Source organism: Malus domestica, chromosome 15, assembly GCF_042453785.1.
Source record: "Malus domestica chromosome 15, GDT2T_hap1".
NCBI lineage: Eukaryota > Viridiplantae > Streptophyta > Magnoliopsida > Rosales > Rosaceae > Malus > Malus domestica.
The window spans coordinates 18,620,572-18,692,223 of NC_091675.1; the positions used below are offsets into that span (position 1 = coordinate 18,620,572).

Genomic DNA, 71,652 nt, shown 5'->3' on the forward strand with positions numbered 1-71,652 from the left:
CAAGCCATTTTCAAAGAGAAGGTAATCACCCAATGTGTGTGGGATAGAGAGGGGGAAGCTAGCCAAATGTGGGATTCCATGGCTAGTTGTATCCGAAAAGTAGCAAAAGAGGTATTAGGAGAGTCCAAGGGCTTTGCCCCACACCAAAAGGAATCTTGGTGGTGGAATGAGGAGGTACAAACAAAGGTGAAGGCTAAGAAGGAATGTTGTAAAGCCTTATACAAGGAGAGGACCGATGAAAATGGTGAAAGGTATAGAAAAGCGAAGCAAGAGGCGAAGAAAGCTGTCAGAGAAGCTAAGTTAGCGGCTTACGACGATATGTATAAACGACTAGATACCAAAGAAGGAGAGTTGGATATCTATAAACTATCTAGAGCAAGGGAAAAGAAGACAAGGGACCTAAACCAAGTGAGGTGCATCAAGGATGAGGATGGAAAGGTTCTTGCTACAGAGAACGCGGTTAAAGACAGATGGAGAGGTTATTTTCATAATCTTTTCAATGAAGGACATGAAATAAGTGCTTCTTTAGGGGAGTTGAGTAACTCAGAAGAGTGTAGAAACTACTCTTTTTATCGTCGAATCCGGAAGGAAGAAGTGGTTGTAGCTTTGAAGAAGATGAAGCATAAAAAAGCAATAGGTCCAGACGATATACCAATCGAAGTGTGGAAACTTTTGGGAGAGACAGGTATAACATGGCTCACTAACCTTTTCAATAGGATTTTGAAAACGAAGAAGATGCCAAATGAGTGGCGAACGAGCACTTTGGTGCCTATCTACAAGAATAAGGGCGACGTACAAAATTGCATGAACTATAGGGGTATTAAGCTAATGAGTCATACAATGAAGCTCTGGGAGAGAGTCATTGAGCATAGATTGAGGCAAGAGACACGGGTTTCGGACAACCAATTCGGGTTCATGCCAGGGCGCTCAACCATGGAGGCAATCTATCTCTTACGAAGATTGATGGAAAGATATAGAGATGGGAAAAAGGATTTACACATGGTCTTTATAGATTTGGAAAAAGCGTATGATAGGGTCCCAAGAGACATTCTTTGGAGGATTTTAGAGAAGAAAGGAGTACGAGTAGCATATATCCAAGCTATAAAGGATATGTATGAAGGAGCAAAGACTGCCGTAAGAACTCATGAAGGACAAACCGAAAGCTTTCCCATAACTGTAGGATTACATCAAGGCTCATCCTTAAGTCCTTACCTTTTTGCGTTGGTAATGGATGAGTTAACAGGACATATTCAAAATGATATTCCTTGGTGTATGCTTTTCGCAGACGATATAGTGTTGATAGATGAAACTCAGGAAGGAGTAAATGCAAAGCTTAACCTTTGGAGAGAAATGTTGGAATCTAAAGGTCTTCGCCTAAGCCGATCAAAGACAGAATATATGGAGTGCAAGTTCAGTGCAAATGGAGGCCAAAACGAGTTAGGGGTGAGGATCGGAGATCAAGAAATACCAAAGAGCGACCGTTTTCGTTACCTAGGATCTATCTTGCAAAAGAACGGAGAATTAGATGGAGATCTCAACCATAGAATACAAGCTGGATGGATGAAGTGGAAGAGTGCATCCGGCGTGTTGTGTGACCGCCGTATGCCACTGAAGCTCAAGGGAAAATTTTATAGGACGGCAATAAGGCCGGCGATGCTGTATGGCACAGAATGTTGGGCGGTGAAACATCAACACGTACACAAAATGGGTGTAGCGGAGATGAGGATGCTTCGTTGGATGTGTGGGCACACGAGAAAGGATAAGATTAGGAATGAGGATATCCGGGGTAAAGTAGGAGTAGCCGAAATTGAAGGAAAGATGAGAGAAAATCGGTTACGGTGGTTTGGACATGTGCAAAGAAGGCCTACTGACGCTCCGATTAGAAGATGCGACTATGGGACAGAGGTTCAGGGCCGAAGGGGCAGAGGAAGACCTAGGAAAACTTTGGAAGAGACTCTAAGAAAAGACTTAGAGTACTTGGATCTAATGAAGGACATGACACAGGATCGAGCACAATGGCGTTCTAAGATTCATATAGCCGATCCCACTCAGTGACTTGGATTTTCCAAGTCTCCAACCGAGAAGTTTTCCTCACTCGGGAAATTAAGGGAACACTACCCCAACCTACATGCTCCACTCAGAAAGCTTCAACTTACAAGCTTCAACAAAAGAAAATTCAAAGAACTTAGCGAAGAAGGCTTTGGTGTATTTAACACAATACGTTGAAATGAAGGAAAGCTTATTTATTGATATCCCCGATAAGCTACAAATATGTACATATACATGAGTCAAAATAAACACACAAGAGGGAGCCTTCACAAAGGTTGCTTAGGAGAAGTCTCAGCAGTCGGTAGAGCCCCAGAAAGAGAAGGCACCGGAGGGGGATCATTTGGAGCCTCAGTACTGGACAGAACCCTAGAAGGAGGAGGCATCAGAGGTTGATCATTTGGAGCTTCATTACGCGGTACAGCCCCAGAAGACGAAGGCAATAAATGCCTTTGGAACAAACCCACAAATCTCTGATGATCAAGTAAAACCTGACCATCAGTTTCCTTCATCTGGTCAAGCTTCCTCTTCATGTTTGTAGCATAGTCATGTGCGAGCCGGTGCAACTGTTTATTCTCATGCTTGAGCCCCCTAATCTCCTGTTTGAGACTCATCACTTCAGCCGCCAATGATTCAACTTGGCGGGTTCGAGCAAATAGGCGTTGGGCCATATTAGACACAGAACCTACACACTGAACACTGAGAGCCAACGAATCCTTAACAGCTAACTCATCAGACCGTTTGGAAAGTAGTCTGTTATCTTTGGGAGTGAGAAGGTTCCTGGCCACCACCGCAGCGGTCATATCATTCTTCATCACGGAATCCCCAACGGTAAGAGGACCAGTAGGGGAGACGAAGGATGGGCGCCATATGTTGTCTGGAGAAGGCGGGACTGCCTCTTCAACAAGGTTCAAGTCAAAACGACGGTCGGAGGGGCCAGACATTTTCAAAGGTGTTGAAGAGAGAAGAGGTCGGACAAATCAAGATCTTAGAAGTGCAAGAATGAAGCTTCTACTGGTGGAGATTCAAGTGTGCTTTGGAACTTAATGCCAGCCCCTATAAAAATCTACACTCGACGGAGCTTCAGAAATCGAAGAGGCGTTTGCTTTCTCAAAAGCTGGGCTGCTTAGAGATCACGAGGGTTGATCTCAGAAATCGAAGAGGCGTTTGCTTTCTCAAAAGTTGGGCTGCTCAAAGACCACGAAGGCCGATATCAGAAATCGAAGAGGCGCTCGCTTTCTCAAAAGCTGGGCTACCCAGAGACCACGAGGGCCGATCTCAGAAATCGAAGAGGCACCTACTTTTTCAGCCTTGTCAGCACCTGTCACACGCACACTCAGCTTTGCGGAAATTATAGGCATTCTGTCAAAGACTTCTGGGGAAGTAGAAAACACATGAATCTTACTGTTCAATCACCCACTTCCCACACGCAACAATAGCTCATGGGTACCACAGATAACTTTGCCAAAGTTCTCTGCCAAAGTTGAGCACGTGAAGCTTGCAGCTCCCACTACATCGCTCTGACCAAGAAGGGTAAAAGAATAGCAATTTTAACACTCCCAACAAGATTGCTTGCTCCAAAATCGAAGAGGCACCGCCCTCCGAATCTCGAGAGCCAGACTCCCAACATGATTACTTTCTCAAAAATCGAAGAGACACTGCTCCTCGAATCTCGAGAGCCAGACCCCCAGCATGATTACTTTCTCAAAAATCGATGAGGCATCATTCTCCGAATCAATCGAAGAGGCGCTCGCTTTCTCAAAAGCTGGGCTGCTCAGAGACCACGAGGGCCGATCTCAGAAATCGAAGAGGCACCTACTTTTCTAGCCTTGTCAGCACCTGTCACACGCACACTCAGCTTTGCAGAAATTATGGGCATTCTGTCGAAGACTTCTGGTGAAGTAGAAAGCACATGAATATTACTGTTCAATCACCCACTTCCCACACGCAACAATAGCTCATGGGTACCACAGATAACTTTGCCAAAGTTCTCTGCCAAAGTTGAGCACGTGAAGCTTGCAGCTCCCACTACATTGCTCTGACCAAGAAAGGTAAAAGAATAGCAAAGAAACAGCACTAACAAAGTTTAGACACATAAATTTTGAAGGTCTAGCTACCATATTATTACCCACAAGGGTAAAGGAACAGTACCACTGCTGGATAATTGAAAAGTCCCTGTGTGTCAACCTCTGTGCTTCGTGGCAAGGTAGACTAGCAAACATGCCCAACCTTTACTCACATTCGAGAAAACACTCCCAACAAGATTGCTTGCTCCAAAATTGAAGAGGCACCGTCCTCCGAATCTCGAGAGCCAGACTCCCAACATGACTACTTTCTCAAAATCGAAGAAAGGGTAAAGGAACAGTACCATTGCTGGATAATTGGAAAGTCCCTGTGTGTCAACCTTTGTGCTTCGTGGCAAGGTAGACTAGCAAACATGCCCAACCTTTACTCACATTCGAGACAACACTCCCAACAAGATTGCTTGCTCCAAAATCGAAGAGGCACCGCCCTCCGAATCTCGAGAGCCAGACTCCCAACATGATTACTTCCTAAAAAATCGAAGAGACACTGCTCTCCGAATCTCGAGAGTCAGACCCCCAGCATGATTGCTTTCTCAAAAATCGAAGAGGCATCGTTCTCCGAATCTCGAGAGCCAGATACCACAGACCACTTTTTCAAAGTGCTCTGACAGAGTTAAAACATGTGAAACTGGCAGCTCCCACTACCGTGCTATGACCAAGCAGGGTAAAGGAATAGCATTACTACTTGTTGTTAGGGAGACTCCTATATATGTCGACCTCCATCCCCAACGGACAGGCAGACCTGCAAAAATGCTCAACCCTTCATCATATCTGAGAGGGCACTCCCAACGAAGCCTTTCGAAATATTCAGCTTTCTTTCCCCCCGATAATACCTCTGCAAACAAGCTATACTAGAGCAAGAATATCTCATATCATCAGGGTTAAAAGCAAGAGTATCCCATATCATGCTTTTTCCCTGTCTTTTCTTTTGGCCTTGTTTTTACCTGCAAGACAAGGAGAAAGAGAGCAATCAGTCAGCACTTGGAATCAAGCTTCCAGCCAGGAACTGACTGCCTGGAACCCCTTACCTGATTACTTACCTGGCATTGCTCTCGAGTACTCATCTTCAACATCTTATGTTTCCAGGGAAGATTCCGCATCTGCTTGAGGAACAGATAGGGCAAGTGCGAAGGATACAAGGAAGCATGTGGAGACAAGCGTAACAGCACACGTGCCGATACATCCATTACTCTGTCAAAAGCAAAAGTATCCCATATCAGCAGGGTGGAACGTACTCTAGATTTGATGGACTTGTTTTGACCCTCAAATTCTTCAGTCGGCCTTATACTCTGGAGGAAACCAGAAAACCCTCCAGCTCAGTTCAAGAATAAGCCTGTGGAAAGTTACTTCTTCAAAAGCAAAAGTATCTCATATCATCTCTTCTCATTTTTCTTCTTTTTATCCTTCATGCTGCTGCAAGATGGGGAGAAGGTGAACAATCAGTCGGAGCTCTGATTGCTTACCTTGTCTGTCACCTCTTTCAGGAGACCCCCTAGCTCGGCGACTTGGGGGACTCCTACTACATGGTTTGTATCGCGCTTGACCAAGCCTGAAACTACAAGTAAGCTTCAAGTGAAATTGATACATTACCTTGTGCATCTCCACCAGTTAAAGATACCACCCCTGGATGGAGGAAGAGTACTTCCAGAGAAGATGCCACATCTACCTATGAGACGGATAAGGCAAGTCAAGACGACACCACACTCCGATACTTAGAAGTTTCGTGATTACGAGATCATTCTCCCACAATATTTCCTAATGTCATTTGTACTAAATCATTCACTTGTACTCATTAAAGGAGAGCTTGAACCTATGTACTTGTGTAAACCCTTCACAATTAATGAGAACTCTTCTATTCCGTGGACGTAGCCAATCTGGGTGAACCACGTACATCTTGTGTTTGCTTTCCTATCTCTATCCATTTATATACTTATCCACACTAATGATCGGAGCAATCTAGCGAAGATCACAAAAAGCGACCGTTTTCGCTACCTAGGATCTATCTTGCAAGAGAACGGAGAATTAGATGGAGATCTCAACCATAGAATACGAGCTGGATGGAAAGAGTGCATCCGGCGTGTTGTGTGACCGTCGTAGGCCACTGAAGCTCAAGGGAAAATTTTATAGGACGGCAATAAGGCCAGCGATGTTGTATGGCACAGAATGTTGGGTGGTGAAGCATCAACACGTACACAAAATGGGTGTAGCGGAGATGAGGATGCTTCGTGGGATGTGTGGGCACACGAGAAAGGATAAGATTGGGAATGAGGATATCCGAGGTCAAGTAGGAGTAGCCGAAATTGTAGGAAAGATGAGAGAAAATCGGCTCCGGTGATTTGGACATGTGCAAAGAAGGCCGACTGACGCTCCGGTTCGAAGATGTGACTACGGGACAGAGGTTCAGGGCCGAAGGGGTAGAGGAAGACCTAGGAAAACTTTGGAAGAGACTCTAAGAAAAGACTTAGAGTACTTGGATCTAATGGAGGACATGACACAAAACCGAGCGCAATGGCGTTCTAGGATTCATATAGCCGACCCCACTTAGTGGGAAAAGGCTTTGTTGTTGTTGTACTAATTAGCCTCATGGGTTTTATGAAATACATGTCGTCTTTCCTCAAAAAAAAAAAAAAATGCAAGTACTGGATGTACGTGTATAAATAATACACGTACATAGGACTTGCCTGTCGCTTGATTTGGCCTCTTTTAACTTGTTAAATTGATAAAGATATATCGTTGATTAAACGGTTTAAAAGTGATCATATATATAGAGAATGGTGATTTTGGATGCAGTCCTTATTTATCAAAGTTCTTTGACTGAAACCTTGTTGGTTTTCAGTTTTTGATTGAAGTCCCTAAAATTAATGCAATAATGCATTTCTGTGTAGGTTATTATAATTTTAAATTAAAATTTGATTTATATAAGTAACTACAAATATCAAAATTTAAAATCATAATAACCTACACAGAAAAGCATTATTGCATTAATTTCAGGGACTTCAATAAAAAACTGAAAACCAACAAGGTTTTAGTTAAAGAACGTTGATAAATAGGGACCACATCCAAAGTCAAATTAGGTTTTCATCACTCATTTTTCATTCTCATTAATTGAAACCTTATTTTCTTTTCATTTTTGGTCAAGGTCCCTTGACTAATTTCCATGTCATTATTTGAATATTAAAATTATTTACAAGTCATCATTTGTCAATTTTAAAAATGAAAACCTTATTAATCATTTCCAAATATATCTTTTTGTATTTTTTTTCATATGTCTCTATTTCTAATTTGTACCAATATTCTTTTTAGTTTTAGTTTGTACCCATAATTTTGAATTTTAATATGTACCCAAATTGCTTATTTAATTTGTACCCAAACTTTTTTTGTGAATGTACCCATGCTGATTATATGTATATATTTTATGTTTTAAATATATTAATAGTTATTTCTTAAAATATATCTATAGTTACATGGGTACTTTATTTTTTTTGCTAGAAATATGTGAAGCATAATATTACTCTATTATTGATTTTTAAGTAATTGTTATATTGTAAAAATATTATTTAAATTTGTTTAAATATATAATTTGTGGGATATTGAATGTATAAATGTAGGAGTTAAATCTATTAAGTAATGTCAGGGACCTTGATCAAATTATTTGAACAAATAAGATTTAATTCTAATAATTAAGTTGACTAGGAACCGTAAACAAAATGACCATATATATATATATATATATATATATATATATATATCCTATTTAGTAGAGGCAATGCTCAGTTCTTAGGGTTATGTTGCCATACAAGTGTTTATGTTACCAGCTAGAGTCTAGTAAATTTAAATCATGCAAACTTCACTTCTCTATGTATGCATCTTTCGGCTGACATCAAAGTTGGTTGGGTTGGGAACTTGGACCAGACTGTTAGGTCGCTCGTCTAACCCTCCATGAAGTTTTACCCATTGATTCCATCCCTAATCTAGACCGCTCATTTGTACAAAATCAAATTCTTTTTCCAAAATGCAAAAATCAATTTAGCTAATTAATGCTAGAAAGTGACAATTTGACGTAGACATCTCTTAACCCCATAAGTTAATAATCTTTGTCCACCGAATTAAGTTGGATTTTAATTTTTGTACAAGCTAGGTATTGTATGTGATCTAATATTTTAGTGAATAGGATGTTGAATTTTTATTCATATAACATCTCTACTTACTTGAGGCTATTGTCTTCGTCAATTAAACTAAATTCACCACCATAATTTACCAAAGCTTGATTTAAATAGCGTTTTGATTTCTTTTTGCGGTTGTGGACACAAATTAAGGCCATTGATGGGAATCAAAGTGCCCCGTGTATAAATAGTAAACACAAAGCTAGCACAAATTATTAACTTGTACGTACACTATCAATTTTGTAGAGATTTATACTCCAAACTTAGAAGGCAAGGCATGAGAGTGTGATGGGTCGTGGCTTCTTGCCTCAGCTTCCCACTACTCTCTCCCTTCCAATTTTTCTCAGCCATGTTTGCTTTTGCGACTGGTTCTTCCCAACTCTGTTAGCCAAAACTGAATTCCAGGTTCATCTCTCTCTTTCTTTTTTCTCTTCCATTTTCTGCCTAATTTGTTTTAATATTTTGTTAATCTTGTTTTTATTGTAAAACTTTCTTAATTTTATGGGTTATTGATGAGTCCTTGATCTTCTGGTTCTTGAGTTGGTTCTCGTTACTTTTCTTACGTTCATGTCTTTGGGGGAATGATGGGTGTCTCTATATCAACTACTGGGTTAAAGTTATTTTCAGTTCAGCGGTTATCTCTTGTTAGCCAAGGAAAAGAGATTGTTCTTTAATTTTAGCGCAGTAAAAATTTATGATTGGCTCCTTACATAAAAGAACTAAATTGTACATAAACGAATGCGCTCAAACAACTCATTAGAGTTTTGAAAAGAATTTTTTTTTGCATACGGGCTCTCATCCCCCTCCTCTAATGTTGAAAAGTGTTTCACAAATTGATGAGAACGATGACACAATCAAAGAATTCCAGTGCCAAATATATCCATCCCTCTCCGACTTCCCCGGTGGCTCTGAGACCTTCGAGATTCTGCTACGACATCATGATTGACATCAGAAGGCATAACTGGCGTGTAGAATGAGGAGGCTAAGTGGTGGTGGATGGGTGGAGAAGAGGAAAAATTGTTGAACCAAAACAGTAAGAAAAATATAGCTCATTAAAACCATCAAATTTCTTTAATAAGGTCTAAATTAGAAAAAGGAAAAAAAAGAGGGAAAGAATTCAAATTCGAGAATGTTAACGCCCCCAAAAAGCTGAATATTTTATTAGCATTTTTTGACTTTTTGAGGTTGAATCAATATACATAGTTTCAATGTGAACGTCACACGAGGTGATACACTACGTTCACCTGTTTTTATATAAATAGTGGGTTATGTGTGTTAAAAGATTAATAACTTAAAAATTAAAATTTTCCATCATTTGCATAAAAATACGTGATGTACCATCTGGGTTCCCATCATAATTAAAAATTTCTCCATAGTTTAGTAGGTGAAAGAGGCCACGCCAATGGCCACTTATCTCTCAACTACAAAATTAAGCAATGTTTGTAATGTTTTTTAATTTTTCCAAAACATCAACATCTCCCGTCTATACTTCATATCCGTTTTTGGAATATCTTTGCGTTTTAAACACGAAAAACTTTTAAATGTAATGATAGCTCGTTTTAAGTATGAGAAACTTTTAAATGTGACGATCTTATTTAGTCGTTTATTTCAACAAACATTTTCTCTTTTTTTTCTTTCTTTTCTTTTGTGGGACCAAACATTATTTATGGCGATAATTATGGTGAACCGCATGGTCTTTGTGGGATCCAACATGTAATGATTTTTGTTCCCCCTCAAAAGAAAAAGGTTAAAGAAATGTTAAGGAAACTTTTTTAACAATGATATTATTTTCTATCAGTTTACAATTAATATTAATTTTCGTATTATTATTATAAAATATTATATAAAAAATATAAAGTGACAAAAAAACTTATAAAAATGACTTTGAAAGCATGTCTTTAACACTTCTCTACATTGACCATGTTTCAAATTTGTAGCATCCATGACTGACTAATCATTGCTTTTGTCGAGGCTTGGGAAATGTTGGTGGTGATAATGTTTACACGCACATGAATTGACATTCTTATGCCGATTTTATCATCATCTATTTGCCTATACGTTTTATGCTTAATCAGACCCAGCTCACACACACCACACGTAAAACAAAAAATTATTCCTTAATTTATGAGGTTTTGCAAATCAGAATGGGCTGATTTACATTTATTATTAAGGAAAATTAATAATGAAAAGAGTTTGAAAATTTTGAGTTTTAACTATAATGATAAAATAAAAGGTAAAGTGAATAGTATCATAATTAATTTTTTAGTGTAAAAATATAATTTTTCGTTAAAATAAACAGTAAGTTTTTCGTTAAAGTTCTCTTATTATTAAACTGTAAATTTCATTGGTAAATTTTTCTGGCTACTGTGCATGAATATCATCCTGCGTAGCACAATTAAGTCACCAACTATTTGAGCCATCTAAAGAGTAAAGAGGAGTAGGAAAAAAAGAAGAAGACATAAATGAAAGACGAGGCCCTCTGCTTTATATAAAGAGTAATCAAAACGAGCATTCTAGGGTTTAGTCGCACATGAGCATCGATTGTCAATTATTGATGTATTTGAACAACTCAAGCTCTTCTGCCGTTTAGAAAGCTTGGAATCCACATATATCAATAGTATTTCAGATGCTCTAAACCCGCCTACATCAATAGCAAAATCAGTCACTCCACAATGCCTCGGGAATTCTAATAGCTAGCCATCGTACTTAAGACTCTTAACAATATTAAACCCTACCTTTTTTTTTCTTATTAACCACTGTCGTTTTATCTTGTGTTGCCATTTGCGTCACTGGCCTCTCGTGGTCCTTTTACGTCTATTTTCTTTATACATGGTAAAACAAATTATGATTGAATTTGGACTCTATGCACATGTTTAGGTTTCACTTAGGTCTGGCAAACGGGTCTTGTCATTCGTATTCGTGTCATTTTCGTGTAACACCTGTTATCTTAACAGGTCGTGTCGCGTCACACCTGTTATCTTAACAGGTCGGGTCACTTTACCGTTGGGTAAATTGACCCGACCCATTATGACCTGTTATGACCCGTTAAGATAAAAAATAAATTTGCACATACCACACTTTGCCACATAAATATTACTTCAAAACATTAAAACACATAATTTAATATATATAATTATATATATAATTATTATAGTTTTTAGGGGTATAAAATTGTTAAATTAATATATATATAATTTTTATAGTTTATTCTTACTTTCATTAAGTATAACATAAAATTTTGTCGTATCCACTAGTGTAAATCATGGTCTTTATAGATTTGGAAAAAGCGTATGATAGGGTCCCAAGAGACATTCTTTGGAGGATTTTAGAGAAGAAAGGAGTACGAGTAGCATATATCCAAGCTATACAGGATATGTATGAAGGAGCAAAGACTGCCGTAAGAACTCATGAAGGACAAACCGAAAGCTTTCCCATAACTGTAGGATTACATCAAGGCTCATCCTTAAGTCCTTACCTTTTTGCGTTGGTAATGGATGAGTTAACAGGACATATTCAAGGTGATATTCCTTGGTGTATGCTTTTCGCAGACGATATAGTGTTGATAGATGAAACTCAGGAAGGGGTAAATGCAAAGCTTAACCTTTGGAGAGAAGTGTTGGAATCTAAAGGTCTTCGCCTAAGCCGATCAAAGACAGAATATATGGAGTGCAAGTTCAGTGCAAATGGAGGCCAAAACGAGTTAAGGGTGAGGATCGGAGATCAAGAAATACCAAAGAACGACCGTTTTCGTTACCTAGGATCTATCTTGCAAAAGAACGGAGAATTAGATGGAGATCTCAACCATAGAATACAAGCTGGATGGATGAAGTGGAAGAGTGCATCCGGCGTGTTGTGTGACCGCCGTATGCCATTGAAGCTCAAGGGAAAATTTTATAGGACGGCAATAAAGTCGGCGATGCTGTATGGCACAGAATGTTGGGCGGTGAAGCATCAACACGTACACAAAATGGGTGTAGCGGAGATGAGGATGCTTCGTTGGATGTGTGGGCACACGAGAAAGGATAAGATTAGGAATGAGGATATCTGGGGTAAAGTAGGAGTAGCCGAAATTGAAGGAAACATGAGAGAAAATCGGTTACGGTGGTTTGGACATGTGCAAAGAAGGCCTACTGACGCTCCGATTAGAAGATGCGACTATGGGACAGAGGTTCAGGGCCGAAGGGGCAGAGGAAGACCTAGGAAAACTTTGGAAGAGACCCTAAGAAAAGACTTAGAGTACTTGGATCTAACGGAGGACATGACACATGACAGAACACAATTGCGTTCTAAGATTCATATAGCCGATCCCACTCAGTGACTTGGATTTTCCAAGTCTCCAACCGAGAAGTTTTCCTCACTCGGGAAATTAAGGGAACACTACCTCAACCTATATGCTCCACTCACAAAGCTTCAACATACAAGCTTCAACAAAAGAAAATTCAAAGAACTTAGCGAAGAAGGCTTTGGTGTATTTAACACAATACGTTGAAATGAAGGAAAGCTTATTTATTGATATCTCCGATAAGTTACAAATATGTACATATACTTGAGTCAAAATAAACAAACAAGAGGGAGCCTTCACAAAGGTTGCTTAGGAGAAGTCTCAGCAGTCGGTAGAGCCCCAGAAAGAGAAGGCACCGGAGGGGGATCATTCGGAGCCTCAGTACTAGACAAAACCCTAGAAGGAGGAGGCATCATAGATTGATCATTTGGAGCTTCATTACGCAGTACAGCCCCATAAGACGAAGGCAATAAATGCCTTTGGAACAAACCCACAAATCTCTGATGATCAAGTAAAACCTGACCATCAGATTCCTTCATCTGGTCAAGCTTCCTCTTCATGTTTGTAGCATAGTCATGTGCGAGCCGGTGCAACTGTTTATTCTCATGCTTGAGCCCTCTAATCTCCTGTTTGAGACTCATCACTTCAGCCGCCAATGATTCAACTTGGCGGGTTCGAGCAAATAGGCGTTGGGCCATATTAGACACAGAACCTGCACACTGAACACTGAGAGCCAGAGAATCCTTAACAGACAACTCATCAGACCGTTTGGAAAGTAGTCTGTTATCTTTGGGAGTGAGAAGGTTCCTGGCCACTACCGCAGCGGTCATATCATTCTTCATCACGGAATCCCCAACGGTAAGAGGACCAGTAGGGGAGACGAAGGATGGGCGCCATATGTTGTCTGGAGAAGGCGGGGCTGCCTCTTCAATAAGGTTCAAGTCAAAACGACGGTCGGAGGGGCCAGACATTTTCAAAAGTGTTGAAGAGAGAAGAGGTCGGACAAATCAAGATCTTAGAAGTGCAAGAATGGAGCTTCTACTGGTGGATATTCAAGTGTACTTTGGAACTTAATGTCAGCCCCTATAAAAATCTGCACTCGACGAAGCTTCAGAAATCGAAGAGGCGCCTGCTCAGAAATCGAAGAGGCGTTTGCTTTCTCAAAAGCTGGGCTGCTCAGAGACCACGAGGGTCGATCTCAGAAATCGAAGAGGTGTTTGCTTTCTCAAAAGCTGGGCTGCTCAAAGACCACAAAGGCCGATCTCAGAAATCGAAGAGGCTTGCTTTCTCAAAAGCTGGGCTGCTCAGAGACCACGAGGGCCGATTTCAGAAATCGAAGAGGCACCTACTTTTCCAGCCTTGTCAGCACCTGTCACACGCACACTCAGCTTTGCGGAAATTATGGGCATTCTGTCGAAGATTTCTGGCGAAGTAGAAAGCACATGAATCGTACTGTTCAATCACCCACTTCCCACACGCAACAGTAGCTCATGGGTACCACAGATAACTTTGCCAAAGTTCTCTGACAAAGTTGAGACACGTGAAGCTTGCAGCTCCCACTACATCGCTCTGACCAAGAAGGGTAAAAGAATTGCAAAGAAACAACACTAACAAAGTTTATGCACATAAATTTTGAAGGTCTAGCTACCATATTATTACCCACAAGGGTAAAGGAACAGTACCACTGCTGGATAATTGGAAAATCCCGGTGTGTCAACCTCTGTGCTTCGTGGCAAGGTAGACTAGCAAACATGCCCAACCTTTACTCACATTCGAGAAAACACTCTTAACAAGATTGCTTGCTCCAAAATCGAAGAGGCACCGCCCTCCGAATCTCGAGAGCCAGACTCCCAACATGATTACTTTCTCAAAAATCGAAGAGAGGGTAAAGGAACAGTACCACTGCTGGATAATTGGAAAGTCCCTGTGTGTCAACCTTTGTGCTTCGTGGCAAGGTAGACTAGCAAACATGCCCAACCTTTACTCACATTCGAGAAAACACTCTCAACAAGATTGCTTGCTCCAAAATCGAAGAGGCACCGCCCTCCGAATCTCGAGAGCCAGACTCCCAACATGATTACTTTCTCAAAATCGAAGAGAGGGTAAAGGAACAGTACCACTGCTGGATAATTGGAAAGTCCCTGTGTCAACCTTTGTGCTTCGTGGCAAGGTAGACTAGCAAACATGCCCAACCTTTACTCACATTCGAGAAAACACTCCTAACAAGATTGCTTGCTCCAAAATCGAAGAGGCACGGCCCTCCGAATCTCGAGAGCCAGACTCCCAACATGATTACTTTCTCAAAAATCGAAGAGACACCGCTCTCCGAATCTCTGGAGCCAGACCCCCAGCAGGATTGCTTTCTCAAAAATCGAAGAGGCATCGTTCTCCGAATCTCGAGAGCCAAACCCCCGACAGGTCTGTAATCTTCACACGCAACATCAGCTTTCCAGATACCACAAACCACTTTTTCAAAGTGATCTGACAGAGTTAAAACATGTGAAGCTGGCAGCTCCCACTACCGTGCTATAACCAAGCAGGGTAAAGGAATAGCATTATTACTTGATGTTAGGGAGACTCCTATATATGTCGACTTCCATCCCTAACGGACAGGCAGACCTGCAAAAATGCTCAACCCTTTCTCTTATCTGAGAGGGCACTCCCAACAAAGCCTTTCGAAATATTCAGCTTTCTTTCCCCCCGATAATACTTCTGTAAACAAGCTATACTAGAGCAAGAATATCTCATATCATCAGGGTTAAAAGCAAGAGTATCCCATATCATGCTTTTTCCCTGTCTTTTCCTTTGGCCTTGTTCTTACCTGCAAGACAAGGAGAAAGAGAGCAATCAGTCAGCACTTGGAATCAAGCTTCCAGCCAGGAACTGACTGCCTGGAACCCCTTACCTGATTACTTACCTGGCATTGCTCTCGAGTACTCATCTTCAACATCTTATGCTTCCAGGGAAGATACCGCATCTGCCTGAGGAACAGATAGGGCAAGTAAGAATGATACAAGGAAGCATGTGGAGACAAGCGTAACAGCACACGTGCCGATACATCCACTACTCTATCAAAAGCAAAAGTATCTCATATCAGCAGGGTCGAACGTACTCTAGATTTGATGGACTTGTTTTGACCTTCAAATTCTTCAGTCGGCCTTATACTCTGGAGGAAACCAGAAAACCCTCCAGCCCAGTTCAAGAATAAGCCTGTGGAAAGTTACTTCTTTAAAAGCAAAAGTATCCCATATCATCTCTCCTCATTTTTCTTCTCTTTATCCTTCATGCTGCCTGCAAGATAGGGAGAATGTGAACAATCAGCCGGAGCTCTGATTGCTTACTTTGTCTGTCACCTCTTTCAGCAGATCCCCCAGCTCGGCGACTTGGGGGACTCCTACTACATGGTTTGTATCTCGCTTGACCAAGAATGAAACTACAAGTAAGCTTCAAGTGAAATTGATACATTACCTTGTGCATCTCCACCAGTTACAGATACCACCCCTGGATGGAGGAATAGTACTTCCAGAGAAGATGCCACATCTACCTATGAGACAGATAAGGTAAGTCAAGACGATACCACACTCCGGTACTTAGAAGTTTCATGGCTACGAGATCATTCTCCCACAATATTTCCTAATGTCATTTGTACTAAATCATTCACTTGTACTCACTAAAGGAGAGCTTGAACCTATGTACTTGTGTAAACCCATCATAATTAATGAGAACTCCTCTATTCCGTGGACGTAGCCAATCTGGGTGAACAACGTACATCTTGTGTTTGCTTTCCTATCTCTATCCATTTATATACTTATCCACACTAATGACCGGAGCAATCTAGCAAAGATCACAAAAAGTGACCGTTTTCGCTACCTAGGATCTATCTTGCAAGAGAACGGAGAATTAGATGGAGATCTCAACCATAGAATACAAGCTGGATGGATGAAGTGTAAGAGTGCATCCGGCGTGTTGTGTGACCGTCGTAGGCCACTGAAGCTCAAGGGAAAATTTTATAGGACGGCAATAAGGCCAGCGATGTTGTATGGCACAGAATGTTGGGCGGTGAATCATCAACGTACACAAAATGGGTGTAGCGGAGATGAGGATGCTTCGTGGGATGTATGGGCACACGAGAAAGGATAAGAATGGGAATTAGGATATCCGAGGTAAAGTAGGAGTAGCCAAAATTGAAGGAAATATGAGAGAAAATCGGTTCCGGTGGTTTGGACATGTGCAAAGAAGGCCTACTGACGCTCCGGTTCGAAAATGTGACTACGGGACAGAGGTTCGGGGCCGAAGGAGTAGAGGAAGACCTAGGAAAACTTTGGAAGAGACCCTAAGAAAAGACTTGAGTACTTGGATCTAACGGAGGACATGACACAAATGAGCGCAATGGCGTTCTAGGATTCATATAGCCGACCCCACTTAGTGGGAAAAGGCTTTGTTGTTGTTGTTGTTGTTGTATCCACTAGTGTAAATATTTTAAATTGAAGATCGAATTCATTCATTGTATTCATATAGGGTCAATGAGTGTAGCTGTAAAAAAATCATCAAAATCGGAGTTAAAATAACCGTTAAATCGTGATTTTTCATTTTATAACCATCGAAAATTTTGCCCCGTTACTTGATCTCTGAATGTTTGTTTTTTGCAATTTTTGGCGTATGCGATCTAGAAGTATATACAAACATGTTTGACAGTTTGATCGTTGAAACTAGTTTTGTAAAATGCATATCCCATCAAAACAATAGATTCACTAACACTTAAAAGTTTATTCATACTTTCATTAAGTATAACATAAGATTTTGTGGTATCCACTTGTGTAAATATTTTAAATTGAAGATCGAATTCATTCACTGTATTCATATAGCGTCAAGGAGTGTAACTGTAAAAAATCATCAAAATCGTAGTTAAAATAATTGTTAAATCGTGATTTTTCGTTTTATAACCAACAAAAAGTTTTGTCCCGTTTCTTGATCTCTGAATGTTTGTTTTTTACAATTTTTGGCGTATGCGATCTCGAAGTATATACAAACATGTTTGACGGTTGGATGTTGAAACTAGTTTCGTAGAATGTTTATCCCGTCAAAACAATAGATTCACTAACACTTAAGAGTTTATTCATACTTTCATCAAGTATAGCATAAGATTTTATGGTATCCACTAGTGTAAATATTTTAAATTGAAGATCGAATTCATTCATTGTATTCATATAGGGTCAAGGAGTGTAGCTGTAAAAAATCATCAAAAGCAGAGTTAAAATAACCGTTAAATCGTGATTTTTTATTTTATAACCGTCGAAAAGTTTTGTCCTGTTACTTGATCTCCGAATGTTTGTTTTTTACAATTTTTGGCGTATACAATCTCGAAGTATATACAAACATGTTTGACGGTTGGATCGTTGAAACTAGTTTTGTAGAATGTTTATCCCATCAAAACAATAGATTCACTAACACTTAAGAGTTTATTCATACTTTCATCAAGTATAACATAAGATTTTGTGGTATCCACTAGTGTAAATATTTTAAATTGAAGATCGAAGTCATTCATTGTATTCATATAGGGTTAAGGAGTTTAGCTTTAAAAAATCATCAAAATCAGAATTAAAATAACTGTTAAATTGTGATTTTTTGTTTTATAACCGTCGAAATTTTTTGTCCCGTTACTAGATCTCTTAATGTTTTTTTTTTGTTGCAATTTTTGGCGTATGCGATCTCGAAGTATATACAAACAAGTTTGATGGTTGGATCGTTGAAACTAATTTCGTAGAATGTGTATCCCATCAAAACAATAGATTCACTAATACTTAAAGAGTTTATTCATACTTTCATTAAGTATAACATAACTATTGTAAATATTTTAAATTGAAGATCAAATTCATTCACTGTATTCATATAGGGTCAAGGAGTGTAGTTGTAAAAAATCATCAAAATCGGAGTTAAAATAACTGTTAAATCATGATTTTTTGTTTTATAACCGTTGAAAAGTTTTATCCCGTTACATGATCTTTGAATGTTTGTTTTTTACGATTTTTTTGCTGATGCGATCTTGAAATATATACAAACAAGTTTGACGGTTGGATCGTTGAAATTAGTTTCGTATCCCATCAAGTTGAATGATATATATATATATATATATATATATATTTATTAAGTAGATTTAAATCTATTTATTTTGTACGTATAATTATTATAGTTTTTAGGGGTATAAAATTGGGCAAACTTGATGTAAGTCCAATTTTTTTGGCCAATAGTAGGAATAGTCCAATTTATTAAAATAAGTCAAATTCCTTAAATTTAATTACTTTATTATCAATAATTATCTATTCGATGATAAGATTTATTATAAAAATCAAATTTCTTCCTAATTATCTCTTTGATTATTATTTTTATTTTTTGTAATTTTCTTGTTCTTTAAACCCCATTTATAGATTTAATTTTTAATTTTTATAATCAACCTATATCACAGGTTAATTATTTTTATGTATCTCTATGACATATTCTTTTTTATAATCAACGTGTCACAAATTAATATGTCTTGTTTATAGGTAGGTATATTATGTTTTTTCCTACCTTTTAGTTAGGTTTCATATCTTGCTTACAGGTATAATATATATTCATATATTTGTAACTTGAGTTAAGGTAGAATGTTTTGTAGATAATTTATGTTAGTATATTAGTTTTTTTTTTTTTGTTGTTGTAAGATATTAATTAGATTTTTTGGAGTTGAAAAATGTATAATATTAGTAGATTTTAATTGGTTTTTAATATTTAAAAAAATATAAAATGGGTATTAAAGAAATAAAAACATGTAATTAGATAACTTGACTCACTCCTAAAAACCATCTATGTTTTTGGACCTAGATCTAAAAGCCCCTATAAAATTTAATTTAAAATTATATATATATAATTATTATAGTTAATATTTTGGGGCTATAATTATTATAGTTAATTTAATATATATATATATAATTATTATACTTTTTAGGGGTATAAAATTGTTAAATTAATATATATATATATATATATATATAATTATAGTATTTTTTAGGGTTATAAACTTCTTAAATTAATATTTTGCTTATCGTGTATCGTGTTACCCACGTGTATACCGGAACCAACCCGTTATCTTAACAGGTGCTTATCGGGTTTCCAGATAACGACCCGATTCGTTATCGTGTTGACCCGAACACCTGTTATTTTCGTGTCGTGTCGTGTCGGGTTATCGGGTCGTGTCAGGAATTGCCAGGCCTTTCACTGAATAATGCCTTGTTAGTTGTCAAATTATTTTTGATAGACGATTTTGTTGGTAGAATAAATTGTTAGTTGTTAGGAGGATGAGAGATCAAACCCGCACTAGAGTGTATAGACATCATTACTTTTTGCCACTATATTAAAGTGACATATGTTGTTTGAAACTATTGCAATAATTAAGGGGAGGGGAAGTTTAAACTCGGAACACATAAATGAAAACTCAACAATCTATCCACTAGAATATTTGACCACATGCACCAAATACTAAATCATATTATATACATTTCTTATATATATATATATATATATATATATATATATATATATATCTTAGATTTGGTCCTTTTCTATTTATTATAAATCATAACATACTTGCATCTAGAATAAATTTGGGTATGATCCCAACCATTATTAAGATTATGATAGGGCATTTATAGTTAGCCAACTCAGTTCCATTTCAATTAGCTTAAACCACCAATTTACAATTAATTAGAAAATAGGGGCATTAAATCTGGTCTGATTAAATCTAGTATTATCTTTTTCCACTTTTATACTCTTTTTTATATTTTCAAAAAAATTTAGAGATAAATTAATATCTTATAATTTCATGCATCTTTTAATTTCAATAAATCTATTTAGTATCTTCTAACAAATAACTAATACTAACACAAATCCATCTGCAAAATATACGACCCTAACTCAAGTAACAAATGTATAAATGTGTATTATACCTATAAGTGAGATATAAAACTTAACTAAAATGTACAAAAACATAATATACCTACAAATAAGACAAATTAATTGGTGATACATGTTGATTATAAAAAAAGAATATGTCGTATAAGTAGATAAAAACAATTAACCTGAAAGAGATACTTAGGAATAAATTTAATTTTTATAATATATCTTATCATTAAAGAGATAATTATTGATAATAAAATAATCCTAAACTTAAGGTATTAGATTTATTTTAATAAACTGGACTATTTCAAATATTGGCTACAAAATTGGACATGTATAAGAGTTTTCCCTAAAATATTAACATTTTTATCACCTGGTTAGATTCAGAGTACAGATATAATATATGGTTGGATTGCTAATTTAGCAGAAAACAACCCAAATCTGAGTAAATACATAAAAAAAAATTTAATTTTAATTTTCCAAAGTAAAATCTCCTGGAAAGAAAGTTTTTGACAACCGAGAAATCCGAAACATATGTACAATTTTGTAGATACGCGCAGTGTGATGGAATTGAATCGAGTAGTGAGGAATGTTAGTACCTTCATGGCTATTTCCTCCTCCCCATGTCATCAACTTCAGTGTCTTTCCTTGTAATACTTCAAATTCCACCTGTGATTTTTGCTTTGTATTTTGCTTCCTAGGCTAACCTTTTGTGCTCTCTCCCTCTCTCTGTGGGGATTTTTCTTTTGTTTTGGTAGGACTGCTGAGAAGTGCAACCACCTGATATAAAAACACTGCAAAATAAACACATTAGGACAGTTTTGAACAAAAAAGAAGCAGCAAAGTGCGAAAGTTTCAACTCAGAAAAAAAAGATGGGTTTCTGGACGCTGTTGGAGGTGGCTTGCATGCCAATTTTCCAAGTTCTCATAATCAGTGTGTTGGGAGCTTTGATGGCAACTGAGTACTGGAATCTTCTCCCGTTGGACGCTCGAAAGTCCATAAACAAGGTAGGTACATACATGTTCGGTTTTTTCGCACGTAAGTGTGTTCGCACACGAATAAGAAGAAATAAGTACATGATTTATGAAAAATGCAGGTTGTGTTTGTGGTGTTCACTCCCGCACTGGTGTTTTCAAATGTGGCCAAGACTATTACATTTGGAGACATTGTTTCATGGTACGCTTTTGTATATGGTCGTAGTCTTTGCAGCAATTATATGTCGATGAATATACTGATATCGACCTTACAATATTTGATATGTCATCAATATTATTGACAATGTGTTGATAAACTTAATGATAAGTGTAGATAACAGAGAATTCTTGTATACATATACCATTTTTTTTTGGATTAAAGGGATTTAGTGCATTTGATATGTTATGTAATATGGTCTCTTCATTTTCTTGTATCGTGTTTGATCAATGATTCAGGTGGTTTATGGTTGTCAACATCGGGCTTACCTTTCTAGTTGGAGGGATTCTTGGATGGATTGTGGTAAAGATTTTTAAACCAAAACCTTATCAGGAAGGTGTGGTAATTGCTACAGTTTCATCAGGTAATTGGTCAATTTTTATATTTTCTTTCTTTCATCTGTTTCTTAGCAGCAATTGTTAGTGTGCTTATCAAGTGATCACCAATCTTGTTGAATAGGAAACTTGGGAAACCTTCTCCTTATACTTGTCCCTGCAATATGTAACGAGGATGGGAACCCCTTTGGCGATCATAGTGTTTGTAAGACTACTGGACTCGCATACGTATCTTTTTCCATGGCGGTAATGCAATTATTAAAGCTCTACCACTTGTTCATGATGTATAGAGAAAAGAAAGTAATTTCAATGCTAAATAAAAATTACTTGCCTATTGCAGCTTGGTAATTTCTTCATTTGGACCTACAGTTACCAGCTGATACGAACCTCATCGATTAGATGGAAAGAGTTTCAAGCAGCCGAGGAAGCTGAGGAGGCCTCAAAGAGGCCCAACACAGATTTGGATGCTGACGAGGAAACTCACCTTCTCAAAGGAGAAGATGAAGAGCAGGCCGCTGTGGTAGTATCTGAAACTTCTGTAAACCAAGTTGTAAGTACCCTCATATATCTAAAATTACAGCAGTCTGGCTTCAGTATTTGGTATATATATGGGTATATTTACTCAGCCTCATTGTTTGGACGATCTGGATTGCTCAAATGACAGATGGTAACCCCTGATGAATCAAACATGCCATTCAGCCATAAAGTATTAGAATTCTTTCGCCAGATTTTGCATGAGTTATTGGCACCACCAACGGTTGCTGCAGTGAGTTTCTAAACATTTTTTGCCTGTGTTATAAGCGCTTCGCAAGGCCTCATGACTACTATGGAACTGACTTGCTGTTATCTATCTATGATCAGATTGTGGGATTCTTCGTTGGGTCAATTACGGTTATTAAGAACATAATAATTGGTGACGACGCCCCTCTGCATGTGATCGAAGACTCTATTACACAACTCGGGTAGGAACCTTTCAGCTTAGAGCATAAAAATTACTATGTTTAAGGCTTAAAAATCCCTTAATGTTCAATCAAACAACTTTAAACCAAAAACATCCTCTGCATAGTGTGTAAATTAATGGGAAATGCCCTACACAGGAACGGTACAATCCCTTGCATCACACTCATTCTTGGAGGCAATCTGATCCAAGGTAACAGGAACCATGATATTCGACATTAGAACTACTTTCTTAGTTTCTGGGAGGGAAGACAATAATCTAACAAACTATTATATTACTATGCTTAATTGAACAGGCTTACGCAAACCAACGATCAAAGTGCCTACCCTCCTTGGAGTGATTATTGCCAAATACATAGTAATGCCTGCAATTGGCATTGGCATTGTAACAGGAGCAGACAAATTAGGGCTTCTCCCATCTAACTCCTTGTTCCACTTTGTGCTGATGCTTCAGTTTACCCTGCCGCCTGCCATGAATATCGGTAAGCAAATTGCATCAAGTGCTCGTAATGTCCACCATCTCCGGTCATTCAATCAGGGAACCTTGGAACTTTGTAACGATTTCGTATAGAAGTACTTATTTGAATACGCGGTTGTATGCAGGTACGATGACGCAGCTGTATGATGTGGCTGAGGCAGAGTGCTCAGTGATCTTCCTGTGGACATACTTGGTTGCAGCCTTGGCACTTACTGTTTGGTCAACAATCTTCATGTGGATCTTGTCTTGAACTTCCTTGAGCCGCAAGCAATCCCTTGGGTTTCTTTTTCCCATATTTTTCAACTCAATTGGTTAATTTAAAGTAATTGCTTTATTTTTGGGGTATGATTTGGTGTGTATCTGAAGGTCTCATGGTTTCATTTATTTACGTGGTGTGTAGTAGGAGTAAGGAATAGGGTTTCATTAGGTTATCATGGCTCAATGTATCTCGTGCGTCTGTATGCATTTGTGGAATTGAAATTCGTATAAAATTATGCTCTTTGTTTGAGTAGAGAAATTTTTTAGTGTAATGGTCGCACCCACGTGGGACTACCCTAATAAGAAATTTGATACTGGCGGAAGATTGATGTAAACCACAGTACAACCAGTTGATAACATTAAAAGCATGGTATGATTTTCACACTTCTAATTTCTCCAACTGCACTCTTCCAAGCAAGAGAAAAAGAACGTGCGAAAATCACTTTGCTTTTCAAAACATCTCTAATTCCTCTCACATCAATTTATATTCCTCCTTGCTTTTTCAATGCATTCCCTCCCGGCTCCAGCCAAACCAGAAATGCCAATTAAGTTGTAATTACATTAAACCTCGAGAAAACACTGATTAAACCTCCTTAAAATTTATACTCAAGCATTCCACAAAATAATTTGGGCCGGAAGAAACAAGTAACAGATAAAAGTGATACCTTGGGAAAAAACAGTTTGAATTACACCTCTTGAATGCAAATTTTGTGCACAAAACACAGCACTGTTTCAACGGCATCCCGTCTTTAACTCGCAGACTGCTGCTAACCTCTCAGCTCTACACCCGATTTACCAAAACTCTTACTCACACCTTAAGTTCACGCAGTAAAACAAACTGTACTAAATGAAACTATACAATATTTCAATGTGTGTCCCGTGACATATCTTCGCTGCCCAAGATGGTTAGAGCCAAGCTCCTGGCTCACGCCACCATTCCAGACACTTTTCTCATCTTAAAGGAGGGTACTGGGGAGAGGCAAAGTTGCTGGTCTACACTAGCGATAGTTGGAGTTTTGGCCTGTTGGGCTGGGGTTCCACAATCTCCATGTGAATAAACACCGTCTGCAGAACGCTGTATGAAATACTACCGTCCATTTTTCTAATCTTCTGTTGTTGCTCATCTACATACCATTCTCCGCCCCCCTTCTCACCCCTTGGGGTCAAGTACACCGGCCCTTCTATGCCGTACCTGCAAGGGATCAAAAAAGAAAGAGTTCACTAATACAAACCATCTCCATAAGTTCATCTTAACACCTGAGTCCATTCCAGAATATTTCAGTCAAGCACGAGAACAGGTAACCGCAAGTTCTATTGAAAACACCCTTAAAATATTTGCACACATCTGCCCAACATGCATAAAGAATTAATAGAACTACTTATGAGGTTAGAAAATGTACTTGGGCACAAATACGAAAAATCCGTTGGATCTTATTCTGACTATTCTTGCCTCTGTGTCTGTCGGCCTACATGAACAAAATGCATTATTATTAAAAAGAAAGACATAGGGAGAGGGGAAGGAGGAGAGAGACAGAGGCAGACAGATAATGGTTCGTACCGCTTTTTGAAAAAAATGACAGTATGGAGCTCCACTGAGGCCCGACTTGCCATCTGGGCATTCCTGTGCCGATAATTTAAATCTGTAGCAGAAATAAGTGAAGCAACATTGTTAGAGTAACATGTACATAACATAAATAAAGTTGAGAATGCACCGATATGAATATAAAATGATTTAATCGTGGCTTAGAAAAGCAATAGGAAAGAAATATTTTCATTAGAGCAAACCATACAGGAGCACATAAGCAATCTTGAACTATAAACCGATTGGCTGAACAATGTTTGGCTCCTTAAAAGCATGATAATTTGATGTGTCGATGTGCAAGTTGGCACTGAAACTAGTAAATGGAAAATGAAAAATTTGGACACACGCAACATGTTATCAGCTTGTCTTGTGGGGTAAGGAGCCAAGCAGTATTATTGTAATATTATTTATTAATATGCGACATCCAACAACATGGGTAATATTAAGATTCGATCATTTATTGCACTACATAAAAAAAGTCCAAAGGGGAAAGTGGTTCCATACTGTCAGCAATGCTTGTGAGTCGGGGTCCATCTTGGAATATAGTTGGAAGCTTGTATATCCCCAAAGATGCAGCAAGCAACCTGTGTGTTATGACATCTGCCAGGAAAGAAAGTTATTACCGAGTCAAACAACAATAATTTCATCACCAAGAACTGCATGGCTAAAACTGACACTGACCTGCATATCTCCTAATAGGAGAGGTGAAATGAGTGTATAGAGATGCTGCAAGCCCATAGTGAAGATATTCTGGAGGGCTAAGATCCCCACTACAGAAGTAAACAGCCTAGATTGCAAATACAGGGTAAATCAATAAATTTAGAAAGGTGTCCTTCAAAGTAATTTCAACTTCTTTTAACCATTCAAGTTAAATTACCTGGGTCATGCATCTTGTAGCCAAAATCCGAATCAGCTTGTTGAAGTACGGATCATCACCCTGAAAAAGATTTAATTTTGCTTTTATTAAAGAGAAAATTAAATAATTAGGCAAAAGTTTACATAACTTGGGAAAACCATCAGTCTCATACTAATAACATATCTAAAAAATACATACCACAGCAGAGTCAAGTGAATCAGCTAGTGCCTTTGATGATGAGACATCCAAGTTCAGACCAATAGCTGCAGCTGTACGCAACAATGGTTCAAGCATCTCTCTGGTAGGAGAAGGATGCCGCCTGCAGAAAACACAACATTAAATGACCAAAAAAAGGTCTGGGTGGCAGAGTGTCAAGGCAGCTATGCACCATCAGGCCACAGCTACAAATATTTTAAGAAAAAAAAATACATCGATACATAACCCTATGTTTGGATGAGGAAATTTAAGATTACTAAGGAAAATCAAAATCATGGAATTTGAAATTATGAAATTTAATTTCCTACAAGTTGTGAAGTTTCTTGTTTGACTATAATGAAATTTACATCCAAACTGAGGGTAAGAGAACTACACTACACCAGAAATTGACACATTCCAACTCAACCAACCTAAATTGATCGCTCTGCCACTTTATAGCCTTAATTTTAAGCAAAAGACAACCAGAACATTGTTCCAGGAAATAACATGAGACCATGAAATTATTGAAGAAAAATCCATCAACTTACCTCAATAGTGAACATAGAGGAAAATGTTTAAGAATTTTCTCAGCAACTGAAACATTAGCGGCAAGCATAAACTCCTCCACCATTTGATTTGCTTCACGAATCTGGTACATACCTGCAGAAACAACTCATGCAGTGATTTTAGACAGGTTTTCTCTCAAATGGATACATGAATGTCAGATTAGTCACTTCTCTCCTTCTGAATAAATGTTTTAACAAAAATGAAAAACCCAACAGATAACAGAAATACCATAAGAATAAATCACTGCGCAAGAAAATAAGCAGATCATGTTTTAAACTTTTAATGAAGTCCACCCAGGTGCTGAGAACTTCACCAACCCAAAATACCAAACATAAGAAGAATATGATATATGCATCACCAACTCTAAAATGAATAGCATGCCTACACGATTGTACAGCAGCACAAAGCAATCAATTTCATGAAATAAGGTAATTATTTATAGTGGACTAAGCAACGGCACAACTGATCTTGTCAGTGCAATTAGAATTAAAGTTCAAAATTTAGAGTCAGATTACCATCAATCAAAATTTAATATGTTGAACAAGAAAGCTTGCCATTCAAACAACATACCGATATCAAGAGGATCATGAGTCTCTGTGTCAATTTCAAATTTGACTTCAGCAGATGCAAGAGTTAAGGCTCCTCTCTCAATACGCCTTGCCCTCATTATCTGTAGAAAAGCACAATGTTCCGAGAATCAAAGAAGCCAAGAAGGTGAGATGACATATTATAACCGTTTAACTAATGAATTTACAACCAACAAAGAGCTCACATGTGCATACCTTTGCTAAAGAGTTCATGTTTCTTAAATCTGTAGTTAATGGATCCAACAACCGACTGCGGTAATATAAAAGCAATAAAAAAACTTTGTTATAGAAACTCAAGCTAAAAGAAACTTCTATAGTGGCCACAGGAAAGGGATCAACCCTGAAGGGACCAAGTTACAAAATCCCATGCCGTGAACAGATTAAATCATTGGTGCAGGTTTAAAATTCATCCTAGAATTCATTTCTCTTTTCATTCACTAAGCGGTATAGCAACAAAACTAGACACTTGCACACTTCTCACTATCCAGGATTCAGAAGAGGCTCAACCCAACACATTACGAGTTAGCCATTCAGGCTATTTATTTATCAGAACATTCCCAGCCCAGATGGGCACATTCTGCAGAGACTCCCATCCCGTACAACTTGATCTGTTTTAAGTGTTTAGATCGACTCACTTCTATTATATTCATCATACAATCACATATATTGAATTTACGTATCACGGACATGTCATATCACTGCAAAATATGATTCCTAGAGAAGTATTGAACAATATTGGCATTTTTATAGCATGTACATTCAATATATAGATCGAAACGTAACAGGTGGATGCAAGTCTAAGTGAAGCAACACAATGTTCATGTAGCAATAACATACCAGGTACAAACTGTAACTAGAAAACTTTACAAAGATATAAAACGTTATGATGACTAATAATGATAAGAGTATCCTGTGAACACAAATGGTAAAGTCCCAAGGAATTTATCAAGAAGGAAGGTAACTTAGTTGAAGTACAAGTGTACCTATCATCCATCCTTGCTTGAGCTTCAATGTAAGATAATGCTGCACATGATTTAATCACACTTTTGGTGTATCCTGTAGAAATGATCTCAGCTTCAGCTGTCATTTCCTGAAATTCAGGTAAACACTTAAATACCATTTCAAAAAGGAAAGAACATACTCGGACGTAGGTTAGTCCTATCCTATGTATCAGTCGAATATAATATGGTATGGTATCTCTATAAGACTATAACAGATGCATGTGTGGTGTGTGTGCATGGATGTGGATAAAGAAAAAGTACTTGTCTTATCATGACTAGCTAGTGAGAGAGCATATACCCAAATAACAGAAAAAGCTAGCCTTTCCACATCAGCTCGAAGAGAACATATATCTGCATACGAAGAATTATATAATTAAATCACAGAAAATTCAATCATATCATATAGGATACAACACTCATTAAAGAAATTCTTAAAATTAAAAGTCACCTTCCGTCAAAGGTTTTGGAAGCATGTCAATGCGCCGTTCAACAAGGTAGACCGATGTGCCTCTTTGTGAAGCCTCATCATCAAGAGGAGTTCCCGAGTGTACAAAATTTGTTACATCAGCAATATCTAGTCGAAGTCATTAAAGATACAGCTCGTACTTGTTGTGTACTCAATTTATACTCAAAATAATATTTGCTTGGAACATTATAGAGGTGACAGAATAAGGCATGTATAACAAAGATTTTGAGTTACAATTAACGGAAAGCTCATCATCTAAAGAATCCTAGAGACACATAAAAGTAACAACAATACAATGAAGTATCCTCCTAATGCAAAATGAGAAAATCTTGAATGCACCAAACAGAAGTAGGAAGCAGAGAAAGCAGCGGGCAAGACTGGACTAAAGCATTAGTAATATATTCTGAAAAATATAAACAACTCAATTTTTATCTTCTAAACTTTCAGAATACGTATCTTCTTTCAGACTTGTGTTCTCCCTTGACAGTTGACACACATATACATGCACATGCTTTATTCATACTGCACGGATCAACCTTAAATTTCAGTTAGACACCCATCGCCAATAATGAATATATTGTCACAAGGTTAAGGATACGGACTCCAACTTCGTAATTTCCATTTGGCAGAGCTGTACAGTGCAATGCATCATCAATATCCTTGCATCCTGCAGAAACAAGAAGCAAGGTGGAAAAAAATTACACCACAGAAAACAGCATAAATAATAAGAAAGCAGGAAGAGGGGGAACAACAAACACAAAAAGATTTAATCTATGGGTCATATACCAGGAGGATCAACACTAAAGACACGCAATTGTCGCAAATCCTGTCTAATAGGATTTGCCAAATCTTCAGAAGACACAAACCATGGTAGCGGTGGCAAGCATGCAAGAACTTGAGAAGAAAAAGGTCTTGTATTTATATCATTCTCAATCAAGACCACCTGCAACATCCAAAGAGCTAAATTAGTGTCACTGCCATCTAAACTTCAATTGATTGGATGTTCAAATAGCGCGCAATGTCTTTAGCCTTTGTTTCTTTTGGAAAAAAAAAATTAGAAATACTAACACAATAGGAAACTAAAAGATAGATGTTCAAACAAACAAATGCAAACAACTGAACCCCTTCCAACGTACCTCAGTCTCAGTATCTTTATCACCTATTACTCCTATGGTTCGTACATAATGGCCAGAAGGATACCGAGACAAATGGTCCCATGAATCAACTGCCACAATAATTCTCTTATCCATCAGATTCTCAAGCTGTCGAGTTTGAATTCGAATCTTTGGAATCCTTCGATCTTTTGAGACAAATAAAGCATGGGCAATACCACCACCACCCGCAGGCTTAGCCATGGGCTCCAAAGATCCACAATAACTGCATGAATATCAATTTATATCAGAAAACAGAGCCAACTAGAAAAGAAATTCACAATAAACATCTCTGCAAGTGCAAATTAAGTGTGAGAAATGAGAATCTACAAACATCCGGGTAGGGTGGGATGTTAATATAGCACAACAATCACTTGCATACCCACAGACAACTGAAAGGTATCGCATTTTTTACTACCTACTTAAATGAAGAAACATCTTTCAGCCAAATAATAACTAAATAAGATACCACTTATGTCAGCAAGACAAAAATGCTTCATAAAACCTATGAAGTCGACTTACGAATGCCAATTCCGCTTTATAATACCAACAACACGGCCAGATGGTCGATTTTGGACAGGTTCTGTTACTCCAGCAGAGCCTTGGGCAGCTATAGTCCTAGGAGCATCATCAGCACTGCCTGGAACCAGATGAACATCTTCTTCCTCATCCTCTGCAAGGTAGTACAAAATATACCAATTACGAGAATTAAACGAGAAGAAAAAATGCCTGAGGGGGAGAGAGAGAGAGAGAGAGAGGGAGAGAGAGAAGAGATGTTTTTCAGCTTTCTACCTGAAAAAAGTAACTACAAATTAATTTATAACTAAGACCTAAAGCTACCTAAAAACATCAATTCAGACTTATAGTTACCAACCAAGCCTGACCTTCATAAAATTACATTATATGCATACATATCGTTAATTATTTATTACATACCTTCATCTGCTAAAGCTAGAGACTTCTCCTCATGCCATTGATCTTGCGGCAGAAGCTCAACTGCCACTATATCACCATCAAAAGCCCTATTCATATTTGTACGTCCATATATTATAATTTCATCACCAATGCTCTCACTTCCAACATATGCTTCAAAGGGGTTGTAACGATTAACTCGAAGTTTTCCTTGATGGTATATGCCACGATGCAAGCCAGAAGTAATTTCAGACATGGGCTTATGCTGAAAGAGAAGATAGAAAGAAACTGGTAAGAACAACATTTGTTTCATAAAACTTATAACACCACCTAAACGCATGAATGCATAGCCAGTTGCAATACCTCTGAGTAGATGACTTTCCTTTTTGATGGTCTCAAATCTTCAGTGTCCTCCATCTTTACATCTTCGGATGCAGGCTGCACGAGAAGGTCGAGCAATTCTGGCCTACTTAATGACCTCACATATGATTCAACTGAAGACAAGACAATAATTTCCAAGAAAGTAATTCCATTAAATTTCTGTCAGGATGATGTAAAACTGAAAATAAAAACATTCAAATTATGTGGATACTAAACTTGAAGGGAAGGTCTAGAACATCAGAAATGCTGTCAAAATACTAGGATAGCAAACATAAACAGACCTGTCTCTGCAGAAATTCCCTCTTCAATAGCCTTCCTCTTATTCTCTTTATCATTGGTTATAAGTAAAACCTTAGCTGAACCAGCAAGATGAGTTTGATACCATTGAGCAGCTACCCGAATTGCTGAACAACAATTTATCGAGTGAGAAAAGATACATACCACACAACAAACCAAATTCCATAACAAGCAAGTGGATACTTGTATTCAAGTATTGCAAATAACATAGACACAAAAAATGAAGAAGAACTATACAAAAAGCATATCATGAAGAATAAGGTTTCATAATAACGACATGAGCAAACCTCTATCATTTCGATCATTTTTGCTTTCTCCGCTCATGTCTGTAACATAAGTATCCCTGAACATAGCACCAGTCAACAAAAATCAAAATAGGCGCCTAAAATCGACAATATCAAAATCAACCTATCTACAATGAACAAATGTACGCATTTTAACATAAATAAGTAGAATTTTCATTTAGGGGTAGAACATACTTGTGGTGTTCGTTTGAAAAGACGAAAAATTTCCTCAAAGAATTGCTGCACAGAGCTCTAACTCTATTGTAAACAGACAAGTTCCTGTTTTTAACCTCTTCCAACACAATCGAAAGCACAACCACATCGTCTATTGCCGGATTTTCAATCAAATCAATCTGCAAACCAACACAGCTCGAAATCATTCGTTCATTCATTCGCAATTAGAAAACAAATTAATAACGAAAAAAAAATGAACTGTAAGAAATTCTAACCTGATGAAGGACGACATTGGTATCGAAGATGAGAATGGTGGAAGCGGTAGGGCTCAATCGAGCTCCGGACGTATCGCAAACTTTGCATACCGGAGCTCCACAGTAAATATCGTGCCGGAGATAGTGCTCTCTCACGACCTGAAAATCGAAGCACAACGAAATCAAAAACCCTACTTGGCTTAAACCCTAAATTGGAAAAACAGCAGCGCAAAGAGGAAGGGTTAGGGTTTTTGGGGACCTTGGTGATTTTGCCGCCTCTGGTTCTCTTGACGAATGACTTGTTCTGCAACATGTTTCGGCCTCCCTGATACGTGCGACGGCGTCGTTTTCGGTTGCTAGTGAAGTGGCGAGTGAACTGGAATGGGACTGCCGCGAGAGAGATATACGAGCGGCGGCTTCGAGTGGTTTTACTTCTACATCCTCCGGTTTGACCGTTACGGCGTAGGGCAACGAACTAGTTCACACTTTAGCTAAATTGATTTAAAATTTAATTTAATTGCTGAGCAGATCAAAATAACGCACTGCCATTCTAAAAATTTTATTCTACATTTTTTTATAAATGTATTTTTATTTCTAATTATAAAAAATTTGGAGTGCAAAATGAAATTTTTTTTAATACTAATAACAATTCCCTTAAAATATGGACGTTATCTATTGATTTTCATGATGAAAACTTTATCATTTGAACCATTGAGATTTAAAGATTAATCATTTCGACTACTTTTTTAAGTATCGAGATTTTAAAATTGATCATTCCAACTAATTTTTTTGAAGTGTTTAGTATTTTTTTATATATTGATTTTCATGATGAAAACTTTATCATTTGAACCATTGAGATTTAAAGATTAATCATTTCGACTACTTTTTTAAGTATCGGGATTTTAAAATTGATCATTCCAACTAATTTTTTTTTGAAGTGTTTAGTATTTTTCTTATATCTCTCTCGCTTGTATCTTATATTTTATCCATCCAAGCGATATTGAAAGGATTTAAATGCATGACCTCAAAAATGCTTATAACCACACTAACAAATCTTTGACTCTCTAGTCTAGCACCTTAAGTTAAATCGTAAATTACGTCATTGTTATCGTGAATTTGATATAAATATAGTACTTGAAAGTATTTTAAAGAGGTACTTTGAGTTAGTGTGGTCTCTTATTTTTACCTTCTACTATGGAACTCCGAGACAAGACTCATTCCTTCGCGAAGGATTCGATTTCAAATTTGCAAGTCGGTTCGGTGACTTCCGCTGGAAGTGATAGAGTTGTTGAGAAGAAGAATGCTTTGGCAAGTATTTCAAAAGCAATGCAGATTAACGCTTGTGATAATGTATTTTTTTGAGCAAATTGTAGCTATGGTTTCTTAACTTTAATTTAATTGGAACAATGGTTCCTCAACTAAAAATTCATTACCATTGGTCCCTCAACTTATCAAAACGTGTAGTTATGGTCTATCAACTAAAAATTCATTACAATTGATCCTTCAACTTTAATTCAACTGGAGAAATTGTCCCTTAACTTTAACCCAATTGTAACAATTGTCCTTTCAACATAACTCGTTTTGACAAAAAATTTGACGTAGTTGATGAAAATGACCATAATTACACACTTTGATGAGTTGAGGGACCCTAATTATATAAATGGTTATTCCAACATAACTTGTTTTGACAAAATTTTGATGAAATTGATGAAAAAGACTATAGCTACACATTTTGATAAGTTGAGAGACCAATGGTAATGAATTTTTAGTTGAAGGACCATTGCTCCAATTTGATTAAACTTGAAAGACCATTGCTACAATTTACTTTTTTTTTTTGTATACGTGACATGGCCACGTGTTGTACATGTTTACTAAGTTTTCTAATATTTTATATGCTTTATCACTAGGGCCCGCCCAGGTCCAGTGCGGGTATGGCGATCGTCTGGGGCCTAAAAAATTAGAGGCACCAAAATGATTAGTGTGACATATTTATATGAATTTTCATAAGAGTATAAATTTATAAATTTTGGTTTAATGATAAGGAAATTTAACTAGAACATGTGATTTTGTTGTTTGAAATTAATGAGGAGGTCTTATGTTCAAAACATCATGTGTTCTTATTTAAATTCCAAATTTTACAAAATTCTTTTTATAACAGTTTAAATTTATAAAATTTGGCTAAATGATTAGAAGTTTAATTATTATCAATGATTTTTGTATTTAAAATTAACGAGAGGTTCTAAGTTCAAAATGCTATGTGCATGTTTATGTTTTTCAATTTTTACAAATTTTTGTTTGGTTGTTACTTTATTTTTAATTACTAGCTAGTAACTGGGTTGTGTTGTAGGTCTATTTGATTGAACGATTTAGGGTTTAGAGATAGAGGGGGGCCGACCACTATTAGAGAGAAGAGAGATTGATTTAATTGTGAGGTGTATTTGATTCACTCCATTGTGCCTTTATTTATATTAGTAGGAAGGGTAAAACCTTTTCCTTTAGGATTACAACATTTAATAGGTAATCTAATCCTAATAGGAATATAAGATACATTCCTAGGTTCCCTAGGATTTACACAATCATATTCCTATTATAAATATGACTGCAACACCCCCCTTGAGTGTGTAAATACTCAACAAATCATCGCATCAGATCTTCAGCAGATAAAATAGAATAGTTGATGAAGTTATTGGCACAACGGGTGATCGCAAGTCTCAAATTTACTTTGAAGTATGCATTTGCAAAAACTCACAAAAACCTTATGGTAAAACCCAAGATAGGCAAAAATCCATAAACTAAGGAGAAAAGTAAGAAAATATGCATAATGTCTAAAACACTCGTCAAACTAGACGAAGGTAGGGAACTCATCAGAGTATGATCATCTAGGATGGGTGTCTCATTAAAACCTCGTTAGGTAGCAAAAACCCAGTGGGAAAAATGCTCTTAATTGCAGGAAAAAGAGTACATTAAGATCATGTGAGTATGCTTCTAGATACTCCCCATGAGTTAGACATAACTTCTAAATAAGAGAACTACAAGCGATTCAACTAAGATAATTTACGCATACCGATTCCTTGGACGAGCTTCTGAAATGTAGACTTCGGCAATGACTTGGTAAAGAGATCGGCTAGGTTGTCGTGGGAACGGATTTACTTGACTTCAATGTTTTGATACTGCTGCTGCTGGTGTGAGTAAAAGAACTTCGACGTTATGTGTTTGGTGTTGTCTCCCTTGATGTATCCTTTTTTCAGCTGCTCGATACATGCTGCATTGTCTTCAAAGATCGTCGTAGGAAGGTCAACGACTGATGTAAGACCACTAGTGCTTCGAATATGTTCCATAACTTCTCTCAGCCAAAAGCACTCACGTGATACTTCATGTAGGGCGAGAATCTCAGCATGGTTAGACGAAGTCGCAACTAGCGTTTGCTTGGTAGACCTCCAAGATATAATGGTGTCTCTAACGGTAAATATATAACCAGTTTGAGAACGTGCTCTATGTAGGTCAGATAGATATCCAGCATCTGCATAACCAACAAGGCGAGAATCAATCCAAGGGCCATAGGGGGCGGCAACACTTGGAGATTTGCGGGTATAAAACAAACCCAAATCCGTAGTACCTTTGAGATAGTGGAAAATATCTTTTAACACCATTCCAGTGCTTACGTGTGGGCACATTGCTGTATCTAGCCAATAAATTCACAGTGAATGAGATGTCGGGTCTAGTGCACTGAGCCAAATATAATAAAGCCCTAATTGCACTAAGGTAAGGAACTTCAGGTTCCAAAATCTCATCTTCATCCTCCTTTGGACGGAAGGGATCTCGTTTAGCATCTAAAGTCCGAACGACCATGGGTGTACTCGAAAGCTTCGCTTTATCCTCATTAAAACGCCACAACACCTTTTGGGTGTAGTTCAATTGATGTACTAGGATTACATCCGAACAATGCTCGATCTTTAGGCCGAGACAATATCGAGTTTTCCCAAGATCCTTCATCTTAAATTCCGATTTCAAGTGTGTAGCAATTTCCTCAAGCTCCGCAGGAGTCCCAATGAGGTTCATGTCATCAATATAAACTGTAACGATTGCAAATCCGGAATGTGACTTGTTTATTAACACGCATGGGCATAGTTCGCTGTTCACATAACCCTGACTTGTCAAATATTCACTTAGATTATTATACCACATTCGCCCAGATTGTTTTAATTCGTAAAGTGACCTCCTCAACCTAATTGAAAGAGTGTTTCGTGGTCTAGAACTATTTGAGCCAGTTAATGGAAGTCCTTTTGGAACTTTCATATAAATTTTTGTATCTAGATCCCCATAGAGATATGCGGTTACCACGTCCATAAGCTGCATATTCAGTTTTTCAGAAACTATCAAACTGATTAGGTAGCGGAACGTTATAACATCCATTACAGGGGAATACGTCTCCTCGTAATCAATCTCTGGGTGCTGAGAAAAGCCTTACGCTACGAGGCGTTGTATCGCACTATTTCATTATTCTCATTACACTTCCTCACGAAAACGCACTTGAAGGCAACAACCTTCACGCGTGGTGGTGTAGGAACGATAGGTCCAAATACCTTACGTTTCGTGAGCGAATCGAGTTCGACCTGGATTGCTTGTTTCCAGTTTGATCAATCGGTTCTACGTCAACATTCATCGATAGAATGTGGTTCAATGTCATCGCTAAGCATGATGTCAGTAGCTACTGAGTACGAGAATGCATCGTCGATGATCATCTCATTCATATTCCAAACCTCATCCAATACTATGTAGTGGACCAAAATCTCAAGATTCTTGGGAGGTTGGCATGTTTCATCTGAAGCATCATCGTAATCTAGAATAACCTCATACGTTGGAACGGATGAGTGAACGATGGTAGGATTCAAACTAGGGTCACTAGTTGGTGATATTTTTCTCTTCCGAGGTTGTGAATCATTTGAACCAAGGGGTCTGCCATGCTTCAGGGACGGAGCAGATGATTAGTTAGCCACCAATGTACCTTGGCGCGTGGAAGGTGCGGCCTCCCCATCTTCGGGGACGGTCCAGCCTTCTCAGGTGGGTTTTTGACGTACGCGGGGTACATCTATCCTTTGTAGGTGTGTTTGCAGCGGGTATTTGTGATCTTGTCACCTTTGCAAGATCATTAAAAGTATCCGGCATGCTTTGAGCAATGCTCTGAATATCTATAATTCGAAGCACCTTAGTTTTAGACTTGGTAGTGCAGGGATCTAAATGAGACATAGTGGGAACATACCACGACAATTCGCAGCGTTCTACGGGAACGTTAGCGTGCTTATCTCCCACTAATGACGGGAAGACTATCTCATTAAAGTGACAATCCGCAAAACGTGTGGTAAAGAGATCTCCTGTCAAGGGTTCTAAGTAGCGAACAATTGATGGTAAATCATAATCGACATAGATTCCCATTTTTCTTTGAGGACCCATTTTGGTACGTAGCGGCGCCGCTATTGGCACATAAATGACACACCCAAACACTTGTAAATGCGAGACATCAGGCTCGTATCCAGTGACTAACTGTAATGGTGAATGTGGTTTGGTAGCGGTGGGCCTCAGGTAGACCAACATAGTTGCGTGCAATATTGCATAGCCCCAGGTAGATACCGGCAGTTTGGTTCTCATAACCAAAGTCCGAGCTATTAATTGAAGACGCTTTATGAAAGCTTTTGCTAGGCCGTTTTGAGTGTGAACATGGGGTACATTAGGCCTGTAAACGGGTCGGGTTTATTGGGTTCGGGTCGGGTTCAACCCGACCCGTTAATTTAACGGGTCACCCAAACCCAACCCGTTAAGCTAACGGGTCATCCAAACCCGACCCGTTAAGCTAACGGGTCTTAACGGGTCACCTGTTTCATTTTTTTTTTTTTTTTTTTTTTTTTTTTCACATTTCATCCAAATCAATTACAACCTATGTGACAAAAAAGAGAGAGAAAGAGAGGAGAGAGAGAGGAGACTGAGTGCTAAAGAAGTGTGTTTTGGTGGAAGAGATGGGAAACAGGAATGTGATGGACGGTTTGGTTTGGCTCCTCATTTTGTGCAATTAAATCAAAAGCATTAATCGGCTACCGTCCAGTGATATTTATTTTCGAAAGTAGAAAGTTTTTAAATTTGATTCTCGTCTATTGCAAGTTTGATATCGAATTACAACTAACTCATTGTTTGATATAACTCAATGTAATTTACGTTTTACACATCAATTAATTTGTAACGTATACTAAAGTTTTGTATACAAGTAAATACGAAATCACATCAAGCAATATGTAAACTTTGTTCTTCATCACATGTATCACTTTGTTCCAAACAAAAGTTTTTCAATTAGCTCTCTTTCGTCTTATTGCATTGCATCCTCTACTGCTTTTTTGCCAACCTTCTTGTATTGCATCCTCTGCTGCTTTTTTGCCTTCAACATTCACCTTTATGTATTACATGCAGATTAAGTAGAAAAATATCTCTCAGCTAGTATTACATGCAAATTAAGTAGAAAAGGAATCCTCCAAAAAGTGTTTAAACAACACCAAAAGCACTTGTTAAATCTGTTGACATAAAAGGAACGAGAAAATGCTTAGAATTTAAATTCCTAAAAGTCTAAAATATAGCAGAAAAATGAACCAACAAGCACCAAACGGTAATTGCATTCAAACTAATGTTCTATAACTAACAAGCACTAAATTCAAATTTATGAACTTTTAATTCCAAATTTCCAAACCGTGCCTTAAATTCAAACTGGAAAGAAAGGAAAAAAAAAGCACAAAGGATTCGTTCGGTGTCTAGGATTAAATATTTCACTATATTCAATATATTTTGAAGGCAGATACTGAAAAATTGTGTCCAACCAAAAAGTAGAAGAAAGATCCAATCCCCCCAAATGATAGGACGAGAAGGGTCAAGTTCCCTTCATGTCTAATCTTCCACTTCTAATCCCCTAAAAATGAAAAAGCATGCACCATTACCTTCAATATACCTTGAATTTTATGACTTATCCATTCCAATTCAATCCTAGACACCAAACAATCCCAAAAGGTCTTACAACTTGGAACATAGAGCTATGTTAAAGACTTTCATAAACTAAACGAATCATGCACATAACTGCTGCTAGAAATACAGTAAAACATGCACTTGATTTCCTCAAGTTTCAGTATACTAAAACAAAAGAGCCTCGTTCATGTATGGATTGGCTTAGAAAACTTAGTCATACAGAAATACTCATACTATCCAATACTGATACAAACATGCAAAAAGTAACTAAAAATGCAAAAAGTAAGCTCCTATGAAAGATCTAATGTATCAAATGAGTCAAGAGTCTGACAAATCTGAAATCCGCTAGTCATAACTGTCATATGTAGAAAATTGGAATATAAGCAGAATAACTACTTCCCCAATAGCTTATAGTCAACTTACTGCTTAGAATTTGTGTCTCATAACTTCCACATTTAGGAAGTGGAATATGAGCAGAATAACTACTTTCCCACTAGCTTATAGTCAAATTACCACGAAGAATTTATAAAAGCACTCCGACCCACCTTTACTTCCAACCCCATCTCTTCTCCACTTTTTGTAACCTTCAAAAGCTGGATACATAAAAAGGGGAAAACTCCGGAACAACTTGATCTTGTGAAATAAATATAAGCCACATATTCTCAAATCTAGAGAATAGGGTCACTGTTATACATCCATAATCATACATGATTGGGATGGTGATCAGAGTAACACAAAAAAAAAAGAACGGAAGACTCATTCCTAGAGAGAGTATGTTTATTCCAAGGGTTAGACAAAAATCCTTACTAACGGGTCTTAACGGGTGGTTAACGGGTTTCGCGGGTTCACCCAAACTGACCCGTTATGTAACGGGTGACTAACGGGTTGACCCGTTAACTACCCGACCCGTTAACCACCCACCCGAATACTAATTTTAACGGGTCGGGTCGGGTCGGGTTAACGGGTTGGGTTAAAAATGCCAGGCCTAGGGTACATGATGTTCCACATTTATCCCTATTGACATGCAATAATTGTCAAAAGTTTGTGACATAAACTCTCCAGCATTATCCAGTCGAATCGACTTGATTGGATAATCAGGGTGGTGAGCCCTTAGCTTAATGATTTGAGCTAGGAGTTTAGAAAATGCAGCGTTGCATATGGAAAACAAGCAAACATGTGAGCATCGTGTTGATGCATCAACCAACATCATAAAGTATCTGAATGGTCCGCATGTTGGTTGGATAGGTCCATAAATGTTCCCTTGAATCCTCTGAAGAAATTTAGGGAGGTCGTGAATAATATTTGTATATGAGGGTTGAGTATTCAACTTCCCTAAAGAACACACTTTGCATGGTGAGAGTCCAACATAAGGATGTAACTTATGCCTGTGTGAAGATTTGAGGATACAGCACATCATGTCACGTCCAGGATGTCCCAAACGATCATGCCAAAGCAACAAAGTGTTCGGGAACTCAGGCATAGGGCCAGCCACAATGTGGGCTTCTATGCCGCGAATGGTTGTGATGTACAACCCATTTGGCAAGCGTTCCAACTTCTCGTGAATATGTTTCTGGCCATATTTATACGAAGTGATACAAAAAAATTCAGAACCATGATCTTCAGTGGTTTCAAGATGATATTGATTATCTCGAATATCTCTAAAACTCAGCAACGTTCTTCCGGAACGTGGAGAATATAGTGTCTCCTTAATGGTCAAAATTGTACCATTAGACAACATGATATGTGCCTTTCCATCCTTCAATCAGGTTGGATGAGCCTGAGAGAGTTGTTAAATGAGCTTTCTTGGGTATGAAGTTAGTAAAATAGTGTCATTCACGCAAGATGGTATGTGTGGTTGCACTATCTGCCAGACAACTAACTTCCCCACTAGACATACTTGGAAATAAATTGATTGAATTGGTCACATGTATAAATATAAGTCCATTCATTCAATTAAGCAATTCGAGAAAATAATATCCATTCAAATAACAATCCATAATTCAAAACAAACCAAAACCAAACAAATTATTCCAAATACTTAGAGAAATTGTTCAAAATTAAACCATAAACCTAGCAAAATAGGGGGGTAGGGCCGGCCACTCCTAGTGGGTTTGGCTAGTAGGGATAAACACCCTAAATACATGTCTATTTTATTCATCCATAGGCGCTGATGCCTTCTGGAAATCCGATATCTCCATTGATGTAGTTGCATCTTCCGGATGATCTACATGTGTAAAGTTAGACTCACGACGGGAATGATACTTGGCAATAGCCTCAGGAGAAGTTCGGCATACGCATGACCAATGACCCCTTGATCCAGAGCAATAGCACATGTCCAATTCAGTAGAAGCAGCCTGAATGAGAGCTTTGCCCTTGTTCTTGAAGTTTGGGACCTTAGAGGCGAGTGATGGACGCTGCTGGGTCACATTTCTTCCCTTAGGTGCGGCACTCTGTTGACATTGCGCCTGTGTTTGGGCTTGCCGCCCATTGCCACGGCCACGATGGTTATTTCGTCGTTCTACTATAATAGGTAGCATGCGCTTTAGGCGCGGCGTTTAAGCCAGTGGGTCGAGCTTGATGATTCTTTATCAAAAGCTGGTTTTGCTTTTCAGCGAGAAGTAAAATAAAGATCAAATCCGAAAACTTGGTGAATTTATGTGCCCTATATTGTTGCTGCAGGACAATATTGGTGGCATGGAAGGTCGAATAGGTCTTCTCCAGGAGATCTGGTTCGGTTAGTTTCACCTTACAAAATTTCAACAGAGAACGGATTCTACAAACTTTAGAGTTGTATTCATTCACGGACTTAAAGTCCTGTAAGTAAAGATGTTGCCAGTTGTGTCTTGCTTTTGGCAAATATATGTCTTTTTGGTGATCGAAACGGTCAGCCAGAGTAAGCCAGAGGTTATGTGGGTCCTCCTCAGCGAGATACTCAGTCTGCAGTGCATCATGAATGTGTCTTCAGATGAAGATCATTGCAGTAGCCTTCTGAGCTTCGTCAACAGGTTTGTCGGTGATAGGTGCCTCGATGGTGGCTCTAATACCCTTTGCAGTGAGATGAAGCTTCACGTCTTGAACCCACTTCAGATAGTTTCTTCCATAGACTTCTAAAGCGTAGATATCGAGCTTGTTCAAGTTCGACATATCCCTAAAACGGAGGGAGAAAACGTGATTAGTCATATGGTAAGCCATAAACATATATCGTAGAACATACAAGTTCTATAGACATGTAGTGGTTTAATTTATGCATGAAAACTATGGGTTTCATGTGGTATGTTTTGAATGAAAACTTCAGGTTTCAAAGGCACTACATTTGAAACTATAGGTTCAATTTAGTTTTATGAACAATTAGTTCATAATGAGAGGTTCCTGCAAGAAACACATAATGCAATATACTAACTAAGTGTAGTAGATTTAAGGCTCTTCGAGAACTCAAGTGTGAGAGCTTCGTTACTACAAAAGTATGTGACAGTTCAAAGTATAAAAATAAATTATTGAATCGTTAATGTCTAAAAGTGATCTTCAGGTCAATAATTTTGTATTCATTATCAGATTAATGAACTGCAGGTCACTTTTAATTAATTCAATAAATCGGGTCATACGGGGTCGATTGTAGAAGCTAAATAATAATAAAATAATATTATTGGATAAAAAAAGATAGCCCCAAAATAATTTGGGCTTGGTGCCGTGGGTAAGGGCACGGATGTAGGTACCTTAAGCATAAGGCAATGCCCAAAAAAAAAACCTTGGGGTGGTTTGTAGGCCACGGTGAAGGGAGGAAACCCCAGCCGCAAGTTGGGTTTCGAAATTGGACTGTGAGGGGGGCATGGAAACAAGCCCAGTACACACTGGCTTGTGGGCGAGCACGCTGGAAGGCCCAACGAAGACTGGGACCTGGGTCGTGGGCACGGGAAGCTAAGGGCTGGCTACTGATGATGCAGGTCATGACACAGGGGGCCCAACAAGCTAGGCTTGCGGGATGTGGACCAGAAACTAGGGCTGCATGCCCGTGGTTGTGGAGCACCAAGCCCTACAGGGGCTGCGCAGGTAGTCCAAGGGCATCAGGATGGTGCCATCCCACGGTGAGACAAAAAACATACCCAATTTTCGAACCTTGCTAGTAACTATGTGGGTTGTGTTGTAGGCCTATTTGATTGAACGATCTAAGGTTTAAAGAGAGAGAGGGCGCCGACCAATATTAGAGAGAAGAGAGATTGATTTAATTGTGAGGTGTATTTGATTCACCCCATTGTGCCTTTATTTATAGTAGTAGGAAAGGTAAAACCTTTCCTTTTAGGATTACAACATTTAATAAGTAATCTAATCCTAATAGGAATATAAGATACATTCCCAGATTCCCTAGGATTTACACAATCACATTCCTATTCTAAATATGATTGCAACAGGTTGCTATTTTTAAACATTTGTTCCAATTCAAGTCTAATATTCAACAAAGGGTAATGCGTAAACTAAATTTTTAGACCAAATTTACAAATCATATGACGTGTTATCAAAAGGTTTAATTTGGTGCCCATTCATTACTACTTATACATATCCTTAAAGACTCGAAAATATCATTATTTTTTTAATCTTATATTGAAGAGGTTAGTAAATAAAAAAAAAACACATCACGATTTAAACAAAAACACTTTAAATGTTCAAATGGAAGACAAAACTCATAATCTATTTACTTGTAAGGCTGAAGTTTTTTGGTTTTCTTCTCTCAATACAAAATAAATTTGATTTTTTCGTGTTTCTAAATTACTGAGTTTGAAAAGCTTTTCTAAATATAGTTTTATTGATGTCTTACATATAAAAACAAATATTTTTTTTTATATGAAGTAAGGGCACATTTTTTTAGCGTTGTCCGAGCTTCAAAAATCTCTGGACTGTCCCTGTTTACCACATATTACTTACGTCATTCATATAAAGCAACTCTAGTGGGAGCAAATAGCCTTAGGAATAGGTAATCCAATCTACTCCCCCCTTCCAAAAACCTTTCACATCAGTCCAAGCAACTGGGGATCAGGCAAAAAGTCACAGTCCTAGTGCCTGAGTAAATATGATGCAAGGCTGATGTCATCCACGTTATAAAAAAATTTTGCGCCAGGCGCATGGAAAACACGCGAGACTGGGGGCGCATCTCTAAAAAGATTGCAGACGATGGGGTCCACATGCAGTTTCTGTTGGGTTTGGGCAACGTGATTGCTTTCCGACTGTTGGTTTTCCAATGGCTATTTTTCTTTTCCAACGATAAAATGAGATCTCCCCCAACGAGTAGATGATGTGGCTACAATCTGGACTATTTGATTTTCCGATCAACTATCCATTTTTCTTGGCAATAAATTTTTTTTTTGAAAATGTTACCGTTAGCCATGTGTCACAATCTAGACTGTTATATTATAAAACGTAGATGAGTAAGTAATGGTTGCATTACAAACTTTGAATTTGGTCAGAGTTTTGCTTGTTCAACTTCAATGAAATAGGAAATGACATTGTTTGGCTTCTTCCCCAAGAGGAATTCTTACATTCATGTTGATTACAGTCTGTATATGAATAAAAATATTTATGCTCACAAGACAAATTTTGATTGGCGTTGGAGAAATTCATATTTATATAAACTCAAAAGGTTTTTTTAGCCAAAATGGTCTATGAGATTGACATAATTCCTCATTTTGGTCTCTGAGATAGATTTGGTTATTGAGATTTGAAATCGATAAAAGTGGTCTATGAGTTTGTCCACCATCAATCATTTTGATTATTTCATGAAATGTTTTGTTAAATAACCAAAATGACAGAAATACCTCAATTTAATGAACAATGGGTCAAAATGATTTGACAAAAATTGAAGGTATTTTTGTCATTTCATCCTTATTTAATGGAGATGTTTCACGAAATGACAAAAATGATTGATGATGGACAAACTCAAGGATTATTTCTATCAATTTCAAATCTCAGGAGATAACGTAAGGAGTTATGTCAATCTTAAAAGCCTATTTTGGCTAAAAATACAAAAGGTAGATTTCATGTCATTGTGCACAAATTTGTATACTTTACTAATTTTGCCAAAGAGCTTTGCCCAAACATTACCATAAGAATAATGTAGCATGAAAAATATATAACCACACGACTTATGTATACATGCTTCTAAGTATAGCAATGAAATTGTAGTTAAGCTCGTTAAGAGCATCCACCGCATGCACCTGAGCTCCTACGCTCGATTTCTCCCTCTCAATATCGCTTGTATAAAAAACTCATTCGTATCAGAACAGTCCCTGTGAAGTTCCACTTGGAGTTGGATGGTTCTGATCAGGCATGATTACTATTAACATTACTCACACTTGACGGTGATTGATCAAGGTGTCTTCTTTTTGAGTTATACATCGATTCATCTTCGCTCGCGCTTCTATTTGAAGTCCTCTCCATTTGTCTTCTTTTCGACCGGCTTTTCACTTCCTCTTCCTTCTCATCAACAAATGTGAGAAACGTTTGAACGCGTGTGGACCTGGAGCTACCAGTAGTGACCAGTTCCTCAGTGTTGTGCTTGCTGAACTGGTGCAGCATCATGCAGAAATATATAGCGAGTGCAAGGAAGCAAGCTGTACCACAGATAACAAAGAGTCCCCAGAAGCTTTTGAGTTGAAGCCTATCGACTTGCAGCTTTGCGCCTTGTGAGGCACAAGGAGTTCTCATAAGCCATTTATCATGGATCCTTTGTAGATCCCCGTTCTCCGACAGCTTCAAAAGTGCAGTAGACAGGTCCACCGCTAAAGGCGAGTCCCTTGCAAAAGCCTGAATAGAAATGAGCAACGAATTGTTGTCAGATCGTAATCTGTATGATTGATCAACAAATTTATGTTTGAATATGTGGTATAGATTGAAAATTTGATAACGTAACATATCAGACTCTATGAATAAAAGATAACTTACAAATCCCCAGCCGGTTTTGGTGAATTCTTGACCTACAACACTGAAATCACATCTGCTCGAGAGGAAAAGTTCTATGTAAGCACGCTCGTCAATCACTGCAGCAACACCACCTTTATGGGGACCAGCTTTCAAGGCTTTGGCATAGTCGTCTGGCATGATAAGAGGAACGAGTCTGGACTTGTCAACATTGAGTTCGTCAACTAGATAATTCCGGGCAAATGAACCTTGCTGGTAGCCAATGGGAGCGTTGCTTGAAAGCAAAGCGTGAATGCCTTTGATGGAGGAAGAAAGCTGTTGCACGGTAAGGATTGAGGTCAAACTTGCAGTGTAGCTTGAGTTGATTATAAGAACAACGAACAGCCATACTATTAGCACTAAGCGACCAAGGGTGCTGACTGTATTTTCTCCTGCACAAGATCCCAACCCAAAAAAGAACAATACGAGTAGATTAGCACAAGCCGAAGCTGCTATTAACTCATGGTTGCTAAAAATCTATGGAATTAGTTTGAATTTACTCACTGTGCGCAAAGAACCAAGTCGAAAAGCTAAACCTGCAGAAGGAAATCACAAATTGTAAGTGAATTTGGATTTTTAATGCATCAAGAAGATAAAACTCCAAACATAAATGATGAGAAATGAACCCCAAATGTCTTTAAACAAAGCAAAAAATTATAAGGTTTGCCAACGTAGAATGCGATCACATGATATGGTTCTTAGCTACTCACCACAGAATAGTGACAAATTGTTTTTTTGGAGCCCCCCGAAAATCATCATTATGCCTGTGCTCTAAAATCCAAACAGCTGTTCCAACAATGAGAAAGAAGGCGGCCGTCACACCCCACATCATGGGATTGAATGGCCTCAGGAAAGCCCAAGGATTTGAATTCAATGTTGGTGTAACAGGTGCAACTACTACTAGCCCAGATTCGATATATGGCTGGGTAAAATCCGCCATCCTTGTTCGGTTGGTGATGATTGCAATGTCACCTATTGCTCCATCGTATTCCTACATAAAACAAGAAACAGGGCAATCAGAAAAACATTTACCTCCTAAGTTTTAAGAAATTTTCTGTATACAATGATACTCACACCCGTTTGGATTTTGTGCACAAGCTCAGTGACACTTGGATTCTTATGGCCATCACCAAAGGGAATCAGTTTGTATGGAACAGCATAGGGCAACAAGTTCAATGCAGCAGTAAAAACATCAATGGAGTATCCTGTGAACATGTCATTGCCTTCTGTGTATGAAACAAATTCACGAAAACTAACACGTTTTGGGACTCCAATCCTCAAGTGCCTTCCGTTGTTTGGAAACACCCAACCACGAGGCTTCTGTGTTGTTTGTCCAGGCCAAATTACACTGTACAGTTTATCACTTGAATTGGAATGATTTGGTGGCTTTGTGTAAAGTGTTTCTGGACGTACAACTGATAATCCCGAAAAATTGGACCAATAACCAATCGTCCTAATCCCCGTTCCAATCACATTTATGATCTCAAACGCAGGACGAATGAGGTCCTTTTTTGGAGTAAACTTCATCGGGCCAGATACACCAGTCATATTAACCTGCAAAATGTTTTTCATTAACAGATTGCCTCCATTAAAGATGCTCATAGCATCAAGATTCAGATCCCCTCCGCGAAGCTGAGTCAACCGTGAATCATTTGAGAATGAAAGATTTCCCCCTTGATCAAAAAAGGCATCGATTGCACGAGCAAGCAACCACACAGTATCGTAGGCATAAAGACCATAAGCATTCAACCCAATTGGGCCCTTAGATGTCTGTCCACTAGTCAAGTTGCTCCACCTTAAAACAAATTTTCTTTTCAGTTCTGTCTCTGGCGTGTACATGCGCAGCGTTAGAACTCCCTGCATATCATCCATCATACCTGAAGGGAGAGGAGAGGCGGTATCTATTAAAGTAGAAAGCCAACTAGTAGCTATCCAGACATATCCAGTTCCCATCATGCCAAGATACTTGGCCACATCGAAAACCAGAGGACCCCAACTGCCATAAGCATGAAGAACAATAATCCGAGACTCTGTTAAAGCCACTTTAACCAGAACATCAGTGATGTTATCCCGATTAGAATCAAGGACCAATGGCGCCTTGTATGATATCTTACATCGTTTCTCAGCAAGCATATTTGCTAATGCAGTAATCCCGTTTCTCCCATGGTCATCGTCAACATAGAGTGCAATAACCTCTCTCCATCCGTAGTAATCAACCATTTCTGCTATCGCAGCCATCTGATAAAGGTCATTTTGGGTACTTCTAACAAAGAATGGGAACTGAAGTGCTGACAGGGTGGGGTCTGTTACCGAAAATGATACTAGAGGAACTTGGAGCTCATTTGCAATATGAGATATTACATGAGCGGTGACAGCATTCTGCGGTCCAATTATCGCTATTGTGTCTTTCTCCATAAACCGTAAGGCTGCAGACAATTATAAAATACAGAACCATAGTTAATTAACTTATCAATGAAACAGTGATCCTACTACCCATATAATAAAAAGTAAGAGAAGAGTTTAAAACTTTGAACGAATTCGCAAGACGTACCTTCAATAATGCCCAGAAGTCCACTGTAATTTGAGTCCTGCATTGTAACAATCATCTTGGTGCCACCAAGAACAGATGGATCAGAATTCACATCTTTGACTGCGGCTTCTATTGCCACTTTGGCAACTTTGCCAATAATGGTGTCGAAAGAGAAAATTGCCCCGAGATTTACAACATCTGGTCTAGTGGAGACATTGGTAGTGCTGGCACCATTTGAGGCCAACCCATTACAGAAAATCATCAAAACCAGGAGCCAAACTATACTCATGGCTAACTGTTCAACCATGAACCCTAAAATTTTCACCTTTCTTTGCCAAGGAAGCAATCCAACCTCCCAGAAAGTGATACAATCAACTGGAGTTCATACTCAAACACTACATAATCAAGAAAACATCGAAAATAAACAAGAAACTCAAAAATTCATCCAATAACAAGAATAAAATATTGGTATTGAAAGAATCGGCAGATTTAAGCTCAACAGCATAAGCTCCGCAAGAAGTGGATAAAACAGGGTTTAAGAAGCAGAAATTCTCATTAATAAGTAGATCTAATCATGAAACACAATAGGTAGCTGATAAGTATTAAGTAGAAATGCTTAATTACCAACAAATAGATGAAATTAAAGTAAAACAGCAGCTTGTGAGGAAAGTGCTTACTTTGAGGGAAAAGCAAGAGCTCTCTAAAATGAGAATTTTTATTTGTGGGATAACAAGAAGATGCATATTTTAGCAACATTCAATTCAACAGTGAAAGGGCATTTAAAACGTTAAAAAAACAGTGAAAGAAGAAAAATAAACCTCAGAATGTCGATTCCAGATGAAAAGACAACTAACCCAGCATCTACCGACTTAATCCAAAGAACTGGACTAAAACCCAGAGACCTTTCTCGAGAAAACTCAATTCCGCCACAACGATATCCTGTTGCATTGAAGTTCTCTCTCCAAGAACAACTAGAATTGGCCAACTGGGCTTCTAACTTTCTATCTAAAGAACATGAAAGAGGTACAAAATGCAAAAAGATTAATAAAGTATGGAACTTTATGCATAAATTGTCACACATAAGTAGAAAGTTCTGAAGAATCTCATGTATTGTTGGGAGAATATAATTCGCATGCTTAAATGTGGGTCGGAAATCAATAACAGGCAGAAAGCAAGGGACTTTGTTGGACCTGATGAGATGTTGCTCCATGACATGAGGATGACGATCCCGGAATTCTCAGTGGCAAACAAAATGGTGTTTGTGGAGGAATTTCCCCCTTTTCCTCACCATGTGAAGTTGGGAGGTATTGTTGCAGTACTTTTGCTTCCGTTCAGGATATTTTTGCACCTAGTGATCACAACGCACTAAAATGACTTAAGTGCCTTGTATTACCTTTCGTCTTTGTTTTTCTTCTCGTCGATTTGTTTGTGATTGTTTTTAAGATGACTAAAGTTACTTTTTGACAACTAAAAACGCTCTATAGAGAATATCCTTACGTCACATGCTTATTCAACATATTTACAATAAAAACACTTTTAGCATAAACTCATATAACCACAAGTATTCTTTACAAAAAGCCATCGCAAAACGGACAGTGAGGCATGCCTTGTGCCTTTCTGTTTTCTATGAAGTAATCCTTTAACCAAAAAAAAAGGGACAGTGAGGCATGCAACAAGATAAATAGAAAAAATGAATGAAAATATACATACAATTGGTGACATCCAAAAACATTTACCGACTCGAATATGACTAAGAAACCAGTGGAAGTGGTACCTTTATGAGCAAAGAAGCGCACGCCCGTGGCTTCCACCTTCTCATATGCTTCCTCCTGTTGCTGCTTGTGCACAGACAAGAACAAGAATGTGGTCCATTTTTGATTCTCGGGTCTCAATCGGAAACAGTATTTGTTCAATTAATTCCAACAAGATTCTCTTCAGATATTTTTTATGAGGATCCTGAGGATTTACGAATCGTGTCTGTTCATCGTACATCGTGCGGTCAATTTTTGTCAAATACTGTTTATATTTATTTTTACATAAAAATATTTAAAATAATTTTTTACCGCACGATATACAATAAATTGAACGAAGTGATGAAGATCCAGACTCCAATTAATTGGCTTAACCTGGAGGCCATAGCCACATGTGAACCATCTTATATGGACCATGTGGTCCATACTGGACGCTGAGTTGAGTTGGCTGCTTTCACCAAAATGATTTAGCACATATGCTCAAGATTCTTTTTAAACAAGAGAACTCTGCACACCAATTTATCATTCAGACCAATGTGGACGTACCACCTCTAAATATCTTCGTCAGAATTTCCAAAACTCATCGAGTGTGCCACTCTAAAATCTCTAGACGATTTGGGGTAAGAATTCTGTTGACTACAAGTTGTCTTTGAGAAACCGGAGTATGTATCTCACGAGCTTTTAAGTTTTAGTCAACTAAATTCCTACCCTAAGTCATCTAAGAATCTTTTAAGTGGCAAAAATAGCATTGACAAACGGCTCACATTGCATTACAAATGGTAGTTTGGCTAAACTTTACCAAACATGAGGCACAGTGGTTTGGAACGGTTTTCAGCTTGGGTGGTACTTGCATAATAGTCCAAGTTTTGTGTCTACAATTTTCCATTTTAATAAAAAAAATTGAATTTGTCACTCTGTACTATAGTTAATTAGTATTCCTCTTCACAGTAGTGAGAAGTCTTAAGTATGATTAGAGATGAGCTATAATTATTCCAAAAGAAAAAAGTAAAGCATTTTGTTATAAATCTTAACAACAAACGGTCGTTGTTTACGAGATTTGAACTCATGACATCCTCCCACAAACACTTATACAACAACTATCTGTCAATGACATAAGTGTTTGTTTGACTTAAACTTACATCAAGTGATTTAATTTTATACTAATTAGAGTACTAACTTAAGTTTCTAATGATTAGGCTTTTGGCTTAGCAAAAGGGTAGTGCTATCCACACACCAATTTTTACTTCTCACACACCTCTTAATTTTTGGGCCGTCAGATCGAATGAATTGAAGAAAATCAATGACCAAAAATTGACAATGGTGCGTGAGAGGTAAAAATGGGGGTGAGAATAACACTATCTTAGAAAAAAAGTAACTCAACATTTAATTAAACACTTTCATCCAAACCATCAATGGAACTACAATCTTGATCATGCACTACTCTGTTTGAAGCCTTCTCAGTCCTCTTCCTCTTGGTTCTGCTTTTCACTTCCTCTTCCCTCTTATTTACAAACGAAACGAAGGATCGAAGGCGTTTTGCTTGTGAGCTCTCGCAGTCGGAATCATAATGCTTGTAGTACTGGTGCGCCATGCGAAGAACATGAAGAACAAGAGCGAGAAAGCAAGCTGTGCCACTCAGCAGAAAGAGACCCCAGAAGCTACTCATCGGAAGGCGGTCTACGGCTTGCTTTGCTCCTTCTGCACTGCAAGCACTTTTCATCAGCCATTTGTCATGAATCTTTTGAAGATCTCCCTTCTCAGATAGTTTCAACACCGCGGTTGACATGTCAATTGCAAGAGGCGAGTCCCTTGGAAAGGCCTAAAAGGAAGGACCAACTATTATTACACTAATATAGGAGTGTTAGACAGTCTGATACGTTATGCTGTCAGACTATCGAATATTAATATATGACAACGTAACATATCAAACTAGAGATATGCTAAGAAAAGTTTATATTAAACAAATGTCATGTACTTTTGTGAATGATATGAAGGGATATGAGATACTTACAAAACCCCAGCCCATTTTGGTGAATTCTTGACCTACGATACTATATCCACATCGAACGGAGAGGAAGAGCTCCATGTATGCACGCTCATCAATCACTGCAGCAACACCACCTGCATTAGGACCATCTTTCAAGGCCTTCTCATATTCTTCTGGGGAGTTAAGAGGCACAAGTCTTGACTTGTGTATGTTTAGCTCATCAGTTAAGTAGTTTTCAGCGAATGAATTCTTTAGGAAACCAATGCGATCATTGCCGGTTGCCAGACTTTCAATCCCTTTAACAGGTGAAGAAAGCTGTTCGACAGTGAGGATTGATGTCAGGCTAGCAATGTAGCTTGAGTTGAGTATTAGAACCACAAATAGCCATATGATAAGCACAAATCGACCAAGTGTGCTGCCGGTTTTTTCTTCTTCATAATGTTACCAAGGAATAAGATCAGCCAGTTTGTAAGTAAGAATTCTTTTATTCAAACATAGATGCAGAAGGGGGAGCACGCGGCTCTATCGACCTTGACTACGCCTATGTTGATATATAAGTAAAATTAACAAAACGTAACGCTCTTTATTTCACTTACTCTGGGAGAAGAACAGAGTTGAAAAGCTAAACCTGCAAAGCCCCAAAAAAACAGAACAAGAATTGTATTAACACAGTTAACAAAGTTCAATTTTACATTAGGAGATGTGGATTGAAGAACTTACCAAATAATTGTGACAAATTGTTTTCTCGGACGGCCTCGAAAATCCTCGTTAGTCCGACGCTCCAAAAGCCAAACAACTGCTCCCACAACTAGGAAGAAAATGCCTGTGACACCCCACATCATTGGAGTAAAAGGCCTCAAAAATGCCCAAGCACTAGAATTCATCTTCCTAATTGGAGCAACCACAACTAGACCAGACTCAACATATGGCTGTGTGAAATCCACCACCTTTGTTCTGCTAGTGGTGATTGTAATATCTCCCACCACACCATCAAACTCCTGCATAAAGATTGAAACCCGAAAAATTAATAATCATACTGATGTCAAGCAAAGTCAAATAATTTTCTTATGTGCCATAAATTTTATACTTACACCAATTTGGATCCTGTGTAGAAGTTCATTGTTTTCAGGGTTTTTTTTACCATCCCCGAAAGCTATAAAATTGAATGGGACACCATATGGCAGCTCGTTTAAGGCGGCTTGAAAGACATCAATGCAGTAGCCAGTGAACTCAGTGCCTTTTACGCCTACAAACTCGCGGTAGCTAACTCGATTGGGGACTCCAATCCTGAGCTTTCTTCCGTTGTCGGGGAAAACCCACCCGCGAGGCTTCTGAGTTGTTTGTCCGGGCCAGATGACGCTGTATAATCGTTGAGTATCAGTGCTGGAACCATTAGAGTGCAGCTTCCTTTGAGACATATCAGGTGGATCAAGCGACAGGCCAGAAGAATTGGACCAATAACCAATAGTCCTAGTCCCTGTGCCGATCACATTGATCACTTCAAATGCAGGATTAATCAAGTTTCCGTCTGGATTGAACTTGATTTGCCCAGTTAATCCAGTTGTATTAACCTCTAAAATGCTTTGGAGCAGCTGGCTGCCACCATTAAACATGTTCAAAGCATCAAGGTTTAACTTGCCTCCTCGTAATTCGTGCAAATTTGAGTCATTTGCAAAAGAAATATTTCCTCCACGAGAGAAAAACGAATCAAGGGCATGAGCAAGAAGCCATACAGAATCATAGGCATATAGACCATAGGTATTTAAGCCGAAATAAGAGCCATTCACCCTCCTTGCGCTAGTCAAGTTGCTCCACCGCGATTTAAACTTGTTTTTGAGTTCTGATTCTGGCGTGTACATTTTCAATGTGAGAACCCCTTGAATGTCATCTGTTGCTGTAAAAGGCAAGGAAGGATCTGAATCTATTATGGTGGAAAACCAATCTGTAGCAATCCACACATATGGACTCGACATCATCATTTGGCTTTGCGCTTCGGTGAGCACTTGTAAACCCCAACTAGTATAAATGTGCAGGATCACAATCCTAGACTCCATTGAAGATACACTAATCAGTGCCTTTCTGATTTCATCTTTGGTTGCCTTGGGGCTCAGAGGTACCTTGTACGAAATTTTACAGCGCTTTTCGGATAGCTTGTCCCCCAAGGCAGCAATAGCATTCCGCCCGAAATCATCATTTACGTAAATTGCTATGACATCTCTCCACTCATAGTAGCCAACAAGGTCTGCTACTGCAGCCATCTCAAAGAGGTCACTCCTCGTCGTTCGAACCAAGAACGGGAACTGATTTGGAGACAGAGTGGGGTCTGTTGCTGCAAATGATAGTAAAGGGACTTGTAGCTCATCGGCGATGTGTGATATTACATGAGCTGTTGCTGAGAATTGGGGGCCAATTATGGCCACCGTGTCGTTCTCCATGAACTGCAAAGCTGTGAAGGAACCCAAAAAATTAATAAAATCTTTGGGGCTGTTTGATAACCATTTCGTTTTCAGGTTTTAGTGTTCATTTAAAAAAAAAAAATTACTGAAAACTGAGCAATTCGATTACATGATCTGCGCAGAGGGGAAAAACATGGGAAAGTTAACAAGTTTGTACCTTCAATGATGCCTAGAAAGTCGCTGGATTTGGTGTTCTGCATTTTAAGTGTCAGCTTTGTTCCATTGAGAATCTCTGGATTGGAATTGACATCTTCAACTGCAAGGGTGATTGCGAGTTTTGCTATTTTTCCAATGACAGAATCGAAAGTGAAAATCGCGCCGATGTTCACAACATCAGGTCTTGCAGTGACATTAGTAGGATTAAATCCACTTGTAGAAGAGCCTTTGTAGAAAACCATAAATAACAGAAGTATGGCTAGATTCATGTTGATGTTCAAACTACGGAAGGACATGTTTGAGCTCCAAAAGCGGGAACCACAAGTTAGGCCAGTTGTCTAGGTTAGTATGCTCACTCTCTCCTTGTACACAAGTTCGAATCCCCCTCTCTGCATGTTAAGAGTAGTTTATAACTCACATTAAGAACAATAGAACATGCTCCAAAAACACATGCATGCATGTTGTCCAAAAATACCTAATAAATCAAACATGAACAAGATCAATCTGAAGGGCATAACGAATAATGATTAAAGCTTACATTATGTATCGTCACTCAAGCCAAACACATACGAATGAGCTCCACGAGAAGGACAAGTACGAAAATTTCGTATTTTAAAGTCCAGAAATGGCCTGTGTGTTATGCAGAATGACCAAAGGATTATATAGGCACCAAAACAGCACCGGAAACCAAGTCCGCGGGGACATCAGCTGGTGTGAAAATTAAAGTGTACACTGTACACGGTGTTGAAGAAAAGTATCAGAACCAAATAAACAAAAAATTATGACATGATCAAACAAAAAATAATCTTGTTTTTGGGAAAATGTACATAGCACGTAGATGATACCGAACACAGATCTACAATATGAAAAACTATACCTCGAATTTGCGTATGAAAATTGTAACTCTCAATCTACAATGCGTATTTCGACGACAACAAAAAAAATTTACGATATGTACAACTTGGCATTCTTAAAACAATAAAAAGCAACCTAACACAACATCATCCGGTGATAAGAAATAAGATGACGAGCATCATCATCACTTGAAGGTGGTGAACAGAAATATAACAAAAAACAAAAGTTTTTTGTAAAGTTTTTTTTCTAAATAAATGCTAAGGAGACTCTCGCAAGGTGGAACTCTTCATGGACTTTCTGTCATGTCACAATTAAACGTTAATTTATATGCCAACATTACAAAAATTATGCAAAAAACATAAGGTAGTAGATAGTCCATAGATAGTCAATTTTGAGGATCTTCTTGACATTTCATTATTTTTTTTTTGGGTAATCAGAAAATCTTGTCACCAATACTAAGACAGCACCCATGGGAATGGGCAACTATTGGGAAAGAACTTGGCTGCAGAATTCTGAAGAACTTGGCTGCAGCCGGTCCTACTTACACCCAATCACGGATAAACACATGTCCAAGTTTTGATTTGAACACGTGTCCAAATTTTGATTTGAACACGTGTTCAAATTTTGATTTTTAATCAAAACTTGGACATGTGTTCACCCGTGATTGGGTGTAAGCAGAACCGGCTGCTGAATTTACAGCAACCAAGTAGTGTTCCAACTATTGTATCATTATCCAATTGACTTGACTTGATTTATGGCCACTTTCGGGAAGTGGTGATCACCATTCAGCACTATTTTAAGGAAGGATAATGATGAGACCAAATTCTTAAATGATAAGTGAAATAAACACGTTAATCAATATTAATAGATAATGTAACATTAATAACCACATTATTTAATTTAAATTTGATCTTTCTAACATTATCCTTTAAGGAAAGTCATGTCTTATTTTTTATTTAGATAATGCTAGGCAAACCAAATTTTAAAATCAAATTAACAGACCAAATGATATGTAACAAATAGAAAATAAGTACGTTAATCAACACTTAAGTAATAATACAATCATCCACATCCACATTATTTGGTTTACAAAATTTAGTTTAAAAATTTGATCTCCCTAACATTATTCTTTTTATTCTTACAAATGATACCGTTAATGAGTTAGATAGTTAAATATTAACAAAAAAAAAAAAATTAATAAGAATCGAACTTGCACTATAGTATATAGACATTATAACTTTTGATTACTGCGATAAAGCGTCATTTGCGAAAAAAAAAATTGAGATAATTATCTTATGGCATTATCATGAATAGTAATTCATACTCTAACGTGGTCACTTTATTCTCCATAACAGTCCTCACTGATCACCGAAAATTTTATTTTCCTATAATTAGTAGTATCAACTGTGCTTCTTTTTTTTTTCTTTTTTTTTTAATCATGTGACGTAAGAAAGATAAACACAGGGTTGAGAAAGTGGGGAAGGAGCTACCATCCACTAAGCCTGATTAGCGATAATGGATTGCATAAAATAATCAACCAAGGACAACCAAGTTATTGGGAGGAAATTGGAGAGTTAACATTAATGACATAAGTATTCAGTTACTTTAACGTTTCGTCAATAATACAATGTCATTTATAAATTCTTTTAAACATAAAATTACAGCATACTTGTCACATAAAAGTCAATCACGGTGAAATAAGGTTTCTATATTTTCATTAACCCCGCACACACTTATTTCACAACATTCAATATATTCGAGGGATGACCAGGGTAAACTCCCAAGGATGCGGTCTCAACTAATCATGAGTTCATAACTAACGTGTTGTGCTTTTGGACTTCTTGTTGTGCCACACGTCCAACATTTGTACCGCGTTCAGCCTTTGGACTCATCACATGTGTTTCAAACTTATTGTGAAGAAAAACCTTACATGCACTTAAGATTTCATGAACTATTATATTATAATAATAAATTTAATGATTTTTTAAAAGATTAAGTACCTAAAATCCTCCAAACTTTTAATGTCATTTTAAATTGGTCTCATCTTTTTTAAACGTTTCAAATAAGTACTCAACCTATTGAAAATATCACATTCGTTAAGTCTCAGTTAATTTTTCCGTTAAATGTACAATTGATAACAATGAGTCTCACTTTTTAGCTTACTTGGACACTAAATAATAATTAAAACTTAAAAAAAAATGAAGATGAAAAAAATAAAAAGTAAACAAGCAAATTCACAAATAAAATGGAAAGCAAAAATGAAGATCGGGAAACATCAAGCACCCGCCACCTTCAAGCTCAGCTTACGACCATTGGAACCCCGCACAACCTTTATATTTAAAACCCACCAACCGGCTCAGCTTCTAGTTCTTCTTTGTGCTTGGTGAAGATGGTGATGACTGTATCATGGCAATTCATACCATTTCAACAACCTCCACGACCTTGTTCTCGATGTTGACGACTTGAGTTGTAGGGTAGAGTTGGTGGTTGGGCGTTGGGTTTAGAGGTGTTGGGCTGATGGGGGTAGTGGTGGCTGTTACTTAGTTGAGGCCATACTTCCATGACCTTCTATTGATTTTAGAGACAAAGTAAACCCTAATTAATTTAACAAAAATTTAACTGGAACCTAATGGATGTGACATTTTTAATATGTTGGATACTAGTTTGAAATGTTTAAAAAGATTGAGACCAATTTAAATGACATTAAAAAGTTGAAGAATTTTCAGTACTTAATTCCTTTTTAATTATTATACTAGAGAAATAATCAACAATGTAACTTAAGTTTTATCAATGTAGTAGTTGTGAAGGAGATAGGATCCTTATCGGATCCTCTTTGTAAGGATTCCGGGGATCCTTTAATCTTGTTCATTCATCGTATATTATGCGGTTAATTTTCGTCAAGTACTGTTTATGTTCAGTTTTAAATAAAAAAATTAAAATAATTTTTAATTATACGATATACAATAAAATAATACTATTAAAAAGTTACCACAATCCTCATAAAGAGGAATCGACAAAGATCCTATCTTGTTGTGAAGGATCGAGAGCGTGACATGTGAATAATGTGGCCTAAGTAGTCAATCCAGGCACACCACCGAAGGTCAATAGCCTATGATGATAAGGGGCACAATGCATTTGTCACGTCAATCCCTGCAGTGGATACGAAAATCCATCATCTTTACTTGGCTTGTGCTGTGTATTGGTGTCACCTACTATAACACTAATCCTCCCGTGATGTTATTAGTTTAAGTTTATATAAAGAATAAATGATGTTGTCGATATTTCATAAGAAGTGTGTTATCCACATATCTTTTTTTATTTCTTAAACATCATTATTAATTTATATTTATTGATCTTTTTCAATTCATTCGATCTGACGGCCGAAAACTAAAAAGGTGTGGAAGAAGTAAAAAGGGATGTGTGGATATCACATCCCATTTTATAAACATACGGTAGAATGCTTCATATGAATAAAATTAATTCTAATTCTATTGAAGAATGTGGTGTTTTGAAAAATATTGATGGTAAATAGTTTCTGAAAGTTTGCACCAATTTAGGCATAGGTGATCTCTTGGTTCTCAATTTGAGTGGTACTTGCGTAAGTTTTGTTTCTACAATTTTCCATTTTATAAAAATTTAAAATTCGTCACTTAGTACTAGTTTAGTGATATTTTTATTCACTTAAACGAAAAGTTTTAAATATAAAATTATAGTAGTGAATTGATGGACCTATTTGGTACGTGGGACGGGACGGAACAAAGTGGGAGGCGGCATTCCGTCCCACGTTTAGTGCGCTTAAAACGGGTGGAACGCACTATTCCACATGACGAGTTTTAGGTGAATTTTCGTTCTGTCTCACCCCATGGAACGACTCGTTCCACATTCCTATAACACAAAATTATAAACTCTCTGTCTCCTTCTTCTTCCTCTTTGTTTCCATCCGAGAGCATCTTTGCTCCCTCTTCGTTCCGTCCCGTCCTGTTCCGTCTCATTCCGTTCTGTCCCATCCTGTCCCGTCTACACACCAAACGATATCTAAGTGCACACTAAGGAGTAAATTAAAGACTAGAGCTATAATTATTCCAAAAGAAAAGTAAAACCTTTGTTATAGCTCTTTTCAATAAGCTGGTGTCTTCCTCCTGCACATTATGTGATGTAATGATCCGTTCCTAAATTTTACGAGTTTATAAATCCCAAAGATTACTTTTCTTTAGAAATTACTATTTTAATTATTTTATATTATAGTTATATTATTATTGTATATTATTTGAAATGTTTATTCAGATATTTTAATTATTTTATTAATTTATTTGGCCCGTGAGGCCCAGACCTCACCCAAAGCCGGACCAGGATCCTTTCCTGAGCTAAGGATGAGGATCCTCCTCATCAAGGGATGTGGGCCGTTGGATGAAAATCCAACGACTACAATTATTATAACTTTAAAGGGACCCCCCTATTTGTAGCCGTTGGATTTTCATCCAACGAATCCAACGGCCCACACCAATTGATGGGGAGGATCCTTATCCTTAGCTCAGGAGAGGATCCTGGTCCCCCAATGCCTCCCCTCTCTTCCTGCCACTTGTCCCTCTTCCCTTACCTTCCTGGATCTCTCTATTCCCTCTCCTATCTGCTCTCTCTCTCTCAGCCGCTCTCGAATGATCCTTCTCTCTCTCTCATATCTCTCCGATACTCTCTCACTCCTCTATGTGCACTGTCGCACCACCACCATCGCTCACCTCGTCGGCGAGCCATACCACCACCACCTTTAGCTTGTCCCATCTTCCTTCCCGAGCCTAGAGATTAAACTCGAGCAACTCTTGTACCTCGCATAGGAGAAAACAGGAAATGGAGGAGAACTCCGGCGAGTTCTCAAAATTTTCCGATCGAGGTAAGAGTCGAAATACATTCAATCTCTACTCCTTTGACGTTCTGATTCAATTTCTGAGTTGTATACGTGTTGTGACAACGTTTGGGTGCAGAAATCACGTCGGGGAAGACTTCCCCAATTTCTGACAAGAAACCCAACAGCTTTGAGCCATTTTCAGGCCAACTCCGGCCACGGTAGAACCTCATGTTGGTATATTTCTACTCCTCTCCTCCGTAGCTTCATTTTGGTAAATAATATGACTAGGTTTCGTTAGGTTTTAGGGTTAACGGAGCTTGGAAGCTTTGGCTTTCTTCTTTGTGGAATCTGGTCGACCCATGGCCTGAAAACCGGGTCAACCCGAGTCGCAACCCAAAACCCAGTGACCAGGATCCCTAAGTGGTAGGTACCAACCGCACAGAGGAAAGGAAAATAGGAATAAAAGAGAAAAACAGAGAAATATAAAAGACTAATTCATTTCATACCCTAAAAGGGAGATACAGAGAGGCATATATCTCCATTAGCCCAAAACAGACAAAAGAGATAGTGCTGAGTCACCATCCAACAACCATTACAAATATCATAAAGAGTAATAAAGATAAAGTATTAAGGCCTATACTATAGCATGATCCTGATAAGGTTCTAACATTGCCCCCCCTTTACAAGGAGCCTGTCCTCAGGCGACAAATTCAGGAAAATGAGCTAAGATCGAATCTACATCCTCCCACGTGGCGTCATGGTCCGGAAGGCCCTCCCATTTGATTAACCAGCGAGTGACTGGACGGTTGGCACGTTTGAACATACCCCGCTGAAGGATTTTTTCCGGTGACCAGAGGAAGGTACCATCAGAGGCTATAAGAGGCAAGGTTGGGGAGGCTGCGGTATGAACTCTAATCTTGGGTTTGAGTAGGGACACGTGGAACGTCGGGTGAATGCAAGAATGGGGAGGAAGAGCCAAGGTATAAGCTACTTGGCCAACCCGAGCAAGCACCTGGAAATGACCATAGTACCAAGGAGCCAGCTTCGGACAATGGTTCTTAGATACCGAAGTTTGACGATATGGCTGCAGCTTGAGAAAGACCCAATCCCCAATTTGAAATGACCTATCGGACTGATGTTTATCCGCTTGTTGGCGCATTCAATGTTGTGCCAGTTGTAAGTTCTCACGCAAGTGCTTGAACAATGATCCCGATCACGAAGAGTGACATCAACAAGATGAACCGGCGAAGACCCTGGTAGATACGTGGACACCATGGGAGGAGGGTACCCATAAACTGCCTGGAACGGTGTCATTTGAATGAGAGATTGGAAGGTGGTATTGTACCACCACTTGGCCCAAGGCAACCACTGAATCCAGTCTCGGGGTTTGTCTATCACATAGCTGCGCAAGTAATGTTCCAGGGTGCGATTGAGCACTTCCGTTTGCCCGTCGGTTTGAGGGTGATAGTCAGAGCTCTTGCAAAGTGTTGTATGATGTTGTTTAAAGAAAGCTGTCCAAAATTCACTTATGAAAATAGGATTGCGATCACTTACGATGAATGCCGACATGCCATGAAGACGGAAAACCTCCTGAATAAAGATCTCTGCAATCTTGGGCCCTGAATATGGATGTTTGATAGGAATAAAATGCCCATACTTTGAAAGGCGATCGATAACCACTAAAATAGCATTCTTGCCATGGACCGCTGGGAGACCTTCAATAAAATCCATCGCAATGTCAGTCCAAACTTGTGTGGGAATGGACAGAGGCTGCAACAAACCAGGGGGTTTAATGGTCTCATAGTTGATACGTTGGCAAATATCACAAGCAGCCACAAAAGTTTTGACATCCTTTTTTACGCTCGGCCAATTGAAATTCGTTGTCAGTCTTTTATATGTGCGTAAGAATCCAGAATGGCCTGCCGATGGAGATGAATGAAACTCCTTGAGAAGGTAAGAACGCCAAGAAGACGAGGTAGGCACAAAGATACCTGACTTGTAATATAGGAGATCACCATGGAGCTGAAAATGACATGGACTTTTCGTGCCCTGCTGCAAGGTTGATACAAGAGTGGTAGCATGATGATCAGCTGTGTAAGTGGATTGAATGTCAGCAATACAGTCAAAAAAGGGCTGCGAGAGGCCCATTAGTGAGAGCATCTCCGGTCGACGAGATAGAGCGTCGGCAACGGTATTTGAAGACCCGGGCCGGTATTCCAAAGTGTAATTGAAACCAAGTAATTTCAGCAACCATTTCTGATGTGCTGGAGTAGTGATCCTTTGGTCCAAAAAATACTTTAGAGTTTGATGGTCCGTCAGAATCTTGAAGTGGTGGCCAATCAAGTACGGACGCCATACAGCAAAGACCACGACAATCATCTCTTTATCATACATCAAGAGAGCTTGATTTTTCGGAGATAATGTCTTTCTTAGAAATTCAGTGGGATAGTTGTCTTGAGATAAAACCGCACCAATCCCGGAATTGGAAACATCGCATTCAACGATAAATGGTTTAGCAAAATCCGGCAGGGCAAGTACCGGTGTCGACGCCAGAGCAAGGTTGAGGGTAGAGAAAGCCTCATCGACCACCTCGGACCATCTAAAGCTATATTTACAAAGTAAATCAGTAAGAGGCTTTGCTATAATCCCGAGGTTCCGGACAAACTTGCGATAATATCCTGCAAGTTCTAAAAATCCCCAAAGATCACGTAGATTGGAGGGTGTTGGCCAATCCGTAATCGTCGAGATTTTAGAGGGATCCACGGTGACGCCATTTGTAGAGATGATGTGACCCAAATAAGCCATAGAACTTTGGCCAAAAAAACACTTTGAAGGCTTCAATTTCAATTGGTGAGTGCGTAAGATCTCAAAGACAGCAGTTAAATGGGCAGCATGCTGCTTATTTGAAGTGCTGAAAACCAAGATATCGTCAAAGAAAACAATGACTGAGTGGCACAATAACGGCTTCAAAATGGAATTCATCAACACCTGAAAAGTTGTCGGGGCGTTGGTTAGTCCAAACGGCATCACCATGAACTCATAGTGCCCCTCATGCATGCGGAAAACAGTTTTATGTATGTCTGCTTCGTGCATTCTAATCTGGTGATAACTCGAACGTAGGTCCAATTTTGAAAAAATCACCGCACCGTGTAATTCCACTAGTAACTCATCAATAATGGGGACCGAAAAACGGGCTTTGACGGTTAAGGAATTCAGGACCCTATAGTCCACACAAAAGCACCAAGGGTCTGTATCTTTGGCAACCAACAGGGCAGGCGAAGAAAAATGACTGAGGCTTGGCCGAATAATACCGGCAAATAACATCTCATCCACTTGTCGTTCTAATTCTGCTTTCTGAGCATGACCATAACGGTAGGTCTGTACATTGACTGGACCCGTTCCGGGTAGAAGAGGAATCTGATGATCAATGGCACGAGAAGGTGGCAAAGTGGTTGGTGGTGCAAAGAGGTCAGAAAATTGGAGGAGCAGGTCTTGAATGAAGTCCGGTGTTGGAGACGCCGGTAGAGCTGATGTCGTGAGACTGGAGATTTGAGTGACTAGACTGCCCTTATCACCACAAGTAGGATCGAGAGCTGTGGACGGGGTAGGGGAAAGGGAGACAGGATGAGAAGATCCCACAAACCCGTAGTTGATGCCATGAACAGAGAATTCCATGACCTTAAGAAGAAAATTCCACCCAATGAAACCCAAAGTCTCTAACCAGTCGACGCCAAAAACCATATCACACCCTGCCACTGCGAGGAGGTGGAAGTAACTAGTAAGCCCATACCCTTGGAGCCACATAGAAACCTGATGAACCATACCCTTGGTAAGAAAAGAGCGGCCGGTTGCGACCATCACCGGCTCAATGCGCGTTGCATCAATGGGCAAACCCAAGTGAGCAGCAACCTGAGAATTGAGAAAGCTCTGGTCTGTGCCTGAGTCCACAAAAACATGAATAAGAGAATTTAGAAGGAAGCTTTCCAAACGCATCACGCGGCCTCGAGAACGCTTAGTGACTGAAATAGCGTTTAGAGCAATAGGGTGGTCCGGTTGTTCTACCAACACTGGAGGTTGGGTAAGAGAGACCTCGGAATCCAAGTTAGGGTCTGAGCCACCGTTGTCAGCAAGAAGCAGAAAGACATGAGATTGGCGGCATCGATGACCTGGGGGATATTGTTCATCGTAATTAAAACAGACTCTTTTCCCTGCGTGCACGCATTTCTGCTTGTGTGAGATGCAGGATCAGTTTAGGGGCGGTTGGGGAAGGTGGTGGAGGAAGAGGCTAGGTAGATGGGGGCTGGGTAGATGGAGGGAATGAAGAGGAAGAATTGGGTTTGGCCGAGCTAGCGAAGGAACGGGTAAATCCCGAACGAGAAGAGGGATGACGCCCTTGTTTATGCTCGTAGATACGAGCAAGTTCGATTGCACGTGCAAGGGAAGAAGGCCCTTGAGCCACCACATCATCTTGTAATTCATCTTTGAGGCCACCTAAAAAGGCCCCTAAAAGCTGGGCATCTGACCAATCTGACGTTCGACAAGAAAGCCGAATGAAATGGCCCATATAGTCTTCCACCGATCCAGTTTGTGTAATGTGGGATAGAGCCATGTTAAAGTTTAAGGACTCTGTCGGGCCAAATCCTTGGAACAATTGGGTGTAAATGTCGCATACGAAGAGAGAGGAAACCTCATTTTGAACCAATGAAGCCAATGGGCAGCGTCACCTCCAAGGTGCAGGCCAGTGACGGTGACGCGACGACGGTCCTCAATCTCATGGTAGTTGAGAATTCATCCACCATGGCAATCCATCTATATGTATCATCCCCGAAGAAGAGAGGTAGTTCAATCTTCAAATGTTTGGGGCCAGCGAATGGTGGGGAAGGGGGTTGGTAAGGTGGTGGGTCGGGTGCTCGGGAATGGAACAGAGGGTCACTAGAAAAGGGTGGTAAATAATGGGAGGGTGGGGGACAGCTCGTGGAAGGATAAAGGGAGGACGGCCCCGCAGCCAGATGAGACGTAGATGGGAGTGTATATATGATGGGTGGGGACAGGGAAGACCCCCATGTGGGTGGAGGAAGGGTGGTATAGACGGTTGAAAAGGGAGTGGAGCCAAGAGAAATCGGTATGGAACCAATTGAGATCTGGGAAACGGGTGGGGTGGGGTTCTGGATTTTGAGAGCACGGAGCTCTTGAAGCACTGTCTATTGGAAGTCTTCCTGTCGAGAACGGTAAACTGACAGATCGGTGATAGAGTGTTGCAGGTCAGCTATGTGGTGTTGAAGATCGTTATGGCGGAGATTCATCACAGTTAGTTCTCATGGAATTCCTGGAGCTGTGTGAAAATTTGCTGCTGCTGCAATTCCCTTTCAAATTCTGTCTCAAGGACGTTGGCTACTTGCACCGCCGCCTTATTCTTGCCTATGGAAGCACAACCTGGCTCTTAATACCAAATGGTAGGTACCAATTGCACAGAGGAAAGGAAAATAGGAATAAAAGAGAAAAGCAGAGAAATATAAAAGACTAATTCATTTCATACCCCAAAAGGGAGATAAGAGAGGCATATATCTCCATTAGCCCAAAACAGACAAAAGAGACAGTGCTGAGTCACCATCCAACAACCATTACAAATATCATAAAGAGCAATAAAGATAAAGTATTAAGGCCTATACTATAGCATGGTCCTGATAAGGTTCTAACACTGAGTCAGATCCGAACCGGATTCACGAAACCGGCCTAAGCCCAGATCCGACCTGAGATCCGGCCCATGTCCACTTCTGAAACGGGAGGGAATATTCCATTAACTCTCAGTTAACTTTAATAGAATATTCCTTAGAATTCTGAGAAGGGAATATTTTGTTAAAGTTAAACGTTGACTTTTTCAAAATTTTCCCGAAAACCTTCCTATACTAATTTTGATGCCATGAATTTGTTTTTGATATCTAGTTAGTGAAATTCCAAAGATTTAACGTAGTTGACCGACTCAGCGTCTTGGTTTACTTTTTAAAATCAATTGTTGACTTTTTCGTTGATTTCTTACAAAATTTGCTCGGGACCTCTCTTAGGGTAATTCGACGCTCTGAATCCAAATCCGCGCTCTGTTTTCCCAAATTGAATGATTATAGTAGGATTTTATTAATTTGGCCCCTTTATTATGCTTAGGTACTTTTAGCATCGGTAATCCGTATTTGCTCGTATGAGCGGCTCTTCGGCAATAGAATATTTGTGAGTGGACTCCTTCTCAAATTGCATGTTTTTATAATCTATTAGGCTTGCATTCATGAAAAGCATATTCTTATAATTCTACGTTTTATGAATTATTTATGCCTTATATTTGAGTTATATTGCATTTACGAATTCTTTATGAAATTCTATATTTATGATTTCTTGGAGAATTTATGAATGGCTTTTATGAAGTATTCACGATTCATTGTTTTAAAGTTTACGAGAACTCGTATTTATGGAAACCACGTTTATGGATTTATGAGATTTGGATCCTAAGTTTAATATGAGATTTTGAGATATGTTTTCTATGCTTATCTAGTGGATAATCATACAACACATACACACAACTTGAGTATGTATATGTCTATGGCTATAGGACACAGTTGAAGATATTTATGAAATATTCCCAGCTTCATGGTGAAACCAGTCTTGGACAGCTTCACTAGTCACGGCTAATGTCGGTGTGTTATGTTTATAGTTATATTTTCTTCTCTAGCGTAACCCAGAGTCGTACAGCTTCACCTTCGGGTGATGGGGCCTACTATGTTTTTTCACTGACGTAACCCAGTGTCGTACGACTTCACTTACGGTGATGGTTATGCCTTTGGACGACTATGATACTCCTAGTTGAGTATATTGCTGAGATGATTTTACGAGATCCTTCATATTTGCCTTCGGGCGTTACGATACAATTTTTAGAGATGATTTATCGATACAAACATTTTTGGCATGTTAAGTTTTCAGAAAAACCTATTATGTAGTATTATATGAGTTTTCAAAACAGGGGGTTAGTATGTTCATAAAGAGAAATCGGTTTTCTTATTAGTATTATTACAAATTATGGTCCACTCACCCTTTTATTTTTGCACCCACTTTAAGATTTAGGATTGCGGGGTACGATCCCGGCGTCAAGGCACTTCCGCATAAGTATCTTTGAGTTTTCTCAGTGTATGACCCATTTTCTTGTTCATACATTTTTATAATAATTCTTTCACAATATTTTTGCTTAGTTATATGCTCTGAACATATTTCTGCATTTGCGTATTTCTTTATAGTTACATTTTGTATTTACTTTCGTTTACTGATACCACTTACATACATGTTAAAATGGCTTCGTCATCCTCGACTTTTGGCTAGCACGTGTCTACCCTGGTATTTGGGGATATCGGGATTGGGGCGTGTCATAAGAAGTTAAACTTTGATGGGTTAGTTAGTTTGGAGAGAACGGCAACTGTTTGTTCTTAGAAATGAGGAGGGGCAATCGGTTGGAGCTGGTGCATTAAACCTCTATGGTGCCTCTATATTAGTTGCAGAGGCTGTTGCTTCAAAGGAAGGGCTTATATTCGCCAAGCGCAAAGGTCTGAATAAACTGTTGGTGGAGGGGGATTCCAAACCTGTCATCTAGATGGTGCAAGGTGTTTGGATGCCCCCTTTTCATCTTAAACCTATTGTCAAGGATATCAAATGGTTGTCTTCTAAATTTCAGTATATTAGTTGGAAGCACATCTTTAGGGAAGCAAATTTCGTGGTAGACGAGTTAGCTCATGTGGGTCTCTAGGTTGCTAACCCACATTTCTGGAAGGGAAATTTTATTTAAACCCATGTAACCTCTTTCTACACTCAACTTAAATTTAAATTGTTAATTGTCTATTTTATCTTATTGCATAATTACTATTAAGTACAAAATGAAATTAATAATAAAACTCAAATTTATCAATAAACCCATACACTATAATTAAACCCTACCATTACTTTTTGTTTATACTATGTTTATTTTGGCTAAAACCCTAATAGTTCTTGTAGAGAAAAACAGACTTTTTTTTATTGATGGATGGTGATTTTGAAGTTTTGAATTCTCCAACTAAAGTATGACTCAATTTATGGATATTTTGTTCATTTGATTTCAATTTTTTTAAAGTTTAGAAGATGAGTATTTTGGATTTCAATATTTTTCATCAATCCTGCATGATTTGTTAAACTTTCTGCAAACTTTGGATTCCGGTGTTTGTTTGCACCCTAAAACACCAAAAGGACTTGCACTGTTTGTCTACTCCCCAAAACTTTCTACAGCACTTTGGGTTTTCGTGTCTGTTTGCACCCCAAAACACTTTGGATTTCGGTGTCTGATATGGAACTTCTTTTTATTGTTTTTCTCTACCGATGTCTGTCTGCACCCCAAAACACCATTTGGCATCAATATAACTATTTCCTATAGTGCCACCTATCACTTTATTTACAAGTAATAGGCCTTTTAGTGCAGACTTGCAGACTTGTAAATATTTACAAGTAATAGGCCTTTTAGTAGTGCAGACTTGCAAAATTGCAAGGACCTTAACACATTAACACTTCATATTTTTAATCGATTTAAACCTGACATATGGTGAGATTAGGCCCCTACTATAAATTATATTTTCTAGTAAAAGAACGAAAAATTTAAAATAATTCTAGAGATGATATTTTATTTAGGAAATGGGAGTAAAAATAACTTAACATTTTGAATTGGGTTTGAGAGGGTAGTTTAGGTAATAAATTTGCGTTTAAAGAGAGATTAATTCTTTAACAAAAAACAATATGGGTGAAGAGAGTATGTTGGGTGTAAAAAAAGTTATATGAGTTCAAATAAAATTTCTCTTTTTAGAATTATTGTCTTCCTTTATCTGCCATGGAGGTCTTTAAATTTGATTGTATGGAAAACAATTGTATTAGAGATTTTAAGCTTTAATAATTTTTTTCTTGATAAAAAAATAGTTCTTTTCAATAAGCAATAGTCATTTATGTGATTTGAACCCATGTCATCTTCCCACAAACACCTGTATGTAATAACTATCAATTTGTCTATGACAAAAGTGTTTGTTTGAGTGTAACTTTAAGTGATTTAATTTTATACTAATTACATTTCTAAATTAAGTTTCTAATGATTAGGCTTTTTGGCTTAGCAAAAAAGGGACTCGTCATTCGTTTAAACACTTTGATCCAAACCATCAATGGAACTACTCTCTTGATCATGCACTACTTTGTTTGAAGCCTTCTCAGTCCTCCCCCTCTTGGTTCTGCTTTTCACTTCCTCTTCCCTTTTATTTACAAACGAGACAAAGGATCGAAAGCTTTTCGCATGTGAGCTCTCGCAGTCGGAATCATAGTGCCTGTAGTACTGGTGCACCATGCGAAGAGCATGAAGAACAAGAGCCAGAAAGCAAGCTATGCCGCTCAGCGGAAAGAGGCCCCAAAATCTACTCATCGAAAGACGGCCTACGGCTTTCTTTGCTCCTTCTGCACTGCAAGCACTTTTCTTCAGCCATTTGTCATGAATCTTTTGAAGATCTCCCTTCTCCGACAGTTTCAACACCGCAGTGTAATACTCATATTGAGTTTGTCAATTATTATGAATTGAATTACTTGAAAGACAAATAACTTGATTTTCAAGATGTTTGGCTTTTAACGTGATTCAATATTGGTTAGCAAGAATCATGGAACCAAGATATATTTAGTTGACTAATTGAAACCCTAATTAAGTAAGACATATTGTTGTACATGCCTAGGTGGGACAACATTAAGAATAAATGGTGATTTGTTGTATTCCTCTAATTACTATAATAGGCGGAATTGAAGGAACCCTGATCACTATATTAAGGGTGTTCCTGCTTTCACAAAACATACATTCCATTCCGAGCAAACCCTATTATTGCTGAAACACTTCCGTTTGTTGAAAGTAGAAGACTCATTTGTCATCCACAAGAGCCATGTCTTCCGTATTCCAAAAATAAGTAAATAGTAATTGATTTATTGTAATTTTGGTTTATCAAATCCGTGATCCTAATGTCTTGTTGTTGTTCTTATGATTTCAGAAATATCTTACATGTGGTATCAGAGCCACACAACAAGCTTAGGGTCCGATATAAAGGTATAAGCAAATTTGTTTATTGAAAATGATTCACATACTAAAGAAATTTTGCTTTTCGTTTTGGTTGGATGCCTTCTACTGTTCCATCTCATGAAAATTGGTTATGATGCTTCCCCAATTTTGTGTTGGTGTGCAATGGTTTTTCGTGGTTAATAACATATATAAAATTGGTGTTAATTAAATGAGATAAATTATTATTTATTTATAATTTGGTAAAAATAATTTTTTAATTTGGGTTTTTGGTTATATAATTTTCAAGCACTACTTTACAACCTATTATTTGAAGCTCGAATTTTTCCTTATGGTTTTGGCCCTCTTGGCACTTTACGACGAGAATGACCTCTTGTTAGGATACAACTTGGGTAAGAATCTATTTATAGGAGCAAAACATTATTTGGCGCGGCTTGACACTTGTGTAGAATTTAATTTCAATTCAAACTCGAGAATTGATCTATGAACTTTATCTTTTGCATTCCTCCAAAGAAACCGTGCCGTCAAACTTTGCTTCCTATTTCAACTTGAAATCCTCTCTTTCCACCACGTTGGTCAAGGTGCAACCATGCATGCATAATAAAA

The 71,652-nt window shown here is 38.4% G+C and overlaps 5 protein-coding genes across 10 annotated transcripts; 1 reads left to right on the forward strand and 4 right to left on the reverse strand.

Annotated features, from left to right (window-relative positions):
* The first annotated feature begins 8,389 nt into the window (after positions 1-8,389).
* AHS (uncharacterized transporter YBR287W-like) lies at positions 8,390-23,992 on the forward strand. Of its 2 annotated transcripts, XM_070812595.1 has the most exons (11): positions 8,390-8,698; positions 21,263-21,512; positions 21,602-21,681; positions 21,936-22,060; positions 22,156-22,277; positions 22,372-22,581; positions 22,696-22,797; positions 22,893-22,993; positions 23,129-23,181; positions 23,285-23,470; positions 23,592-23,983. In XM_070812595.1, the coding sequence occupies exons 2-11, from the start codon at positions 21,378-21,380 to the stop codon at positions 23,714-23,716; spliced, it is 1,239 nt and encodes a 412-aa protein (XP_070668696.1). In that variant the 5' UTR covers positions 8,390-8,698; positions 21,263-21,377; the 3' UTR covers positions 23,717-23,983.
* Positions 23,993-24,370: 378 nt separating this feature from the next.
* On the reverse strand, positions 24,371-32,938 carry LOC103400977 (exosome complex exonuclease RRP44 homolog A). The gene is made up of 24 exons (XM_008339673.4): positions 32,691-32,938; positions 32,453-32,590; positions 32,199-32,356; positions 32,007-32,062; positions 31,704-31,826; positions 31,405-31,535; positions 31,066-31,306; positions 30,652-30,802; positions 30,115-30,355; positions 29,765-29,921; positions 29,577-29,645; positions 28,961-29,086; positions 28,811-28,863; positions 28,495-28,601; positions 27,707-27,761; positions 27,495-27,594; positions 26,906-27,017; positions 26,361-26,481; positions 26,184-26,243; positions 25,988-26,093; positions 25,811-25,906; positions 25,283-25,364; positions 25,125-25,190; positions 24,371-24,916 (listed from the first exon to the last, which is right to left on the reverse strand). Exons 1-24 carry the CDS (start codon positions 32,742-32,744, stop codon positions 24,718-24,720), a joined length of 2,802 nt encoding a protein of 933 aa, XP_008337895.3. The 5' UTR covers positions 32,745-32,938; the 3' UTR covers positions 24,371-24,717.
* Positions 32,939-35,577: 2,639 nt separating this feature from the next.
* LOC139191744 (secreted RxLR effector protein 161-like) lies at positions 35,578-36,280 on the reverse strand. The gene is made up of 2 exons (XM_070812749.1): positions 36,094-36,280; positions 35,578-35,951 (listed from the first exon to the last, which is right to left on the reverse strand). The coding sequence occupies exons 1-2, from the start codon at positions 36,278-36,280 to the stop codon at positions 35,578-35,580; spliced, it is 561 nt and encodes a 186-aa protein (XP_070668850.1).
* A 9,182-nt stretch (positions 36,281-45,462) lies between these two features.
* Positions 45,463-50,799, reverse strand: LOC103400979 (glutamate receptor 3.6-like). Of its 5 annotated transcripts, none has more exons than XM_017323261.3 (9): positions 50,680-50,713; positions 50,096-50,253; positions 49,724-49,910; positions 48,927-49,300; positions 47,450-48,801; positions 47,086-47,366; positions 46,880-46,911; positions 46,361-46,767; positions 45,463-46,222 (listed from the first exon to the last, which is right to left on the reverse strand). In XM_017323261.3, the coding sequence occupies exons 4-9, from the start codon at positions 49,210-49,212 to the stop codon at positions 45,740-45,742; spliced, it is 2,841 nt and encodes a 946-aa protein (XP_017178750.3). In that variant the 5' UTR covers positions 49,213-49,300; positions 49,724-49,910; positions 50,096-50,253; positions 50,680-50,713; the 3' UTR covers positions 45,463-45,739. The 5 variants fall into 5 exon arrangements, with proteins under 5 accessions (XP_017178750.3, XP_028949782.2, XP_070670755.1 ...); XM_029093949.2 differs by having other exon boundaries at positions 49,760-49,910; positions 50,680-50,707; XM_070814654.1 differs by lacking the exon at positions 49,724-49,910 and having other exon boundaries at positions 50,680-50,799.
* Positions 50,800-51,650: 851 nt separating this feature from the next.
* Positions 51,651-55,926, reverse strand: LOC103400984 (glutamate receptor 3.6-like). The gene is made up of 7 exons (XM_029093500.2): positions 55,794-55,926; positions 55,257-55,644; positions 53,735-55,089; positions 53,364-53,641; positions 53,240-53,271; positions 52,668-53,074; positions 51,651-52,475 (listed from the first exon to the last, which is right to left on the reverse strand). The coding sequence occupies exons 2-7, from the start codon at positions 55,549-55,551 to the stop codon at positions 52,044-52,046; spliced, it is 2,799 nt and encodes a 932-aa protein (XP_028949333.2). The 5' UTR covers positions 55,552-55,644; positions 55,794-55,926; the 3' UTR covers positions 51,651-52,043.
* Positions 55,927-71,652: the final 15,726 nt, after the last annotated feature.

Coding starts and splice junctions, on each gene's coding strand:
- AHS (XM_070812595.1), top strand. CDS start 21,378: ATGGGTTTCTGGACGCTGTTGGAGGTGGCTTGCATGCCAATTTTCCAA. Junction 21,513..21,601: donor CTCGAAAGTCCATAAACAAG/GTAGGTACATAC, acceptor TGAAAAATGCAG/GTTGTGTTTGTGGTGTTCAC. Junction 22,278..22,371: donor ACGTATCTTTTTCCATGGCG/GTAATGCAATTA, acceptor TGCCTATTGCAG/CTTGGTAATTTCTTCATTTG.
- LOC103400977 (XM_008339673.4), bottom strand. CDS start 32,744: ATGTTGCAGAACAAGTCATTCGTCAAGAGAACCAGAGGCGGCAAAATC. Junction 32,591..32,690: donor GAGGCGGCAAAATCACCAAG/GTCCCCAAAAAC, acceptor TTCGATTTTCAG/GTCGTGAGAGAGCACTATCT. Junction 32,357..32,452: donor CCAATGTCGTCCTTCATCAG/GTTAGAATTTCT, acceptor GTTGGTTTGCAG/ATTGATTTGATTGAAAATCC.
- LOC103400984 (XM_029093500.2), bottom strand. CDS start 55,551: ATGTCCTTCCGTAGTTTGAACATCAACATGAATCTAGCCATACTTCTG. Junction 53,075..53,239: donor AACTCTGTTCTTCTCCCAGA/GTAAGTGAAATA, acceptor AACATTATGAAG/AAGAAAAAACCGGCAGCACA. Junction 52,476..52,667: donor CCAAAATGGGCTGGGGTTTT/GTAAGTATCTCA, acceptor CCTTCCTTTTAG/GCCTTTCCAAGGGACTCGCC.
- LOC103400979 (XM_070814654.1), bottom strand. CDS start 49,212: ATGGTTGAACAGTTAGCCATGAGTATAGTTTGGCTCCTGGTTTTGATG. Junction 47,367..47,449: donor TGCACAAAATCCAAACGGGT/GTGAGTATCATT, acceptor TGTTTTATGTAG/GAATACGATGGAGCAATAGG. Junction 46,912..47,085: donor CAATTTGTCACTATTCTGTG/GTGAGTAGCTAA, acceptor TTCCTTCTGCAG/GTTTAGCTTTTCGACTTGGT.
- LOC139191744 (XM_070812749.1), bottom strand. CDS start 36,280: ATGGTCGTTCGGACTTTAGATGCTAAACGAGATCCCTTCCGTCCAAAG. Junction 35,952..36,093: donor ATACAGCAATGTGCCCACAC/GTAAGCACTGGA, acceptor TTGGTTATGCAG/ATGCTGGATATCTATCTGAC.